This window comes from Lacerta agilis, chromosome 14 (assembly GCF_009819535.1).
Source record: "Lacerta agilis isolate rLacAgi1 chromosome 14, rLacAgi1.pri, whole genome shotgun sequence".
NCBI classification, from domain to species: domain Eukaryota; kingdom Metazoa; phylum Chordata; class Lepidosauria; order Squamata; family Lacertidae; genus Lacerta; species Lacerta agilis.
In genome coordinates this window covers 18,604,144-18,659,212 of record NC_046325.1, presented here as the reverse complement: position 1 = coordinate 18,659,212, position 55,069 = coordinate 18,604,144, and the positions used below count along the sequence as shown (strand labels likewise).

At 46.0% G+C, this 55,069-nt stretch overlaps 2 protein-coding genes across 4 annotated transcripts; both read left to right on the top strand.

Moving 5' to 3' along the window:
* Positions 1 to 1,676: 1,676 nt before the first annotated feature.
* Positions 1,677 to 27,065, top strand: LOC117058351 (protein kinase C and casein kinase substrate in neurons protein 3-like). 3 transcript variants are annotated; one of them, XM_033169480.1, is made up of 10 exons: positions 1,677 to 1,950; positions 11,527 to 11,594; positions 12,369 to 12,525; positions 12,886 to 13,121; positions 14,201 to 14,362; positions 15,738 to 15,913; positions 16,571 to 16,691; positions 17,495 to 17,601; positions 24,280 to 24,374; positions 25,744 to 27,065. In XM_033169480.1, the coding sequence occupies exons 1-10, from the start codon at positions 1,911 to 1,913 to the stop codon at positions 25,857 to 25,859; spliced, it is 1,278 nt and encodes a 425-aa protein (XP_033025371.1). In that variant the 5' UTR covers positions 1,677 to 1,910; the 3' UTR covers positions 25,860 to 27,065. The 3 variants fall into 3 exon arrangements, with proteins under 3 accessions (XP_033025371.1, XP_033025372.1, XP_033025373.1); XM_033169481.1 differs by lacking the exon at positions 1,677 to 1,950 and adding an exon at positions 3,133 to 3,257; XM_033169482.1 differs by lacking the exon at positions 1,677 to 1,950 and adding an exon at positions 7,892 to 7,922.
* A 2,486-nt stretch (positions 27,066 to 29,551) lies between these two features.
* Positions 29,552 to 53,930, top strand: LOC117059095 (cathepsin D-like). Its single transcript, XM_033170605.1, has 9 exons — positions 29,552 to 29,872; positions 37,097 to 37,247; positions 37,651 to 37,774; positions 40,800 to 40,918; positions 44,771 to 44,970; positions 46,956 to 47,084; positions 50,874 to 51,069; positions 51,909 to 52,007; positions 52,897 to 53,930. The coding sequence occupies exons 1-9, from the start codon at positions 29,811 to 29,813 to the stop codon at positions 53,158 to 53,160; spliced, it is 1,344 nt and encodes a 447-aa protein (XP_033026496.1). The 5' UTR covers positions 29,552 to 29,810; the 3' UTR covers positions 53,161 to 53,930.
* The last annotated feature ends 1,139 nt before the right edge of the window (positions 53,931 to 55,069 follow it).

Sequence of the window (55,069 nt, the reverse complement as noted above, 5' to 3'; positions counted from 1 at the left end):
GTGGGGCTACCCCCCTTGCTTCTGTTTATTTCATTGTAGTGACCTCCAACGGCCAGAGTGGGTTCTTGTGATAGCCACTGCAGAGAGTCACACTGTTTCATCTACAAAACAAAATAAAAAATAAAAAAATCCTTCCAAAAATCCTTCCTTAGAGACCAACTAAGTTTGTTCTTGGTATGACACGTTTTTTTTTATTTTTTATTTTTTATTGACTATGGCAGACCAACATGGCTACCTACCTGTAACTGTTTATCTACAGCGGTCAAGTGACAACAATGCACATGGAGGCTAGACTTCTGTGAGGCTATCTTGCCAACGCACAGAATACAACACCTTATACAGCACTTGGAATCTTGGGAAGCTAAGCTTTCATTTGTACAAAAACAGTAAGTGACTAGTCCTTATGACTGTGGAGAATAAAGGGTAAGGTTTTTTTATATTAATGGCAGCCTGTGGTAAGTTAATGAAACACCGAAAGACATTGGAACTGGCTGCTCCTGTTCCCCCGTTTTTTATACACTTCTTGCCCTTTGCTCCTAATGTTCCAGATGTCCCCATTTTCCTCCTTCAGTTGCAGTTAGGTAATTTTAGATTCCAGACTTGGCAAGGTGTTATGCCCTCCCCCTGCCCTCCCCCCACTTAAGTTGGTGATGGGTATTAATTCAAAATGAGGTAAGCCGGGTCTGCTAATCGTTCTGCTGAATGGGGCACTGGACTTCCACCCAAAAGCCCTGAGTGTACCCCCCCCACACACACACAGAGAGAGCAAACATTCTGAAGTCCAACACGCACATGCACACACACACGTCAGATACTACAACCGGAATTATATTTGCAAAGAAAATATTTTTTGCTAATTTTACTTACTGCCTTAATTTATTCCCACTGCACCAATCAGTGACTTGGATGGGTGAACATGCCCATTTTGGTTTCTCTCAGTTTCTCATTTTTCCAATCTTAAATTCAGTTCTCTACATTTCCACAACTCTCTGCGATTTTTTTCTGGGTTAAATGTCCTATGGGAAATTCATCAGCATGTTAGTACAAGTTTATCTTAATATACACGTTTATATGCAAGTTTCCTCTAATATACACACTTTTGCACAGCAGTTTCCCCTCAGATAATGTGCTTTTGCACATTATTTTCACTAATGTGTGTATTTATATGCATGCTATACCCAGGTATATACATTTTTGTGCAAATGACTGGAGAACTACATTGCAAAATTTGGAGAAGTGCAGATTTTGAAGGATTGTTTGCATTTTGTGAATTCAGCAAACCTAAAAAAATCCGCCTGCCATTCCTAGTTGTAGAATTTGTAGGTTTTTCCCTGCCTTACAGTATTTGGGGCCATAGAACTTTTGATTCATTTGCTTCCTGGAAAAGTAGCATGTGCGAAGCTCTTCTGAGATCCTTTGGCAAAGGTCTGTTGATGAGAAACATCCCCCCACAACCACCACCTTAGTAAAACATTTAGAATCTGCTGCCCATATGTATGTTATGTTGTCCTCCTGGATTAGAAAAGCCACTCTCCCCTTAGGTTTTGGAAAGGACCCAGGGGTGCAGCTGTGGCAGCTGTCGGGGCGTGGAGTGGCCAGGAATGTGCTGGGACGGCACGTAGGAAACAACTTTATGCCTGCCCAGGACACTGCTGTGCGGGGAAGACTGCTTTATGAGCTTACCTTCAGCAGCGCCCCCAATGCTGTGGGACTGCGAGGATAGTTTGAGTTAGAAGCGATGGCTTAGCAGCAAAGGGTTAACCCGAACATGTGCCTCAGAAGTTCTCCCCCTCTTCCCCTCTGAAGTTTTGACATTCCCCAGCCAGGAATTTTTCCAGGCCTAAATCCATCTTCCACCAGCAACGACCCCCTTTTCCAGATTTGGGTTCTTGCGGACTGGAGGCGGCGGCATGAAAGAAAAAGCAGGAGAGAAGGAGAAAGGGGGAAAGGGTGAGTTAATCAAACTGGTGTGTGCAAATGGCAAGGGAGCAGCCACTGAGGTGGGATGGATGCAAGAGAAAGAAAGAACTGAGTGCGAAATGGGCAAACAGGGAATTAAACTTGATGGAGAGAAGAAAGTGGGAGAAAGGCTGAGGGGAATCTGGGAGGAGTGAATGAGCGTAAAATGATATGTGTGCTATGTGGAGAGAACCGGTGCAGGCTGCTAGATAGTGCACTGGGTTCAAATCCTTCCTTGTCAACAAGGCACTAGTTCTCAGTGTCCGTTTTTGTCACTGGGAAAAATAGGAATAGTCACAAATCAGTCTCATGGCATTTTTTTGTTAGGATTAATGAGGTAAAGGAGGCAAGCTTGCTTGGACCTCAAATCTACCATGAGCACAAGCATTTGTCCGTGCAGCCATAATATACTATGAGAAAAAGAATAAATTTGGTTTTGAAAAGTACAGCAGCTGTAACTGATACTTAGGAAGATCCCCTAATTGTTTGAAAGAAAGGAATGGCAAACCTTATGCAGGATTAAAGCACTGCTTGGATAAAGAGTTAACAGGCATTATACAATTGTTTATTATTTTAATCATATTTTCACGTGGAGCTCGGAGAACGTGGCACACGCTAGTGAATCTGGAGCAATTGTGGACGTGTATCTCTGCTGGATCATGCATACTTTTTTGAGACAAGTCCCAGAGCAGTAGCTGTGTGAGCCCTGCTGCAGCTGAAACAAAAAAGAGCCTCGTGGCACTTTGAAGACTGACATTTATTATTGCGGCATAAGCCGCAATTAAATTGGTTAGTCTGTAAGGCACCACAAGGGTATTTTGCTTGTACTTATTTGGTGGTACAGTCCCATTGAACTCGGCTGCACTTACTTCTGAGTAAGCACACGCAGAACTGAGGCACGGGGATGATAATGAAATGGGTGGATGGATAGATCAAAAGGAAGGAAGAAGAATGGAGATTAGGTTAGATATTAGTAGGGAAAAATAGTGTTTGGAGATGGATGAATAAACAGTAAGATGTGGTGGCTGAGACGGACAGTGTTAGCTAGAGGGAGGTGCTATGAATTAGTGAGTGTGGCAGGCACGGATGGAGAACTAGTAAGCAAGGGAATGTGAGAGAGACAGCAACAGAGGGGAGAGTGGCACAGCTAAGTCCTCCCCTGGCACACTCCCCAATTCACTCTCCTCTTCTCTCCCCTCCACCATCCCACTCGCTGCCGAGCTGCGTGGACACCATCTGTTGCACTGGGACAGAGAGAGTGGACAGGGAGAGAGGCGGGATGGGGGCCCCTCCCCAGGGTAAGTTCCCTTTATTCCCAATAGGAAGCAGGATTGCTCCGTGGGTGTTTGGGGAGGAAAAATAAAGAGGGGAGGGGACATAAAAATTAAGTTGACAGATGCCATAGGGTGAGCAGAACTGCAAGGAAAGGCAGCGGGTGTTCTAGAGATTATTCCAAGCGGGAGAGGAGTGGAGGAGTTATGGGAACGCCATAGGTGAGGGTGCCATGAGGCTTCATATACATCCCTAAGATACGTATGCAGTCAGCTCCCTAGGAATTGTTCCCAGTCTGTCAAAAACAGGCCTGTTTTGCAGGAGAGAACAAATTGGTTTTTTTTGGGGGGGGGAACAGTAGACCTCGTTGGAAGAGGATATAAAGAGTGAGTATCTGCAGACCCAATGGGCAGCTGTAGGATTACAGCATTTATTACATTGTGTTTATTGAACATTTTCTCTCCAGCCCTTTCTTCCAGGGAGCTCGGACACATGGTTCTCTCCCCTCCCCATTTCATCCTCACAGCACCCCGTGAGATAGGTTAGGCCGAGAGATAGCACAGCATAGATGCTTGTGGCGGATATTGCGTGGGTGGGGTCTGACGCTTGTGATACTATGAGCCATAGTTCTGGTAGCAGGGTGAGGCTTGTGGATTTCATTAACACACACATACACCTCGGTCATTTTGCGAAAGTTGACATTTGGGGATATAAATGAGGCCTGGATAATGCGTTGGATCCATTTGTGGAGGGAGGTCCTGGTGGGGCCAAGAGTGAGGGCGCAACGAGAGATAATCTCTGGGGTTCTCAAGGACCATGTAAGGTACAAAAAAAAGAACTAAAAAGGTGTCTTGGACTTTTTGCACAAAATGTGTAATTTTCAAGAAGACAGCTATAAAATGTTTGTAGTGGTTTGGAGAAACTCAAATCTGTGGAGTGTTGGTCATTGTTTAATAGCTCTATGCAGCTTGGCTGAGTGTGGGCTTATTTATTTATTTACTAGTTATTAAATCTCTATACTGCCCTTTATCCAAAGATCACAGGGTGGTTCACAACACAGAGATTATAACATTGGAGGAGCTGGATGCTTGTTTTTTGGGGGGCGGGGACAGTGGCTGTGGAGAACTTTTGAGATGTAGCAGGTGCCTGGAAGGCAGCTACAGTGGTACCTCGGGTTACATACGCTTCAGGTTACATACGCTTCAGGTTACATATGCTTCAGGTTACATACTCTACTAACCCAGAAATAACGCTTCAGGTTAAGAACTTTGCTTCAGGATAAGAACAGAAATTGTGCTCTGGTGATGCAGCAGCAGCGGGAGGTCCCATTAGCTAAAGTGGTGCTTCAGGTTAAGAACAGTGTCAGGTTAAGAACAGACCTCCGGAACGAAGTAAGTACGTAACCAGAGGTACCACTGTATTTGGAAAGCTGTTAAATTTGGGGGGGCGGGGGGGTTGCAAGGGGAACAACTGAACATTAGTTATGTGACTCAGGCCCATCAAAACCAATGGAACGAGTTAGCCGTGACTAACTTGAGCTGGACTGGATCAGGCACATGAAAAGCATCCTGGACCGTTCGGTCGTCCCTGTTGGGATGCCAGCTATCCCCCAATTTGATCATTGAGGCGTTCGGAACAATCTGAGGAAAAATGGGTGGGCAGACACTGATTTAGGAAACCTGGCCTGTACTGATATGGCGGCCCCTGTAGACTGCCTGCCCACCCCCCACTCTCCTGTGGGGAACGAATGAGACAGTCACAATCTGGCAATTTTGCCCATTTTTCGTCTTTCTTTCCCATTCTTCTCTTTCTTGGATGGAAACACAAGCCAGTGAAGCCAGCGGAGGAGGGCCTGTTTCCTTACAACATACCCCAAGCCGTCCTCCTCAGGCCTGCTCCCGCCAACTCCAGCTGGGCCTTCCTCCTATCCTCCTCTATATTTTTCCTGGGCTTTCTTTTTGGCATGTGGAAAAACCAGCTGGAGCCAAGATGAAATGAAATCGCAGAGCTGGATCCCACTGCTGGGAGGGGAAGAAAAGTTTAGTGTATTAGAGGCCATGGGGAAGGGAGGACGGAGGAAGTTTATTTCCCCCCCCCACACACACACTTGCCCTCCCACCAGCTCGATAAGGGGGCCTGAGGTAGGAATAGGTTCAGCAAGACAAAACTCTGAAGATAAAGGATTCTTCAGAGCTGTTGTGCTTAAAATGGAGAATATCCTGTAGTGTCTAGTACTTACAAGTATGCCAATTCCACCCATGGTAGGATTCCTGCACCTTGAACAGCTGCATTGCAGCATGGTAGCAGTTCAACAGATGCAGACTTTCTTGGCATGGAAATGCATTGATGGGGGAAGACTGCACCTGCTGACAACACTCAATCATTTAGGGTGGTAAAAACAGAAAGGGTGTCTCTAAAATGGATGAATGGGAAATTCAGTGGCATGTGCAGTTCAGTGTAAGTAAGTATAAAGTGATGTGCACTGGGCTGGGGGCTGGGAATCCACATATACACTGCTGGGATCAGAGTTGGAAGTCATGGATCAGGACAAGTTTCTTAGGGTCATAGAGAATAATTCAATGAAATTTTTTTGGGCGCTTCCAGATTGTCACTGGTTTTTTTCGGTAGGAGTTAGTCCCATACTGTTGTTGTGTAACAACAACAACTTAGTTGGGGGACCTCGTGCAACAAACCTGCTTCCCAAGAACATTGGACTTTTTGCAATATGGAAAGTGATGAGAAAATTTATTGAGAATTGGAGGGACAACAGTTGCTTGACACCAGCTCCCTCCAAACCAATCAGAATGAATGTTCAATAAATACCCAAAGTTAGGATGAATGTCCAGTAAACAGATAATCTGGAAACACCTTGTACCAAGGTGCAGTAGGCAGCTGTGAAAAAGGCAACTTCCATGCGGGGCAATAATTAAAAAGGGATTGAAAACTGCCTATATCGTAATGCCTCTATACAAGTCTATAGAACAGCCACACCTACCGGTAAATACTGGGTGCTTCCACCACAACAACCTCTTTGTTGAGAATTCACTCAGATTTGTTTACAGGGAAGCTAGATAACGTCTTGTCGAAGCAAGCGTCATCCCACCCTTTGTGTGGGGCCGGGGAAGCATGTTTGTTGCACAAGGCTTCCCACCAGTCAACTATAATTATGCAATCTGAATTTCCCAGTATGTGATTGAAATCCCGCTTGAAAATTGCAGCAGTCCAGAAGTGCCCACCGTTCTGACTGCTGCCCATTGAAAAGGATATTGAGCAGTTGGGAAAGCGTCACAAAGAGGCCAGAAAAACTCCCCTGTGAGGAGGGGTGACGACGTTTGCTCTTCTTTAGTTTACAAAATAGGCAAGTAAAGAGGAGCATGGTAGACATTAGGGAGTTATAAAACTATGTATAAGTTTTTCTTTTGTAATACTATAACGCAGGATCATCCAGTGACTGGTGGGAAATTCAGGAGAGACAAAACGAAGGATTTCTTCACACATGGTGCAAAGCTGGACCGATGGATTTGTTATTACAAGATTTGGCGATGACCACCTTTGGCTTTAAAGCAATTAGAGAAGCTCATGGAGGATAAGACTATTAATGGCTACTAGACATAATGGCCACAAGAACATTAGAGCCTGTGGGATCAGGCAACTGGCCCATCTAGTCCAGCATCCTGTTCTCACAGTGGCCACCCAGATGCCTGTGGGAAAACATCAAACAGGACCCAACCACAAGAGCCCTCTCCCCTCCTCCTGTCGTTTCCAGCAACTGGGATTCAGAAGCATTACTGCCTATGACTATGGAGGCAGAGCATGTGCCTCTGAATGAATATACAGTCAGTGTGTCTCTAAATGAATGCCAGTTGCTGGAGAACAACATCAGGAGAGGGCTGCTGCGCTCGTGGCCTGCTTGTGGGAGGGAGATCTGCCTGTGGTCCAATCCAGCAGGGCTCTTAAGCCCTTTGCACAGTGCAGGGGACTGGGAAGCAGGAGACAAGAGGTTCAGCTGCACTTGGACTGAGGGGGAAGGGGGCAGCCTATGATAGCCTCTCTCAACTTTTGCATACCTCTTTTTTTTAAGTCACATTGGGGGCAAAAGAGCCTTCTGGCTGAAACCAATGCTGCAGTTGCCACAGAGCAATTATTTAAACCACTCAGCTACAGCAGCACAGGAATCAGACACATCTTGGGGCACAAGCCTCTCTGCAGTGCCAACCTCAGGATCATAGATACTAGGAGTGCTGCAAGAGGAGCTTTAGCTGGGTGGAGCAACTCACACTTTACAAGCACTGGGTCCCAATTTTGAACCCAAGGTACAACTGAACAAGTCAAGAAGAGCATAGCACAGACCTATTGCTTGGTTCTTGAATGGGCCTACCAGCTCTTTTGGCCCACCCCTTCTCCCAACAACTCATGTGAACAAACCACCCACCAACCCACCCTGCTACTGTTAGCCCAACCCTGCTGGGGAGCATCTGAGTTGGAATCCTCATCCTTCCCTCATCACTGGGCCTCCCTTGCTGTCAACTGATGGCCTCATACACCTATCCCACTTGTGCACCCTGAGAGGCCTGCCCCACTGCGGCCAAGGAACCCGAGTGAGCCAAGAGTGGAGGGCCAGAAGTCCAGCAAGTTCCCTGTCCAGCTCCTCAGAGCCCCACACAGAGGTCAGCTGATGTCCCATGTGACAGGTACCTGCTTGGTTTTTAGGCAGGGCGATGCTTGCCATGGGCTTAAGTTCCCATGTTTGTTTTAGAGATGGGCTGTACTCATTTTCTTCTTCAAAGCAACTAAAGGCCACAGTGGAGGGCACAAAGAATTTAGCAGAACATTGCTCCAGAGCTACCCTCTGTCATTGTGTGACACACCTTGTTGTGTCTAGTGTAAAAAAATGAGATGGTGCCTTGAGTCAGAGAGCAGGTTTCAGTACTCGCACCTGTCTCCTAGGAAAATCTCAGCAGCTCCTAAGTTTTGCCAGGTCTTGCACCCCTGATTAGTATTTGTGATAAGCCTCAATATTAAAAGCCAATGTTTGTGATTGGAGGGCAGGCAAGATCACTTTCAAACTTTTTGAGGGAGGGTGCAGTTCTCTAAACGTAGCACCTCATGGATTTGCTCCTCTGAGGCCACCTCTCCCTTACAAATCTATGCCTCAAACAATGTGGCGCCCGGGCTGCCTTCCTCTGCAATCTGCCATTTATTCTCCTGCCTGCGGTCCCAGCTAACTGCAAACACATGTCCATCCGTCCCCCCCTCAACCATCTGCAGCCTCTCCATCCTACACCCCCCCTCCTTTGAAATTGCTTTTCCATTTGCAGTTAAAGACAAAAGTGCCGTCAGCGAGTCAGTCCTCCCCGCCTCTTCTTCTTCAAGGGATGCATTCCAAAATCCCTTGGCAGGCTATTTGGGAACTGTGTGTGTGTGTGTGTGTGTGTGTGTGTGTGTGTGTGTGTAGAGGGAGGGACACACAACAGGCAGCCAAGCAAAGCCACACACACAAAACCCAACAGTGTCCTTTGGGATCTAGGGAAATGGGAATTTTAGCAGCAAGGTTAGCTGCTACTTCTCAGCTAGCATTTTGCCTCTCATTTTACAGAGGGAAAATGAAGATCCTTGGTTTTCCCTTTAAATTGCCCAAAATGGTGCAGTTAGGGGCTTTTTGTGCTGAGCTCCCCTCACACTCAACCTGTAGATCTGCTGCCCCTTCCCACTTTGTTGCTTACCGGGCAGCTGTGCATGCAGCAAAGCACAAGGCTGTTGGCCACCCACCCACCAGCGAATCTGCCCTTCTACATTAGCATGTGCAAATTTGATGCAAATTTGAGTAAGGTCCCTGTGCACACTGCCACCGTGTTCAAACAGCTCAAGAGAGCCCACAGGAGCTTTCTGTGCAAACAGCTTCCTCCCCTCTACCAATAAGTCAAGAAGGTCTGTTTCCTCTCCCCCCGCCCCCCAATCGATGGCACTTAAAAGACTCTGGGCACAGGCAAATTACACTAATTTGCATCAGATTTGAACATGCTCTATATGTATAAGTGTATATTTATGTATGTATAGGTGCAGATTTGCCCATTAAGGCTGCATACACAGTAACCCATCTGAAGCAAGAAAATGTCTTAAAAAAAAAAAACCTATCTTGAATCATGCATGCTCATCCTCAACATGCTGTTTTCTGTCTAGATTGATTCTAGAACTTGTTGTCTACAAGGGTGAGTCTGCTTGCTTGACCCACATTTGAAATTCCTTTTCTTGATTAGGTTACCCATGCCTTTTCCTCCCTGCACATGCCCCAGGCGAATGACGAAGGATGTGGTAGATGCAATCTCTGTATAATTCCACCCACAACATCATTGGGTCTCATTGCCAGGACCACTTACATCTATTTCATATGGACACACTGCAGGGCAATGCAGAATCAAGCTGCAGTGAGCGTTTGTTTTCAGAATGAAGCCGGTTCCTCAAGAAGTGCTACTTTTCAGGACCAAAACAAAAAAAACCCACAATAGATCTTGACTGTGCATTTACTGTGTAGAAAAAAAAACAGGTACTTGTTTCCCACTGATTCTAGAATAAAATATTGTGATTCTTGAGTAACATATTGTGTGCACACAACCTAAAAGGTCAGCCGGCAGCCCTGTGCTTTGCTGTAGGCTCATCTGCCCTGTGAGCAACAAAGTGGGAAGACGGCAGTGTGCTGGCCATGACTTAAGCTGTCAGTTCACTGCATTGTTAATTTCCTATTTGATACATGCTAATTCAGCAACTCAACACTGCTCAGAAAGGCAGAAACTGGAGATGCTCTGTTATGCCTATACACAAATACTGGAATTAGGATGCTAAAATATTTAACGGGCAAATTCTTGCAGAGGGATGATGCTGAAAAGCGGTTACAGAAGACTGAGTTGTTGTTTTTTAGTTGTGGCCATGTATGTGATTTTCATTGCTTGGATTAGAAGTACCGGTAGTTCGGTTTTGGAAGAAACCAAATCAGCCGTGCTTATTTAAGGCAAGGCTGTAGCCACCCTTCCCCGCTAGGTGGGGCTGCCACATTTCTTGGAGGGGCCTCAAAGACATGAATGGAAAATCAATCAGTAATTCCTTCCTGAGCAACGTGAACTTCTACAATCCCCATGCCAAGCTGTAGAGTCTGCCTGCTTCTTAACACCGTCAAATTATTAGCATCAGCTAAGCTGCAAAAAAAGAAGGGGGAGGGCAATGTTTACATCCCAAATCCTCTACAATGAACGCTGTGCTTTCCTTAATAGCAATTTCTTTAAAGGATCCCATATCCCATGCCATGAGCACGGTCATGATAGCTAAAGGGAATCTCCACCCACAATGACAAAAGCTTGGAAAGGATGGTTGCGATCTTCTGGAATAACACATCCTGAGTCAGGACAGGGAATCATAGGTGGGCAGGTCATGTGGGTGGAATTTGGACTATTACCACTGGCAGGGTGGAGGTGGTGGCACCATCTGCTGCTGCAGATTTAATTGTGTTTTTAACACATCACACAGAGCTGCCTTATACTGAGTCAGGCCACTGGCTTCCCAGGATCACAGCTAGTGGCCTTTTTCTGCCACCTGTTCTTTTTACCTGGAGATTGAACCTGGGACCTGCTGCAGGCAGCGCATGTGCTATGCTCTTCTATTATAGATACTAATACTGCACAGCTTGAAGCAATAGGGTGAATAAAAACTGACTTCTCTTGGAATAAAAATTGTCCAGACCCATAAATATGATTCACAGAACCCTCTTCAAGTGAGGTACTGCACCCCACTGGCCACACTCTGGCTACAAGTCCTGAGGTGCATCATTGCCCGAGGTAAAGAGTGGGGAACCTGTGGCCCCAGCAGATGTTTATGGGACTACAACTCCCATCATCCCTGATCATTGTCCATGTTGGGATCCATGGTCTAAGGATCTTCCCCAGCTATGGCTGCATACACACCATACATTTAAAGCACACCCACCCCAAGGATCCTGGGAACTGTAGTTTACACCTCACAGTGCTACAGTTCTCAGCACCCTTAACCAACTCAGTTCCCAGGATTCTTGGGGGAATGCGCTTTAAATGTATGGTGTGTATGTACACAGCCTATGTCTTAGCTGCAGCCTGTTCCATAAAATTCCCTGACAGATACTGAGAACTGAGCGTGTCCCACCCTGATTGCTGTTCTTGGTCACACTCAAATGTGACAAAGAGACAGAAGCCAGGAAGTGGGTTTCATCCATATGATTTTACTTATTTGATGCTTTTGACTGTGCACCTACGACACCTGTTTCCTCTACAGGTGACACCATGTCTGTGATATACAGCGAGGTGGCTGCTGATGAGCCTACAACTAGCAGCTTCTGGATGGTGAGTGGATGAAAACAGGGGCCAGTGTCACATAGTTGGGAGAGGGAGAGGAAGGAGATCTCATGGGCATGATGGAGGCAGATTTCTCAAAGAGGTTCATTTGGATTGTCAGCAGAGTCAAGATTGTATGGGTGCTCATTCATTGGTTTCATTTATGTATACTTGCCTGGCCCAATGATTTTCTGTTACGTGAAACCAGCTCTACCTTGGATTGGGTGGGCCACTGTCTCTATTCCTAGTCAAGTGGTCTAGAGCAGAATTAAGGCTCACTTTTTTTTTAAAGGACAAGAGATAAGGTTTGGTTAGCTAAATTAGGAAAGTAAGAAGCTGCCTTATCCAGTGCCAAGCCAATGGTCCACCTGGGGATTATTGGGTTGTCTTTGTTTTTATGTTAGTATGTATTTTGTGTTTTTTATATTGTAATTTTATGTTCCGAACTGCCCTGAGATCTACAGGTATAGGGCGGTCTACAAATTTAATAAACAACAACAACAACAATTCAGTATTGTCTACACTGATACATTGACTGGCAGCAGTTCTTTAGGAGCTCAAGCAAGAGCTTTTCCCAGTCCTACATGCTGCTGGGATTGAACATCGGATTTTTGGCATTGAAAGCGGATGCTCTTGACACTGAATCATGGCCCTTCCCCAAGTCCTTAGGTGCAGAAGTCCTTGTGACTCTGATAAATGCCTACGTTTGAGGATGCACCATACCCCATTCATGCTGTGATTGTTCCCTCCCTATCCGTCTCTCTCCTCTCTGCTCTCCTGCAGCCCAATCACTATCACAGCACAGTAAAGCGGTTGGATGATGGCTATCGCGTCTGCGACCAGATTGTGGCCTGCTTCCAGGACCGGGCAAAGATTGAGCGCAGCTATGCCTTGCAGATGGAGGAGTGGACTCGCAAGTGGCGCCCCCTTGTGGATGCAAGTGAGTTGTTAGGCATTACACATTATTTAAGAGAACTGTGTTGCAAAATTCAAAGCAGTGTAGCTTTCATAGGACATCTGCGTTTTTCTTTGTGTACTGTTTTGGGAAACAATAATTAATGCAAACCACACCAAATTTCTAGCTGAGGTTCCTGCACTGCACTAGAGATTCTTACACCAGATGACCCTCAGGATCCCTTCCAATCCTACAATTCTATGGTTCTACTTGCACTCCCAAAAGAAACAGGACAGTTGCATGATTTTTAGATGCTCAGGATTAATGGGGATCTGTTGCTTTTGTGGGCTGGCTATCCTCATGGGCAAACTATGACATCTGGGCATCACCTGTCCCTCCCTGCAGGTCCAGTGTATGGCTCCTTGCTCCGGGCCTGGCAAGCCTTCCTGGGAGCTTCGGAGCGGCTGAGCCGCTTGCACATGGAGATGCAAAGGGCCCTGGTCTCCGAGGATGCTGGGCGCATCCGGGGCTGGCAACACGACTCCTATCACCGCAAGCTTTTTGGGGGCTTCAAAGAGGCCTGTGAGCTGGAAAGTGGCTTCCAGCGGGCACAGAAACCCTGGACCAAGAAGCTCAAGAAGGTAGGGGAGACTTGGCCCCCTGGATGTCATGGACTGGTTGGGCGCAGAGGAATGGTGAGAGGAACCAGTTGGGGAACCACCAAGAGAAGAAGGCTCATAGCCCGGGGAGTGGTGGTGGGACGATAATGAGTGGTCTGAGGGGGAAGAGGAGGTGCTGGAAGCTGAAGAGGCAACAGGACTTAGTGAGCTGAGAGAGTCTCTGGCAGAGAGAATTCCAGAATCAGAGGCAGAAGCTGAAGTTGGCGAGTAGGAGAAGGGTGACCAAAAGGCAGAGATGAGTGAAGGCTGCTGAAGAAGCCAATGTGTCCCCCCCTCCCTCTGTGACCAGCTCCCTTCCCTACTGGTCTCTCAGAACCAGAAGAGGCATGAAGAGGGTGGAAGAGAAATTGGCTGCATGCAGATGCAGTCTCTGATTGCTTTGTGCTGGGGAGGAGGAGACATAGACAGCTTTTGTCTTGGCAACTGTTTTCATGGAGTAATACCTACAGGGAATGAGCTGCTTTGCTCATTAGGCCTGACTCTCAGCCAAGTCTGTGAAGAGAGTGTTTTGATAATAAAGAGTTAACTGTGTGATTTACTGGCTGGCTTGCTCTGTGACACAGAAAAAGAGGAGAAAAAGAGGATCCTAATGGGGTGAAGGAGCTCAGGAAAAGGAGCTGGGGATTCTGGGTTCCCCAGAAAGGAGAAGAGGCCCAAAAGGGTTAAGGCTGGCCCAGGAGTACCAAATATAGAAGATGAGAGGTTAGCACCACCTGCTTACATGGAGAGTTTGGGGCATATTTGGGTCCTATCCCCTACCTGGGGTGCCCAGCCCATATTTTGAGAACCTAGGGTACAGGTATAGGGGGATTGGGAACCAAGGCACCTGGGCTTTCTAGGGAAGGAATGGGGTGTCCTGGCCTTCCCCAACCCAGTGCCTTCCACAAGTTGTTGGTAAGGACTGATGAGACTTGTAGTCCAACGACATCAGGAGAGAGTCCCAGCTTGGGGAATGCTGGTGTATCTCGACACACTTTGACAGTCCACTCACTATTATTTTCCTTCCCCCTTTCCTGCCTACCCTTGACCGGCCCATCCAGGTCGAGAAGACCAAGTCTTTATACCACAAGGCCTGTCGCAAAGAACACAATGCAGCCGTACGGGAGAATGCAGTCAAGGCTGCACCGGGCTCTGAGGTGCCCCCAGAACGACAGCGGGCCTTGCGGGAGGAACACCAGCGTTGCAGCCAAGAGGCCAACAAGGTGGGATTCTTCCCCACTTTCTTTCTTTATGGGTCCAAAGGCTAATAAATATGGGTCACTGGAACTGCCAGGCACACTAGACACACTTGCTGATACGTTGCCTGGGGCTTGGTTATAAGCAGAGTCATCAGTCTTTCTGAGCTAGTGGGTACGTTTGGAGAGTTTGTGGGCGTCAGTCACAAAATGGCTGCCGTGGCATAGCACAAAATGGCCGGCATATCTAAAAGAACAGAAAGAGAGACGGGACCACAAAATGTTACAGGCATGCCTTCTCTTTGCCCCTCTCCTCTGTTCAGAACAGAAAGGAAGGTGACTGTCCAGTCCTGACATCTAATGAAATGGGGGCATCTTTATGTGTTCAACGTAGGATTGGTCAGTGCAAACAGGAACTGAGCAGGAAGAGCACATGTTCTGTCATGCATTGTGAATTTTTGAGGGGCTATTTACTGAGACCTGTTTGTGGGTGCCATAAGAGGTGCTTGTTGGCACACTGGCACCCATGGTTGCTGCGTTGCCCCCCCAGTGTTGTATCCACCTGTTAGTCCTAGCAGCTCCTAGCTCCCTGGGTCTAGCCATCTTATTATCTCATAGGATTGCCATTTGACCGGGGGGGGGGGATCAGCCTACCCTGTTCTTGTGCCTTTGATAGAAGAAACCATAACTCTGCATAAACCATTAGGCGAAAGTTTTTCAGTGTATGGAGATTATCGCGTGCTAATATCTGCAGAACAAGCTGCTGTAAGATGCACAGAAGCTGGTAAAAAAGGAAGAAGTTGGCAACCTTATTTCCTTATGATACTACTGTGTACGTGCATTTTTCAAAAAGAAAAGCGCATAGAAGCCAGTGTGTCAACACCCACAGGAATGTGATGCTTTTGTGTTGTGTTTTCCTTAGATGATGCTTTTTATTGACATGAGTAGTGCCTTTAAAAAATGTGTGACCTTGCACGGGACTGCCGTGAGCCAAAGAGAGATTATTTGGGAAGGGATGCGAAGAGCCAGTACACTAGGCTATAGCAGAAGGAGAGATGGGCCTGCCAGGCCCCTCCATTAGCTCTGATGAAAGTCCACCAACTTTTTGCCTCACTGTTTTCCTTGAGCATGGTGATTATCTATGTCTGTATACTACTAACCACAAAAGCTATGCTCTACTGTTGGAGGCAGTGTGGGACTCTGAGTCCCAGTTGCTGGTATGCCCAAGTGGGGAGTGTGTTACACCCAGCTTGTGGGGCATCCTATACTGGCTTCTGTGAGAAGCAGATGTTGCATTAGATGGGCATTTGTCTTTGAAGGACAGGCCTTTAGCATGTATTTTCTGCTTCCATGCTCCGTTTTGGGCACATGCCTCTTTTTGACCCTTGACCCCTTACAACAGGTGCGCGAGCGCTATGAGAAGGCCCTGCAAGAGCTCGATCGCTGCAGCCCACGCTACATGGAGGAAATGGAGTCTGTTTTTGAGCAGGGACAGGCGCAGGAGCAGAGACGCATCGCCTTCCTCAAGGGAGCCTTCCTCGCCCTACATCGACGCCTTGATGTCACTGCTGACCCCAGGTGTGGGAGGGGGCAGAGGCACCAGCTTGCCCCCAAGGTTGAGGGCCCCTGACGTGCAGCACATGTGTGACAATGGAGGCTGGGCACTCAGGAGGAGCCAACACGAAGGGCCACCTCAAGATCAGGGCCCTCTGGCCCCCTTAAAACAAATATTGAGGGGGCTGAGGTGCCTTTAGCCCCCTAGAGTTGGCACGCCTGGGGGAGGGTTAACTGAGGCCTAAGTGACACTTTTCAAAGCAGCATACAGAACGGTCACCTGAGAGTCATTTCTGATGGGATCCATTGAAACAAGATTCTGGGCCTGATGCAGCAGAGCTTTTAAAATGTTCATGCTCCTAATATCACCAGAAGCAACTTTTCCTGGTTGGGGAGGGGGCAGGGATTGCAGAGGCACCTTTGACCGTTAGAGTGGTATCCGGAGGTATATTTCCAATTCAGAGTGCTCATTTCCAAGGAAATCTTGCATTTCAGACTAGATCTTATGGTGGTTTGTGTTCCCCAAATCAGAAGACTTCTCCCAGTGTCATGCATCACGCTAAGTAGGAAGGCAGAGTGAAGAAAGCTTTGTAGATGGGATGTTGTGTGTGTGTGTGTTTTGGGGGGAGAGTTGTATGCCACCTGACACCCCTTCCTGATGATTTTCCTCCTTTCCTTTAGCATCCAAGCTGTTTATACTGATTTGCACCAAGCCATTGAGGACATAAATGACCAGGACGACCTGAAATGGTGGCGTAATCGATACGGACCGGGGATGCCTATGAACTGGCCACAGTTCGAGGTGGGGACCTCTCCCTTCCTTAATGGTGAGCTAAGGGCGCTCTGCATATTCTCAGAGGCACTTCCATCTCTAGGCAGCTTTTAGGCACAGGGAGAAACTGCCCCAGATTATATCTGATGCAAGTTCAAGCCCATAACAGTCTCTAGAAAAACTTGTTCTGCTTCTTGCCTGATTCTAAATTTAGCCTTCTTCAGTTCTCTGGGTGCTCCTTTCCGCACAGAACAAAAAGCTCTTTTTTTGTCCTCAGGCCCCTTTGGCTGACAGTTTACTTGTGAGCAGTTAGAATGTCTTTGAACATTCAACATGACAACAATTCAGCCTGTGGCCAGGGAGGCATCTCAGACTTATTAGCAGCAACCACCAACCTGTATTTCGCTTCAGGTTTTGTCCCTCTTTTGACAGATTAACAAAACTCCTTGAATTGGGAGGGGAAGGTGGGCTATGTGATTGTTTATACAGTATTTAACATCCCATTCTTACTTCTTACGACTACAGGGTCTGTACTATAAAGCAGTGTCCACACTGGGATAAGGGGGGAAGTGGGAAACTGAGGAAGAATTAAAAACAGGACAGATTTAAGGCTCAGATTGTAAGTCCTTACCTCAGAATCTAGCTTTAAAAAGAAAATATGAGCTCTATGGTTCACCTCTGTTTCAAGGTTAACTACGGCAAAATGCCCCCCCCCAACTTTCTGCAGGTTTTTGTACAGCTTAGCTAATGGTCTCTACCACTTGAGTTCAGCTCTCAGCAAATGAAGCTTTCTAACGCTTTTCTCTTCCCTCCCTTCATCGCCTGCCATTCAGGGGTGGAGCCCTGACCAGGAGCGGCCACAGGTGAAAGTCCAGAAAGTCCAGAAAGCCAAAGAACCAGAGAAAGCCACACTCCGCAGCATCACCCCCTCCCAGAGCAGGTGAGTCATCCCCGCTCCCAATCACAAGAAGTATGGGAGGAAGCAGCTGGAAACTGAGGCTGAGTATACACCGTACATTCAAAGCACATTCCCCTGCCGCAGAGCACCCTGGGAACTATAGTTCATCAAGGGTGGTAGGAAGCTCTGTGAGGGGTAAAGAGCAGTTCCCAGGATTCTTTGCAGTGGTGGGAATGTGCCCAAAATGTGCTTTAAATATATGGTGTGTGTCCATCCATGCAATTCACCCTATTCACAGGCAGTGAATTTGGGGGGCATTTTGTATGTGTGCTTTAGTACCCCTGGTTTAATACAACTTTACTAAAGCATGGCTTTACGGACTGTAGGGATAGTCCCTCTAGAAACAACCAGACACAGCAGCTCCACCTTAATGTTGTTTGGCTCCAACTCCCATCAACCCCAGCTAGCACAGCCTACAGTCAGGGATGGTGGGAGCTCTAGTCCAGCAAATTCTGAGGGGCCGCCTGGTATCCATCCACGACTTGGTGAGTCATAGGGAGGGATATTAATCCATAAAGAGGGATATTATACACAGTGGTGTAACACTGTAATGGGCACTGGAAACAAGTCCTGGGACTGAATGAGTCCTAGTACAGACTTAGTCTTTCTTTGGCTGCATATGTGTATGTTACCAGCTTAAAATGCAGCTAGGCTGCTCTTTTTCTCAATTCCGAACAAAGTTGGTTTGGAGGGAAAGACCTCAAAGCACAGCATTTCATCAGAAATGGCAGGACAAATATGGGTTGTGACTAATGTCATCATGTGTACGCCACTTTCCAAACCGCTGGAAACAGAGTAAACAGGAGTATGCACAATGCCTCAAAGTTAGTGGCTGTTGACAAAGGGTTTCTTGGAAGACCAGGATTCCTTTGGCTGCAGGGCACACTTGTCTGCCTGGCCCTGAAACACGCTTGGATGGCTGGTCCTTTACAGCATCTCATAATTTGTCCATGCAGAAGGCATTTTTATTTATTTTTTTGGATGCACGAAGCTTAAATTGATCTGATACGAGAAAGTAAACTGAGGTCAGATGGAAGACATTTGTTTTTTAAAAAACAAAAACGAAAAACCAGCTCTCTTCCATGTGCTGTTCCATGTTAACATCACTCTCCTGTTGGCACAAATAACCAGGAGACCAAAGCAGAAGAGGGCTGCCAAAATGATCACATTCCTTCCGTGAGTGAGGAAAGATTACAGCATCCGGGGCTCTTTAGTTCAGACAAAAAGAGAGCAAGTGAGGGAAACACGACAGATATGTATAAAACGATTCAAGGTGTGGAGAAAGTAGACAGACGGGGGGTGGGAATTCTTCCTTACAATTCTAGCACCAGGAATCATCCAATGAAGCTGAGCGTTGGAGATTCAGGGCAAACAAGAGGAAGCACTCCTTCTGCACACAATGCATAGTTAAAACTATGGGAGTTCACTTCCACAAAATGCAGTGATGGCCACCAACCCGGCTGGCTTTAAAAGGGATTAAGACCAATTCATGGAAGATGAGGCTGTCAAGGGCTCCTAGCCATGATGGCTGCATTCTGCCGCTGAATACCAGTCGCTAAGGTGCCCAAGTGCTGTTGTGCTCAGGACCTGCTTGTGGGTTTCCCCGAGACGTTTAGCATTTTCCTTTTATTCCATTACTTTAATCTAAATAGTGCCACCCCCCCAAAAAAAAAACTGTTGTTAGCCCCTCTGGAGAAAAATACAAGCATGGCTTTTTTGCTCCTTAGGGACTAGTAGCTTTAAGGGGGTGAGTTAGGAAAATGGCACTGGGTGAAACTTCTGCCCAGCACTACCATCCCAATCAAACTTGGAGCTTCTGGAAGTAAAAACGTAAACATTCAGGAGAGAATTTGATCATGATCTCTTGTGTCACGTGCTGTTTGGTCCTGAGAGAGACTCAAAAGTGCTCTATTTAAAGCATTGTGTATAGAAGCTACCAGCAACTGTTATATTAGCTTGCCGTACCCTGGACCATCACTAGAGGGAGAAGTGATGCTTGGCATTGATAATGTATTATCAAATTGTAGCATTGATTTTAGGGATGGAGGATAAATTATTATTATTATTATTATTATTATTATACTGTTTGATGTTTTACTGTGGCTTTATAATTTGTTGGAAGCCGCCCAGAGTAGCTGGGGCAACCCAGTCAGACAGGCAGCATATAAATAAATAATCATCACCATTATTGTTATTATTATTATTATTTGAATTTTAAAGTGCACCAACTTAATTTCTCTCCCCCAAACTTATATGTGGATCAGATCAAATTGATCAAGTGTCTTCAGTTCTTCTCCAAATTTTGAGAAGAAATAGGCTGATCTGTCCTCCTCTAGTTGCTATTAAACATTTCACATGGCAGAAAGTGAGGAGGAATTAAAGAGCCTTTTAATGCGGGTGAAAGAGGAGAGCACAAAATATGGTCTGAAGCTCAACATCAAAAAAACTAAGATCATGGCCACTGGTCCCATCACCTCCTGGCAAACAGAAGGGGAAGAAATGGGGGCAGTGAGAGATTTTCCTTTTTTTGGTTCCATGATCACTGCAGATGGTGACAGCAGTCACGAAATTAAAAGACGCCTGCTTCTTGGGAGGAAAGCAATGACAAACCTAGGCAGCATCTTAAAAAGCAGAGACATCACCTTGCCGACAAAGGTCCATATAGTTAAAGCTATGGTTTTCCCAGTAGTAATGTATGGAAGTGAGAGCTGGACCATAAAGAAGACTGATCGTCGAATAATTGATGCTTTTGAATTATGGTGCTTGAGGAGACTCTTGAGAGTCCCATGGACTGCTAGAAGATAAAACCTATCTGTTCTTAAGGAAATCAGGCCTGAGTGTTCACTGGAAGGACAGATCCTGAAGCTGAGGCTCCAGTACTTTGGCCACCTCACGAGAAGAGAAGACTCCCTGGAAAAGACCCTGGTGTTGGGATGGAGGGCACAAGGAGAAGGGGCCGACAGACGACAAGATGGTTGGACAGTGTTCTCGAAGCTACCAACATGAGTCTGACCAAACTGCGGGAGGCAGTGGAAGACAGGAGTGGCTGGCGTGCTCTGGTCCATGGGTCACAAAGAGTCGGACACAACTTAACAACTAAACAACAACAAAACTATTTCACTTGGCCCACTTTTCCAAACAGTGAGAAGTTCCAGGGCCACATCTCTCACCCATATTTTGCTTTCTTTGTAGTTTTGTGGGGCTTAAAGCAGTTTGCAATATTTGCATTCAGTTACAAATGCACAGGTGGAGAAATGCATCAAGTGTTTTTTTTTTTTTAATCAAGACTCCTTGAGCTCTGCTCTACTACTTTCTTCCTGCCCTGGGCAGCCCTGCCCTCTGCCTGCCCCTCAGAGCCAACGCGTCACACAGGGCTGGACCTTGGTGGCAGAAGCCCCTCCTTCTTGCCTGCTCTCATCCAGCTGCTATGAGCTGCCCAAAGGAGGAGACCAGCAGCAGCATGGAGAGGCAACACAATGTTCCCTTGCTGCCACCGTCACCGATCATCCTCCTTCCTAAGCTGGTGGTGGCAGCACTGGCAGGGGAAATAGGGACATTCCGGGATCAAATCAGAAGCCAGGATGGCTTTGGTAATTCCTGGGGACTGTCCCTGGAAAATCGGGACACTTGGAGGGTATGGTATTTCCCCCAAATACCAGGGCAGCAATCTCAGCCTAGTGAAAGGCAGGAAAGGCCATAGCTTGCCATAGAGATACAAGATGACTGGAAGGTTTCTTTAATCTTCCCTGGGGATATGCTCTGAAGCAGCAAGAGGGAGCTTCAGGAAACCCCAGGAGAAAGAGCCAGGCAGCCAAATGCATCCTTTGAGAGGGAGGCTTATCTGTTTGTGGCTGTTTATTGCCTTTTGGGAACTGTTTACTGATTTGCGGGAAATTGTTCTGTTGACTTTCTGCAGTCAGGGTTTTGGATGTTTAAGATACACTAGAAATGCAACTCCGCAAGGGATCGTGTAACTGTTGACAATTGTGTGGGTGGGTGTTATGGAGACGGCGGCGAGGAAGAAGGGTTGGTGACGATGCTGAAGTGAATGTCAAGTGAATAGCTCCCTGTAATGATGTCACAAATCAGAAGTCAAATCTCTTCATTTAACCATGCCAGTGATGCTGCCAAGATACAAGAACTGGTAAGAGAAAGAAGAATCTATCTTCAAAACTGTTTTCTTTCTCAGAACCCACTCAGACTTCAATTTCGACGCAACGTTAGCATCACACTTCCTTCAGATTTCATCTACTTTCTCATTATTTATCTATCCATTGCTAAATTTATTCCCACAACTCAAGGTACCATACACCGATCTTCCTTTCCACATTTTATTGTTACAACGGCCCTGTGAGGTAGGTTAGCCTGAGAGACAATGATTGGCCCAAGGTCACTCGGTGACCTGCATGACTGAGTGGGGATTTGAACCCCGTATTTAAACATGGCATTTATCTTTAGCCAAAAAAAAGTCTCCCAGAATGGCAAAAAAGAAGTGTCAAAACAGTCCCTGACCTCAGGCTTACAATCTAATCAGACATCAAACACATGGAAAATGATATTAAAAAGGTTCAGAAGAGGGCAAGCAAAATGGCTATGGGAGTGGAGGAAAGGTTACAGCATTTGGGACTTTTTTTTAGTTTAGAGAGAAGGTGATTAAGAAATGACATGATAGACGTTTATAAAATTAAGCATGGCGTGGAGAAAGTTAATCTCCCTCTCTGTAACACAAGAACTCATAGACATCCAATTAAGCTGAATGTTGGAAGATTCAAATAAATAAACAAATAAAAGAAAGGGCTTCTTCACACAGCACATAGACAAACTATGCAACTCACTCCCACAGGGGGCAGTGGCAGCCGCCAACTTGGATGTGGCTTTAAAAGCGGATTAGAGAAATTCATGGACAGGAAGGCTATCTCTGTGCTCTACCTCCACAGTCAGAGACAGTAATGCTTCTGAGCATCAGTTTCTGGAAACCGCAGAAGAGGAGAGTTTCCTTGTGCTCAGCTCCTACTTGTGGGTTTCCTACTGCTATCTTCTTGGCCTCTGTGAAAACAGGATGCTGGACTAGATAGGCCCTTGGCCTGATCCAGCGGCACTCTTTTTTTTTTTCTTAAAATGGAATATGACAGAGGAAAGAAAGCAAACTCAAGCACAAGTTCTTAATGTTACGGTTCTTATAATGTAGTTAAGAACAGCATCTCCTTGCTGATGTCAGTGGTGTTTCTGAGTGTCTCTTGCTCATGATAAAGCGTGGTCCCTCCACAGAAGCAATTCTTCCCCTTAGATCAGATCCAGGAATACAGTCTTCAGTCCTTATAGCCAGTGCTTTCTTTCCCAAGAAAAATAGGTGCCGGTGTTCACCATGAAGTTGTTACAGTAAGTGCCACACTTTTTAACAACAACAAAAAATAGGTGCCAGGACTGCGTACCCTTGAGTACCCCCTGAAGAAAAGAAAAAAAGCACTGCTTATAGCAGTTAGAATCCTTCATTGCTGGTGTCGTTCAGTCCTGATCCTAGTCCAACACTCCAAGCCCTAAGCAGACAAAGGTGCTTTGTCAATCCCAACTGTTTACCATAGAAATTTGTCTTGGCAAATTCCAAAGGTGATGAGTATCACTGGTTAAGCAAACAGATTGGAGTTCTGACTAATGATGTAAGAGTTGCATTAGAGAAAGAGATATATTCACTTAAGACATTCACCATCAGTCATCAAACATTATTTCTTGCCTTCCCCTAAATATACACCCACAGAATCTGAACAGTTTCAGTCACTTGCAAACTTCCATTTCTAGCAAACCTTAGACATCCAGAACTCCTGCTGTACAAATGTCATCAGAACAATTACCCCCAAATCAGCATCCCCCCCCCCAAAAAAACCAGTTAACAGTTCTAAGGCACAGGATCACCAAATCATGCATTTTTCTCTCTCCTGGGATTTTTTGAAGTTACAAATCTAGGGTGATTTCTGCTGCTGCACAGATTCAAGGGATGTCTCCAGGAAGATCAAACAAAATGTCAAGATTGACCCGTTGATTCTACTTAGAGCCAGCCCTTCAAAAACATCACAATTTAAATAAACACAATAGGCAAATTAAAACAAAACAAAACACAAAAACAGCCAAAGTCACTATAACAAAACATCAGTGCAGCGGCAACACAGGAGGAGGGCAGACATCAACTCAGCCTTAGGTATGGGGAAAGAGATGTGTCTCCTTGTCCAATCATTGAAAAGCATGCAGTGATGGCATACGACACACCCAGGGCTGGCGTGTCCATTTAGGCGAACTAGGCAGTTGCCTAGGGTGCCAAAATGGAGGGGGTGCTGGCCAGCCTGCCCCCCGCCTCTGCCCAGTGCCGCTCCGCCAGCGGCAGAGTGGCGGGGGAGGGCGGAGCAGCCTGAAATCGGGCTTCTCCGCAGGGCCGGTGCTAGGGATTGGCGGGGTGTGGGTGTGCCAGAAGGTGATCTCGCCTAGGGCGCAAAAAACTCTAGCACCGGCCCTGGACACACCTCAGAGGTAAGGCCATTCCACAACCTAGGGGCCACCACAGAGAAGATGCCAAAGAGCCCCATGTCCTGCCCTCTCCTCCTTCGAGGATATAAATGTAAAATAGGGGCTTGCCTATAGTTTCACTCACACTCTCACCCCTTCCCACAGTGCAAAGCCAGCACCCGCGCCAGTGTCGGGACAGCGGGTCCGTGCTGTGTACGACTATACCGGCCAAGAGGCAGATGAGCTGAGCTTCAAGGCAGGTGAGTGTTGTCTTCTCCCAACTTCTCTGCCTCATTTCATCCTTCAAAGGCAGCCTTACAGGAACATAGGGAGCTGCCTTATATCGAGTCAGACCATTGTTCCATCTAGCTCAATATTGTCTACAACGGCTGGATGCTGCTTTTCCAGAGTTTCACAGAGGGAGTCTTTCCCAGTCCTACGAGATGCTGGGGATTGAACCTAGGACATGCAAAGGAGCAGCTCAGCTTTTGAGCTATGGCTTAGTACGAAGAGGAAATGGGTATAATCGTGTCCTGACTTTTGATGGCGGTCTGGACCCAAGGGCAAAACCTGCGGAGTCTGTGTGTCTCCCTCTACCTACCCTTCTCATCGATATCTGTACATGCTCCTCACTTTCCCACACAGTGAGAAGTTCCAGGGGTGGCACTCACCTGGGTTTGGCTTTCTCTGAGGGAAGTGAGCCCTGGAGATTGATAGTGCTTTTGTAATATTTGCTTTATTTGCAGATATACAATTTGAGCATAAGTGAAGGCAAGAAGCATACACATTCCTGCCACCAAAGCAGATCACATACCCTGCATCAGATTTCTAGAGAGAGAGGGAAAGGGGCACCTTTGCACTCCTAGGTGCTTCCAGGTAGCCTGGGAAAGCTCTCAGCCTTGGGTGCCTCCAGACCATCACCATTTATGTGGGAGGGATTCAAGTGCATGCCAGAACGTTAGCCTTGTGCATTTAAAGCATTGTCTCCATGAGGGAATGAATCCACTTTCCGCTTCCTGTTAGGAAAGTGATTGGGAAACATACTGAAAAATGTGTAATAAACAAATGAGTCATGAGATGGCGTGTAAATATCCCTCAAGCAAATCAGGATGAATGTTTATTGTCATATAGCTGCCTCGTAAACAAATTTGAGACAAAATGTTCAGTGAAGACCGGAAGCAGTCTAACCTCTGTGTAATCTTTGTGCAGACAAATCAGAACAAATGCTTACAAAATAGGTCATCTGGAGGAGCCCTCCTTTGTCCCAAAGCTGCCGGTTTTGCTGCTTCAGAAACACACACGCATAAGCGCGCACATACACCTTGCTTCAGAGCCTCCCTGGAGTGGGAGCATCCCCCCTTCCCTCAAGAGAGATCTCTGGATATTTCTTACCCATTAGCTCCCATTGAGAAAACATCAGCCAGCCACCCTTGGCCATTAACAAGCCATGACCGACCAGAAGCCATAGCATCATGTCCCAAAACATTGCCTGCCACCCATGGTGGTTGCTGCTGACAGCTCAGCCTTGGACCTCGCTTGTTGACTCTGCCCACTATTGTGGCTCTCCCCCCTTTCCAGTATCTGTAATAATTTCTGAGGTTGCCTCTGTCTCTTTCTTTCCTGTTTCAGGAGAGCTGCTTACCAAACTGGAAGATGAGGACGAACAGGGCTGGTGCAAGGGGGTGACCGACAGCGGACGTGTGGGGCTCTACCCCGCCAACTATGTGGAGCCCATACAGGGCTAACTCGATGGGTTAGGGGGTGGCGGGGGGGAATCATGCACCCATACACCAATATTAGGGCTATGTTTAATCTGCACTTCTGAGATCGCACCATGTTGCCAGCCCAGAGTGGTGCAAAATTCAGCTTCCTTAGAGACTGCTTTATTTTTAATAATCATACAACTTCCAGTCCACATGGATGCAAAACTTTCAGTCCATACAGATGCCCTGAAAAGACACGTGAGTGATGCTTGTGAAATCTCAGAAGCCGGGTGGGCTGGTAGGTGGGGCTGCATGGAACTTTGAGTGGGCTGGGCTGCGGCTTCTGAGGTCTACACAGCTTCCTGCCCCTCCCTCTAGTTAGCTATATTATTATGCAAATAAGCCATTGATGCTCCATTTGAATAATCAATTCAGGGGAGGACAGCATTTGACTTTGGGTGGGTGGGGTAGCCCTGCCAACAGGTAAGGATATGGAAACCACCTGGGATAAAACCTGGGGAACAAATTCCTTAAAACAAGCGCAAAGCACACACCCATAACCAGACACACACGTCCGGTCTGAATGGCACACCATGCACAACTCGTGCACAACACCTACACAAGCTGCAGATACCACCACTCCCTGTCCTTGCGTCAGTGACACACACATGCCAAAGAAATCAAGGTGCCTCTGAGCTCTCCTTTGGATGGTGGAACCAGAGAGCACTGCCCCCAAGGGCTTGACAACACCCTTGGAAATCCTGGGATGGACTGAAAATCAGAACAAGAAAGGTGTCTTAGAGTCTCTTGAGGAAACGCTTTTTGGGGATCTTGAGATGATTATCAAACGGAACAGCCACATAATGAGTCACGAAGGGCAGAGGGAGAGGACCACGTAACATAGGGTTGCTGATTTTTAAAATCCCACGTGGACTCTCTGGAGAAGTGACTTCAGCCATACAGTATATTATACTGAGCGTTACTACACTGGCCTTGCCTACAGCTGCCTAGATTCCTGTTTGTTTGTTTGTTTGTTTGTTTGTTTGTTTGTTTGTTTGTTTGTTTGTTTAGGGGGAGGACATGAAATAAGCAACCAGACTAGAAGCAGTTATCTCTGACTCTACCCAAAGAAGCATAACAAGGAGAGGGGGGCGGGGCGTGAAATATGATGAGCTTACGAGAGTGAATGTTTTAAAAATATGTTTTAGCTCATCTGGAAGTTTTGGAAAATAAAAGAAATAAGCATGGTGGCAATCTCTGTGCCTTTTCATTCGTAATATTGTTTAAAGTAACTTGGAGACCCCTTCTTCAAATGGAGGCATGAGATGGGGGCTCTGGAGGGTGACTCCACTTTGCCAGGTGAGCAAGAGCAGCCATGACCTGGAGGGACAATTGGTGGCAGCCATGTTGCAGGAGCCAGCCACAGCCATAGTGGAGGTTGGGGGGCCTGACAGGCAGATTATGAGAGGCGTATTACGGTATTTGCTGTCTCTCCCAATCCACCACCTGAACCATGGTTCATGGTAGGGGTGGCTCTGGTGGGCAGTGCCTGATGAAATCACAGAAACCAGTTTGTGTGTGGTTGTTCTCCCTCCACCACCTAATTTCCCCACTGTCATCTATGTGCATGCTGTTATTTTGATTTATAACAACCCGGTTTTCTGAGCGGTTGGAATCTGGTGCCAAAATCCAAGCCAACTTCCAGAATGTGTGGTTGGCAGATCAGAAGCTGTGCTGTATCCCATATTCAGCTGCCATCTCAGCTCTGCCCACATCAAGTAAAACTTAAGCAAATGACTGCCTTGTGCATTTCGGTATAAATAGCTATCGGAAAGTGTAGTTTTCTTGTGCAGGGGATTATAACAGGAAGGTTATCCATTTCAGGAAGAATTCCACTCATAAAATACAAGTCAGAGAAACACAATCTGAATGTCCCTTCCTCAAACATGCACAACCTGCTCGACTTTTCGGGAGAATGACGCTGCTTGGTGAAATCCATCCTCAAATGAGCCGCAGAACTGCTGTCTCTTGTGGCTAAAAGACAACACTATCTTCATTATCGATTTGGTTTTATTGCCAGGCTTATTTCAGTGCTTCAAGGGGAGACAACCAGGGCTTAATGTGATGCCAGAGCTAATAAAGCCTACCTCAAAGTTCCACATGGCTCATGGGAACAGGCTTTCATTACTATTGATAAAAATGTTACATAGCAAATGTCTTTCTGCACATGCTTAGAGGCATTGTTATTTCCATGATCCAAGAGCAAAGTCCTGGCACATGGAAACACACCCTTGGGCCTCAGTGATGGTGAGCTTTGGTACAAAATAAAACCTGAGGGAAAACATTTCCTAACTCATGAACACAGCTGTGTGTGTGTGTGTGTGAGAGAGAGAGAGAGAGAGAGAGAGCGTGAGAGCGCTATTATTCCCATTTTACATACATGGGAAATGAAAGCTGAGAGACAATTAAGTTGCTCAGGCAGAGATGGCATGACCCAATTTGGCATCTGAGGTAGAAAATTCCAAAGGTAAAAACAAGTGATAAACTAAATAATTGACAGTGTGTTGCCCTTTAATGGCACCCTAAGCTCTGCCACCAGAAGACCTGCCACTGCTGCCACACCCCAAGCATGACTTTGTTGTCTGAGGCCACAGGGCTGAGTTTTATACTGTAAATGGTTCAGAGCAGAGCATTCCAAATTGTGTGTCGTCTGTAGTGTGTAGGTGTGTCTTGCGAACAGCCACCTCTACTCCCGGGGCTGGAAAGGAATTAGTTTAACCTCTGGTTTGCTAGTAAAGCTGAATTACTGTGTCACGAAATGATGCATGTCCAAAAAGTGTGTCGCCAACATGGAAAGTTTGGAAAGCTCTGGTTTAGAGAGAGAAAACATGGGGAAGGGTGAGGGTGGCCAATCATGTGAGGTTGCAGAGACATTGGCAGAGGAAGGTTGCCACGTGGCTAGAACCTCTTCTGGCCTGTGGATATTTAAAAAAAAAAAAAAAGATTCAGACAGCTGCCTGTTCATCCAATGAAAAAGCCATTACTTCTGAGGCAGTCCTGGTTCTGGCCTGCTTAGCAAAGCAGTGCTACAGCAGCAAGTGCAGTTCTCACAGCGCTGCTCCATTAAGTTGGCAGGTAAGGTCTGCACTGCAAATCCTTTCATTCCAACCTGATCAATCCTGCTTTTTTCAGGACTGCTCTTATGAATCACACCGTAATTTCTGGTTTGTCTTTAAAGGGCAGGTCATGACACTTCAGACTGAGCTCAGGTGCTTTTTTTCCCAACTCTAAAAAGATGATTGCATGGACTTGGACACCTTTTGGCTGCTTCTCCTCAGTCTGAGACAATTCCGAGGTGAATGTTGTTGGGGCTGATGTATATTTATTTAAAGGTTTTCCAAATCCACGACCAAGGGGGAAAAGGGGAATTTCCAAGCTTTGCCCCACTGTGACCTAATGATGGGGTATATAATTAATGAGAACCACAAGGAAGATGTCCACAACTGCCCTGCCTGTTTGATGACTTTGGGGGCTATTTTGTTCCTCTACCTTAAGATTTCCCAGTCTATGAAGAGATGAACCCCTGGGGATGCCAGTCAATCATCAACAGAGGCCCACAAACTATCCAGGAGGTGACCTCCCACACAGCCAATCAGATTCTGAACCCTAGAAATCCAACATTCCTCCTCCTTAAGGTGAAACCCTCATCCCAGGTGCTCTTAGCCAATCAGAACAATTTGTCTCCATGAGTGCATGGAATAATTGCAGGATGAACCTATTGGAACCACGAACCCCAATAATTGCAGGAAATAACTGCCTTCTTAACCAATCAGGATCTACAACTAGCATTCCTGAGACCAATGGGCGAGGCACTCACTGTGCTGCTACCCAGCCGGTCCAGATATACATCTAGTCCACCCCTGAGACAAGTAAACCAGGTGCGCCCAAGACAGAAGGAAACACTGCTGGAGGTTGCAAAAGGACCAGTTGAAGATGGGAGGCCGGTTCTGTGTCATGCTGCTGCTGCTGGCGGTTGGGGCTCAAGGGCTGATGCGGTGAGAGAAAGCAAGATGTTTCTTAAGCTCCATGGTGGGAGAGGCTAGTGGGGTGTTCCAGTAGCTAGGACTCCTATGTGGAGTGACAGTTTTGAGTGGGTCAGGGATGCTAGACCTCCAGGAGATGACGGGACAACACAGCTTAATTTGAAGCATCAGCTGGTGCAATGGGTAGCTTGAGTTTCCCGAAAGAGGCGTACAGTCTAGTGGAAGGCAAAGAGACAGCTCAGTTTTAGTAGAACAGGGAGCTGTGGTATACTGAGGGCTTATCTGCACTTAACTCTTTCCCCACTGCTATGCCCCCCCCCCCCCGGGGAGGGGAATCTTTAGGGTGCAATCGGAGCAAATGGCAATTTGGGTTTCCCCCGGATTGCCATTTGTTCTGACCTATCACTAAAGAGTGGGCTCTCCCTTGGAAAGGAGTAGGGCAGGAGGAAAGCTGCTCAGACCCATACTTTCTAGGCACAGCACTAGTGGAAGTTTGGATGAGCCCTGGGTCAGACCATTGGTCTACCCGGCTCAGTATTGTGTTCACTGCCTGGCAGCTGCTCTCCGGAGTTTCAGAGCACCTCTCCCAGCACGGCCTGGAGATGCCAGGAATTGAACCTGGGACCTTCTGCATGCAAAGCAGGTGCTCTTCTTCTTCTTGCATGGGGATGTTCCAGGTTCAATTCCTGGCACCTCCAGTTAGGTCTGGGAATGTCCTCAGCATAGGCACCAACTCCTAGAGGCTTAGGTCCCTTCAGCCCCCACAATAAAATATTTGATACCAGAGTTGATGGGCATTGCTACCTTCCCTTCTTTTCCACGTTTGGACTTTGTTTCCCGACAAGCCCTGTAAACGAACTTATAAAAAGGTTGCTCAATGGCAAGAGAGCTGGGATTGGGCAAAAACCTCTGACATTGGAGTGGAGAGAGAGAGAGAGAGAGAGAGAGAGAGAGAGAGAGAGAGAGCACAAACTGGGCAGGTTTACGGAGTTCTGCTACAACAAGTGAGGAAGCATTTTCCAGATGCTTATCATTTTAAAAAATTAAACTAGGAGCACCTAATTCAGATGACTTGGAGGGTAAAGCAATAAACCCATTGTTGTTGCTGTTGTTGAATGAATGAATGAATGAATGAATGTTGATTATCACAGCTAAACAGCCAGCATAGGTTGCTATTGTTGTTAATTTGCCCTTTACCCCAAAGTCCCAGGGCAGGTTACAACAATCAAAACAATATTTAAAAGCAATTTAAGACAACTTACTGTCGCAGAAATAAGGTGGGTCCTAAAAAATATGCCCAAGCAGGCAAATGCACAATTTTGCAGCCAACCCTCGTTGATTTTAGGCAAGAGGGAGGGGGAGGAGGCAACAGGGTGCATAGAAATTTGGGGTTTTGGAAGAGTTGGGTTCAAGTCCCCTTTTAGCTTTAATAATTCAGAGTAGCCAAGGACCAATCACCAGTCACCCTCACAGAGCTGTTTGGGGGATAAAAAGTGGGGTAGGGGAATAAACCTTCACCAGCACTAGGATTGGAGGCAGGGTTTATCTGGCACACACATCCCAAATATTTTATTCAAGTTGGCATCCCTGGTCCCCAGACTGGAGAGCCTCTGCCAGTCAGTACCCAGCTAGATGGACCAATGGGCTGGCTTAGTGTAAGTCAGATTCCTATGTTCTTGTGGAAGAGAAGAGGAACTCACTATCGTTTTCCACTACAGACTGGGAAGGGAGAAGGGACTAGTGGTTAGTATGGAAGATCAGAAATCTCTTGGTATTGCAAACCAGCACGTTGAAGCAGAGGGAGATGGGCCCCAGAGAGGTGAGGAGGAAGAAAGAAGGCAGATTGTTTTGTGAAAGGAGGAAGACCTTGTGAAATGCAGCAGCAACATTAAGAGCCAGGCTTAGAACTCCAGGATTCTCGGGAATAAAGGTTTGGATTAAATTATAGCGGCAGGCAAAGTTATGCTGAAAACAAGGTTACCACACCCTTTTCCCCCTCTTGAAGACTGCTGTGCTGAATTACAGGCAAAGATTCAACAGAAGAAGCTTTCCTCATGCTCCAGTTCCATACCTGGGAAAACTTTGCCTTTTGAACTTGTGTCTGTCAGACAGCTGCTTTAAAAATATAGATGCTGAGACAAGAAAATGGGTCACTCTCCTAGCAGGACCTCAGGGATAGTGGAGGGTCCAGTGCAGGAGAGGACTGGATTAGTGCAGGACTTCCTACGATGTTGGCTTTCTAGGGGTGCATCCAGACTGCCGGTATTTTGCTGGAGGGATTCAGGTGCATAACAAGTAGATTAAAGGCTCTGCAGAATGAATGCTGATTGCCGTATAACCGCCCTGTAAACAAATTAGAATGAATGCTCAATAAAAACAGGAGGCAGTCTTAAACCCCCTCATAAGCATTGTGCAAACAAACCAGGGAGCATGCCAAATAAATAGGTCACTGGTGGATCCCCTAGCGTTGCCAGTCTGAGTGGGGTTGCCAAGTGACATGCTCCTCTGTCTTTAACAGTAGGTTGATGTGTGGAAACCAGCTACTGAAGCTTTTTCTGGGTACGGAGCTAAATGTCATTGCTTGCTAGTGTCTGCCTGTCAAACTGAAATTTTAAATCCCACCTTTCCTTCAAGGAGCTCAAGGTGACAGGCATCATTCTACCCTGCCCCACCCATTTTGTCCACACGACAACTTTGCAAGGTGGGCTAGGCTGACCAAGACTAAGGTGATCCAGGGAGCTTCATGGCTGACTGGGAATAAGAACCCTGGTCACGCAGGTGGTCCTAAGCCCAGCACTCTAACCTAACCACTGCACCACGCTGTCAAAGGTGCAGGAGCAACAGAGGCGGGTTATACTACAAACAGAAAAGTTGGCACCCCTCTTACCAAAGCCGAGGCACGAGCACATTGTTTTCTGAGTGGGGAGTTTTAGGTCATCAGTTTGACGGTGGGAGTCGCATGTCGTCACACCAAACCTTTACCTAGCACGCACATCCTGTCTGCGCAAGGTGCACGGCCTCAACGCTCAGCGCTCCGTTCTGCTGAGCCAACATCCTTCCGCCTCCCAGCCCAGGTAGGAATACATTAGCCAAAGAGCAAAACAAAACACCTGAGAGCAGCCCTCGTTAAGAAGGTCCCTGTAATTACGACACCGATACTTGGCCATCACCCAGCTGTAGGTAGGAGGGATGGGCAAGGGAGATAATTACAGATATGCTGCGCTGCTCATCAACAGGCAGGGCAGGACATGTGGGCTGGGGCGTGAGGCCAGCCCTTCACCTGGGGTTGAAATCGGAGCTGGCAGGAGGCAGCCCCTGCTGGAGAGGATGTGCTTCGCTGCCTCTTTCATAACCACACGGGAGGGATCAGTTCCCTCTTTTGCATAGGGCTCAGATGACTGCCTGGAACCCCCGTGGGTGGGGAGTTTTCCCTGGCAAGAAAATGGGATTATCCCGAAAGAACTTGGTGGGTGTTATGCTCTGCATGACTTTTGCCTGCCCTGTCCTGAATACAGAGATCTGTACCAAGATCTGTCTTCCTTTGCTCAAGGCCACGCTAAACTCCTAGGGCATCCAGGAGCCTGTAGAGGCAGCTCTTTATTTGTCTTCTAGTCTTCTAGACAGACATATATACTGTGTGTGTGTGTGTGTAAAATAGAACTTGATTGAGGTTGATAATGAGCAGCAAAAAACTTCTGCCAGTCACAGAAATAGGATTCTACAGTACTACATTCTGCTCTGTGTGCTTTTGGAAGAGCAGGGTTTATTATTATTATTATTATTATTATTATTATTATTATTATTATTTTATTTGCAGGAGTGCGGCTAGGAAAAAAAGGTGGCAATTTTATGTGCCCTACCAGTTTCTGGCTCAGTACAGTGGTGCCCCGCTAGACGAATGCCTCGCTAGACAAAAAACTATCTAGACGAAGGAATTCGTCTAGCGGAAGGCTGCCCCACAAGACGAAAAAGTCTATGGGGCTGCCTCGCAAGACGGAAAAAAAATATTTTTTTTGGCGCGAAAACCTCCGTGCTCCATTGCCGCTTCGCTAGACGAAAAATTCGCTCTATTTTCGTCTAGCAGGGCACCACTGTACTGCTGTCACCCCATTGACACCCTCTCCCTTCTAAAATAACCCAGGGCCATTCTTAAATGCGGGAATGCAGAACTTGTGACCCTCCCAGTGTTGCTGGACCAGGCCATATCCCACATCGTTCACTTAAAGCACTCTTACGCCACTTGAACAGTCATGGCTCCCCCCCCCCCAATAATATCGGAAACTGTTAAGGGTGTTGGGAGTCATAGTTCTGTGAGGGGATCTCCTAAACACTCTCTGCACCTTTAACAAACTACACTTCCCAGAATTATTTGGAGGAAGCTGTAAAATAGTGTAAGAGTGCTTGAGATGCGTGGTATGAGCAGCTCTCCTTGCCCATGCTGGCTGGGGCTGATGGTAGCTGGAGTCCAACAGTACTGTTATATGTTCTTAAAGGACTCAGAGCAAAGGCCCATGACACAAGTTTGCACAAAAATTGCAAACACCCCCCCCTCCTTTCCCAAATAATTAATTCCATTCCTTTCCCAAATAACCCAGGCATCCTAGACCTGGGCCCCATAGCTAGTGTCCGAAGTCTGTTTTAGTTTGTTTGGCCAAGTGCTTCCTCATCACCAACTACCCACCACAGGAAATTGGGGGGGGGGGACCACTTGTGGCTCTCCGATGTTGCTGGACTAAAATTCCCATCAGCCTCAGCTCCTCCAGCTGACCTTTATATTCAGCATTTATATTCAGCATTCATGTATATTTGCCAGTGTTGTAAGAATTTTAAGGGCTTTTATTTATATATAATAATTGTTATTAATGTACCAAAACAAATAAGACAACATGTCTGAAAACCAGCACAGGAAGACAGGCCTGACTTCCAACTGGCCAATTATTTCTTTGTCTCACGAACAAAGGGGGGGGGGTTGCCCCTCCAGCTACTCAGCAGCCCTCTGGCTGAGTGATAATCTCTGGCATCCTGATATCTGAGTGTCAGACAAAAAGGTGTTATTAACTTGGCTGGGATATAGGGAAATGTAAATATCTTTTGTTTCACTTGATGGGTTTTTTGTGGAGGGCAAGAGGCATGGGGGCAGGGTCCAAGTTGCCACCAGACCCTCCCAATTTGTGATGTAATTCTAATGTATGGAGGGGTGGTCTTGAGCTGGAGGGGGGGGAATTTCAAAAGTCTATATAGGAGCTTGCACACCTTTGTTGGGGGTCTTTTGCTTGCAAGACACCCTGCTGCAGCAGTAATAAAATACAGGGCAATCGCCTTGCTTTGGGAGATTCTGTATCGTCTCTATTTTATTCATAAGTGCTCTTGAGAGGAGGGGAGCCCTACTAAGGCTCTCCCCCAGGTTCATGGACTCCCTTCTGGGGTTGAACCTAAATTTTTATAACACCAGCACAAAGCTTACATGGTGGTTAGACATGGGGCATTTCCAGGCCACCTGTTTATTGAGCAATCATCCTGATTTGCTTGCAGATGACATTGGCTGTTTAATGATGATTCATTACCATTTGTTTATGGTGAGGTTAGATGACATTGCATCAAAGCAGTTGGTATCCCACACTTTTCCTGTGGGGGGCGGGCGGGCAGGCAGGCAAGTAGATATAGATCACCTGTGTAGGGTAATACATAAAATACTTGGCCAGATCTCTAGATCAAAAGCTCAGGGCTAAACATACTCTCCAGCAAGAGAAAGCCCCCGGTAGTGTTTAAAAAGTCACAAAAGCAAGCAATAGTGTAGCGTGGGGATTTAGAGCGTTAAACCTTTTAATATCCCATTAAGTCCACTACCAGAGCTTCCATGTTTCTACCCCTCTTAGGATTGATCAGACTACAAACCTTAGTAAGTTTTAAAATGCTTTACCTACAACATTCCAAAGGTCGGGTTCATGCATCTATTCATACAGCAGCAAGTGAACACAGGCAGGAATCTTGGAGTACAAAATATAGAGAAATAGCTCTAAGCATGCGGTCTGAGCTTGTAGCGTGCAAGCTCAGGCATGTCCTATCTCAGAGTTCACATTGTTTGCTCTTTTACCATGTGAGGGAGATGACCTAGCTAGCAGCTGAATCTAGCAATTCTGTGGTCTTAACCCCTTCTTGCATTAACTAGCCCTATGATTGCTAGTTATATTTGACTGTAATTTCCCACATTTCCCTGTCACTTTCATTAAGGCAAAAAGTTGTATATTTTGGGGAAGTGGGTTTGTTCTGCAAGACCTCCCAATCAACTATAACTGGGCATTCAGAATTTTCCAGTATGTGACTGAATCCCACCAGAAAATAGCAACAATCTGGAAGCATCCCATGTCAAAACTTGCTTGAGTATTTGTTCTGGTTTCACCAGGCAATTATACAACATTGAGTATTCTGCATTCGTCTTGATTTGCGAGCAGGGTTTTTAATATGTCTTCCCATTATTCATTTGTCCTTTCCACATGTTTCAATACATGTTCAAATCACTTTCCTAAACCAAAACCAAAATGGATTTGTTGCACTAGGGCAATAGAGCGCTTTAATCCACTTTACTTGTTCAAATCTCAGGTGCCTCCAGGTGGTTGGTATTTTTGCGAAAGCGATTTAAGTGCATACATTATGCAGGAAAGTGGTCCCATAATTAAATCCATAAGCCTCCCTCCTCAACTAACTCCTTCAGATTTTAGTCCCCATACTTCTAAAAACAATAATTAGGCTCTGAGACAAAACAGTAAGGGGGGAAAGGTCCCTCTCCTCCTGTAATTCAAGCACTTAGTTCCTGTACTTCACTGCAATGAAGCCTCAAGTCTGTGTAACTGAGGTCACATCCACACCATGCATTTAATCCACTCTTACACCATGGAGTCATGGAGAACCTTGGGAACTGTAGTTTGTTAAGGGTACTGGGCATTCTAGGGCTGGGAGGGTCAGCACCCTTAACAGTTTCCAGGATTCTTCGCTGGAAACTGTAGGAAATGTAGGGCAATTCTGGCACCTGAAAAACCCACAAGCACTAATCTGAGGTCCCTGGCAGTACCAATACAATATTTAAATAATAGTAGTAAACAAAACATTCGGTTTCCCTTTCATGGCACCTAAAACCTGCTGTCTAAGGCGGCCACCTCACTGTCTAACTAAAGGGCCGGTCCTAATAATGCATTCCTTCCAACAACTCTACTCTGCTTATTTTCCTCTCCTTGGCAGGATCCCACTGCAGAAGTTCCCCTCAGTCCGAAGCCGGTTTGGCCGCTCAGGCCTCCCCATCGCTGAGTTGTTAAGACGAGGAAGAGTGAGGTCTGGGACTCCCTCGAAAGAAGGTTCTGTCGCCAGCCAACGCCTGCACAACTACATGGATGTAAGTGCCCACGAGTGGCAGATGGTGCCCATTGGGACATGAAGGGCGGAAGGCAGGGAGCCCAACAGGAGGCAGAGGCAAAGCCCCTGACAGGCACCAATTAATTCTAGTTTTATCCCCATTCTCCTCTCTGCTGATTTCTGAGGGGAAGGAAGCTGATGGGCCGTGCCCCCTGACCCCCCAAATGGTGGGGGTAGGCTAAGCTTGTAGGGGGGGCAATGTCCCTTTTGCCCTAGTGGAACAACCCCCAGTAGTGCCCACTCACCTTCCCTAGGGTAGGGACAGAAACTAGGACAGATGGCACCTTGTACAGGCCCCCTGTCAAACCTGGCACCAGCCCTGGGAAATGGGAGGCCATTTTGGGAATTCTGTGCTGACCCCTTCCTTCCCCATTCTACCCTAGGCACAATACTATGGACAGGTCTGCATTGGAACCCCAAAACAGTGCTTCAATGTTGTCTTCGATACTGGTTCGTCAAATTTGTGGGTGCCCTCCTCCAAATGTTGCCTTTTTCACCTGGCATGCTGTAAGTTTATTTTTTATTCTTATTGGCTTTCTTCACAAAAGTGACCCCAAGCAAACCCACAAGAGCAACAAAACACTAAAACCAAGTGTAACAAACAGCTGACAAAAACCTGAAAACACAACTATACAACATTCTTGATGCCTTGTAGCTCAGTCAGTAGAGCATGAGACTCTTAAATCTCAGGCTCATGGCTTCAAGCCCTACGTTGGGCAAAAGATTCCTGCATTGCATAGAGGGACTAGGTGACCCTTGTGGTCCCTTCCAACTCTATGATTCTATATAAAAGATGGGTCTTACAGATCCCACCCCACTGTAAAGGCCACAATTGTCTGAAACCCTTCGAACTAAGAGCTAAAACCCTGGTTACAAATGAATTGGCACCTAAAAATAGATAAAGATGGCACCAGGCAGGCCTCCCTGGGGAGAGAGTTCTACAAGTGGTGATCTACCACTGAAAAGGCCCATTTGATTTGAGCTTCCTGCACTCAAGCAGAAGCTGCGTTGGACGTTTGGCTTCCAAAAAACGTTCGAAAACCAGAACACTTACTTCTGGGTTTTCGGCGTTCGGGAGCCGAGTTGTTCATCAACTAAGCTGTTCAAGAACCATGGTACCACTGTACTCTGGTTGTTTCTATAGATTACTATTATAGGTTTTTTATTTTATGAGAGCCAGTGTAATAAACCATACAGCCCTTTGTGCTGCAGTTCACAAGCACCAACCATAGTTAATTATTCCTAATCATAGATCATGATTTACTATGAATGCAGAGATGGCTCCTGTTATGCTCCTCCTGTAACACGAGCAACAGTGGCAAACCATTGATGCTTGGCTTTGTTTTCTGTTCAAACTGGGATTTATGGTTTGTTTTGCTATCCCTTCTGCTAGCAAAGGAGCAAAGAGGGAACATCTTCACAATCAAGGTTCACTGTGATGTGTGAATGCAGCTACTACAATGCTATTTTTATAAAAAGAAATCATGTTGCTGTCTTGCCAAGATCTCTCTCTCTCCCTCCCCCCAAATTACCCACTTCCAATCCGTTTTATAAAAATATCAAATATTGGGAAAATACTGCTTAAATGGAAGAGTTTTACAGTGCTGTAACACTATAACGCTAATTTTAAAACAACGAAAAGCTGTCATAGCACACATTTTCCTTCTAATTAAACACTTCCCATATGCACTTCTGATCAAAAACAAACTTTTAAAAATATATATATTTCTTGGGTAGCAATGCACAATCACACTTACATAAATGAGCTTTCAGCACTAAATTAATCATTGATATAAGTACCTATTTATATATAGATTCAGGCGAACTGAATCTTCTCTTTATTCACGCACAGCTGCTCTGTCACAATGCCCACTAGTGGTGGGAAGTAGCATAGCAGCATAGACACACAGAAAACGATACTGTACCCGTGGTAGTGTGGAAAGTCAGTTACAATTCTCCTTCTCACTTCCTGGAGAAGTGTAATTGCTTATTCATGCTCAGGGCATCAGTCTGGAAGAGGGATGGGGAAGAAATCTGATTCAGTTCGCATTTGAAGGCAAATCGGTCAAATTTGCCCTTTCTGAAACAATATGAGAACTGAAACACAGACATCTCTTCATAATTTCCATTTACCTGAATGTTGTGATGCAAGTCTCCCACTAACAGTGTTTACAAAAAACATATGTTAGGGGGAGATGTGTGTGTACACACACACACACACACACACACACCCCATATTCAGGTGCATTATATTTGGAAAAATGCTTACAGAAATGTGCACATGAATCAATACCATGTACAAATAGGTGATTATTTAGGAGACCTTTGCACTAAAATGCTGAATTATTTTCATGAGGATGTTTTGTTTTTCTAAACATTGCAAATGGCTGCAGAAATTTGTAGAACCGAATTTAAGACTGGAAGAATGGGAAATTGAAAGAAGTACTCTGGAAGCAGCCCGGAATAAACGCTGTCCTGAGCGTCTTGCACCAAATGACAGTTCCATAAATTTTCCATAAACAGAAGAAAATACTAGGGTCAGCGATAGTAATGATGTTCCTGGGCCAAATCTAGCCAACCCAAGAGATGCCAATCAGCCCCCTGTGGTGGATGACTTGAGAAGCTGGTTCCACCTGAGACAAGAGAACTTGCTGGCAGGCCATTATAAGGGGTGTGGGTGAAGTGGCTGCTAGGCTATGCTTCACCCACTCCTCAAAGTGTTGCCGTTATCAGTGCTCTAGAGCAGGAGTGAGGAAGTAGATGTGGCCACTGGCCCACCCTCCGCTGGCTATTTTTGGCCAGAGGGCTGGGCCGGCCAGCTGCCAGTCCCATGACATCATACCATGTCAAGCGATTCTGCTTCAAAGGAAGAATCGGAAGTGCACTAATCTTCCTTGGGACTCCTGGGTTGAATTCAAACTTCTGCTGCACTGCCTCGCCCCTTGTAAGCCACAGCTCAAATTCAAGCCAACGATTCCTGCCAAAAGCAAGGCTTGAATTTGGGCTTTCAGCAGGAACCTTGGCAGCTGCAGGTTGAATTCTGCTCCTGAGTGGAAGTGATTCCAGTGAGGCTTGGCAATTGGTGCCCACTTTAAAAGGTGCCCAACCCCACTTGCAGTTGAACCACCAGAGCATCATAACTCTAAGGCTCCCTGTCATTCCTTTGCAACCCTGGCTTTACTTACCTCACACCTGGCACCAGATGATGTCAGGTGGGGGCTTGGGGAATAACAGCCTGACAGGCCACACCAGTATCCCTAGTTGGCCTCACTTGACCTGAGCTTCCCCATCCTTGCTGTGCAGCCTTAGGGAGGAAGGCCCTTATACTATTCTTGATCTCAAGAAAAGATTGTGCAGTTGTTGAATGGTAACAGGACAGTGTCACCTGTAAAGTAGCTGCTGCTAAAGAAACCATAAGCTTTAATAGTAGTAGTAGTAGTAGTAGTAGTAGTAGTAATGTTCCTGGGAGCACTAGAGTTGAAACCAACCCTTATCCTGCCATCACACAGACAGCTGCTTTCTCTCTCCTCAGGGGTACACAGTCACTACCGGAGCTTTTTCTCCTGGACTCACAAGGCCAACGACTCCAAATTTGCCATTCACTATGGAAGCGGGAGTCTCAAAGGATTCTTGAGCCAGGATGTTCTGAGGGTGAGTACAGGGGGCTTTTATGCCTGGCTTCTCCTCCAGGAGACGGGATAAGCTTAACCAGTGGGGGAAGGAAGTGTCTCGACACAAAGGCAAACTTTCCATAAAGGGAAAGAAGCGTTCCCTGTGGATTAAACAAGCGGAAATGCCAGGGTACTAATTTCAACCAGATTTCTGTATGATTTACCTTCAGAACGTAACTTCAGTGTCAGGTCAGCCCTGGAAGTTATCATAGGAAGGGGGTGGAGGATGGGGGAAAGCACCCAAGCATGCAGGGTGTCTTCCCCTTCACAACGAATCACCAGCATCAGCCCACAAGTTCACACACCTCTGTGATAGCTTGTAAGAGAGAGAGAGAGTTGCTCCTGGGAACTTTGCACACCTTCTTTTTATGAAATGGTGGAGACCATGGCCCTTTGGTCGTGAAAGTGATGAAGAGTCTAATATTTAAATATGTTATATACATATATGAACGTTCCAGCTGTTGTGTTGTTGTTGTTTGCCAGGGACAGTTTCTGTGTTCTGGCCCCTGATCCCAGTAAACCACTGCTTCTATTTTTGCCTTTTGACTATTGTGAATGACATTTTTTTTAAAAAAAACCCCACAAAAACCCATACAGCCTTTATCCTTTACCCCTGAATAACAGTGAGGCTGACACAACCAACTAGGTTTTCATAGCGTTCTTGAAAAGCTCACCATGGCTTAGGGCTCTGTGTACCTTCTGTGTGGCGAGTGTATTTTTGTGTGCCAGCACAACAATGTACCACGGGCATAATTGGGCTTCCGCCAAATCCTGTAGCCCTTCAGCTTTCCATAACTCTGGTACAGGGATTGCATCCTAAATCTCTGAGTGAGGCTGAAGGCATTTTGACTTTGCTGCGCATACATGTAAACAAAGGCTTAAGAACTGGTTGTCTGTGGCCTACCGGGTGGAGTGGCTAGCTGCCAGGCCCCTTTGCTACCTACTAAACCTGCATCACTGTAAATACAAGGGAACTTGGGAATCTGCCTTATGCTGAGTCTCTCTTTGCTCCCAGATTGCTGGTGTTTGACAGTGACAAAGCGAACCCGGAAAAAGTCAAGATGCCAATGATTGGATCTGACATGTGGGTTCCAAAGTCACAGAGCGATACGCTCGGCAAACATAGTTTGCAAGGTTTTTCCCTGGATAGGGACAGTGACAAGATAAACCCGGGAAAACCAGGATGCCAATGGATGGGTCTGACATGTGGGTTGAGACATCACAAAGCAGGGAGCGTAAATTCTTCCTGTGGCATGGAGGCATGTACAGAGTACTAAGGCAGGCCTCATACCAAGCTGATTTTACTCACTAGGGATGTTGAGTGCAGTACAGAATGGGAAGGAAATCTGTGTGCTTTCCTAGGCAACACCATTGCTGGAGACTTGGATAGTAAGTCTGTTGCTGTTATAAACGGCAGGTGCACTGAGGTGAGTTCCACTGATACAGTGGAGGAGGTGCTCCAGATGTACAGCTCAGAAGGAGCTACAAAGGGTGAAAGGTCCACCAGGTATGCTCAGGAGTTTGCTAACACAGCTGTTGCAGATTTAGCAGTGGTTAGTGGCCCGGCACAGGTCTTGAAACCCGGAGTCTTGAAAGGGGTACAGGGTTTGTCCTCAAGGGACGGGAAACCACGCCTAAAGGCTGTAAGGGTAGACACTGTTTCCTTGGAGAAGGAAGCTGGACCACGTCCAGAGGTTGTGTGTGCCAACACTGATTCCTCAGAGAGGAACGAGGCTAGTGTTCGAGTCCCAACAAAGCCAGGTGTGAAGTTTCCTGATAGTCAGAAGGGTTATGACACCAAGACTAGTCAGAAGTGCAAGATGGTAAGCCTCAAGGCCAATCCAGTTGCAGGTAGTTCCAAGGGTGGAACGGGTGATACAGAGGTATACTGTGTGTATGACGTCTGTATGGTTGTTGCAGTCACACTGATGACTGATGACTGCAGCAATGTGCATGAAGTTGTTGGAGATTCATTCCCCGTGTGCAGTCATGGTTTATTGTCTATCACATGACTGGGAATGGGATGTGACGTGGACAGGATGTTTGTCTTACTGTGTTCCCTGAAGTAGGACTATTGTCCTTTGTTCTTTTTCTTTGCTGCCTGATGCTAGAGAGAGAGGGAGCCATGTTAAAGTGCTCCATGTGTGTTTATATGTAAATAAAGTAGATTAACCTAAATGCTGAGTTCTGTTATGCAAATGCGCAAACCTCTGCGGATCCCTAAGTGTGCTGATGTCTTCTGGCATCAGTTGCTGTGATGTTCAGGCTGAGGAATGCTTATGAAGCTCCCGAACGATTGTCCAGGAGGGAGGGAACATGCCAGTCGGGCATGAGTCTCTGCCAGGGTCCTACTCGTGTGTAAGATGTATCCTGACAGAGAAACCATCTTGTACCCAAGGTTGAGGATGCCCGACACATGTTGCACACGTGTGATGTCATGTGTGTGTGATGCGCGATGTCACATCGTCAGGGGGAGACCAAGTGCTGAGCCAAGCACAGCCTGGCTTCAGTGGCCAGGAGAAGCCTGCATTGTGCTCAGCACTGAACTCAGCCTCCTCCACCCCAACACTGAGGGGGCCTGGCCCCCTGCCAACAGATACTGAGCAGGACAAAGACACCCCCGCCCTATAGAGTTGGCACGCCTGGTCACACCATTGGCCCACCTAGCTCATTAATATCTATACTGACTGACAGTGGCTCTCTAGGGCTAATCTCAGGCCTACCTGGAGATGCCAGGGATCGAACCTGCATCCAATGCAGATGCTGTACCACTGAGCCATGGCTTTCTGAAGGCAGCCCTGTTTAGGGAAGTTTTTAATGTTTGAAGTTTTGTTCTGTTTTTAATGATCTGTTGAAAGCCGCCCAGAGTGGCTGGGGAAACGCAGCCAGATAGGCAGGGTAGAAATAAATTATTATTATTATTATTATTATTATTATTATTATTATTATTATTATTCCCCATGACCAATGGGCTTCAGCAGATTCATTACTGAGGATGAGGCTGAAGTGTTTGTGTTTACCTTTGGAAGGCATGAGGAAAGTGAGATAGGCTTTCCTTCCAGTGTAACCTGTGACAGCTTCTGTTTGTTAAACTGTAAATTGTCTAAGGCTTACTACTCCAACATCCTCCAGAAGGCACTTTGAGAGATGTTTTGAAAATAGGCAAACTTATTTAAATTATATTGATGGATTACAAAGCTACATGATTAATCAACTAAAAATCTTGCAGTGGCTATGAGCCTTAATTAAAATTATTCAGACATTCATCATGGCGATTTATATATATACGGCATCATTTCATGAATATAGCACTTTGCAATATTGCCTAAGCAAATCCTAAGAGCAGAGCATATTTCAAGATAGTTACCTCTGCATTTGGAGAGAGGAACTGTGGTTTGCTTAAACTATGTTTCGGAACATGCCAATATCTGAAACTGCAGTTTGATCCTTGCTTACCTTCACTATCATTTACTAGATTATAATTTCTGATCTCTTCCTCTGGTTCATGGAAGAGAAGGAGGGGGAGCACACAACCCAGTGGCTTGCCATGATTCAGTCACATAGTGGGAAGCTACAGTCTCCTGTTACACCTCAACCCAGCTACAGCTGAATCCCATTTTCTCTTCTACTAGAAAGTAAGCACTGGATCAGGTGGCACCACAATGGTATTCAGGGACAGAGCCATAAGCTTAAAGTTGCAGCAAGAGGATGCTAAAGCCTTGGTCTTTCAAAACTGAGCGTTGTAGCGGGTATCAAGTTTTTCTAGTTCAGAGATATGAGAGTATCTGTTCGATGGAGCAGAAGACATGATGCTTAACTTCTCTCTCCTCAGATTGGCAACTTGACCGTTGTGAACCAGACATTTGCCGAGGCTACAGATCTGCCAGGTTTGGTTTTTGTAGCTGCAAAGTTTGATGGCATCATGGGGCTGGGCTACCCCAGCATCTCAGTCAACAATATCACCCCACCCTTTGATAACATGATGAAGAATAAGCTGCTTAAGAAGAACGTATTCTCCTTCCATCTCTGCAAGTAGGAAACCTTCATGTTGCCTCCACCTTTCTCTCATCTCAGTCTTACCCTTCCCAAGTCCCAATGCATCCCTTTAGAGTTGCATCCAATGTTAGCCACAATCAGAGTAGACTCTTTGGAATTAATTGGCAGGACTAATGTAGCTGTTAACGAAGCTCTGGCATAATACAATCACACCATCGAGTCCCAGTTAATCTTGCTGCCCTATTCTGGACCAACTGAAGTTTCCAAACCATCTCCAAGGGCAAAAATTTACAATGCATGAAAAACTATTTGCTTTTCCTTCTCAGCTGCTGTTTGCATTGACTCAGTCTCTCCTACACTGAACATGCCCTCAAAAACATGCCCACATTTCATTGGATGTTAGGATTAGGCACACTTTCTCCATTCTCAATAGAAGAGAAGAACAAAGAGCTTCTCTTAGCAAGCACAGTGGTGGCCAATTTCCACATTGGTGGGGGTGGGGAACATGCCTGCTCCTTTTTGCTCTTCTAAATGTGGCCACCATTTTGTCTTACTTGACACACCCCATGGCAGCCATTTTGTGACTGGCACTGAATTATCAGAATTCCAAACGCGTCCACTGTCCCAAAAAGGTTGGCAAACTCTGGCCTAAGTAAGCTATTAAGAGGTACTTTGAGCCGCTGAGTCATCTTGTTGCAGCAGGGTAGCTCTAGGTGACACCTTTTTATGCAGGAATCTGGGCTGTCAGTTTTCCAGTTGGCATAACATTCTTCTTTTCAGTGACTCACAAAGACTGGTTTAGGATTCTGAAATGCCTCTGTGTATACAATACAATTAAAGAGGATGTTGATTGCCAGGTTCAGTACATCTTGCCATGTATATATTATGGGTGGGTACCGTCACACATTATAGGTACATGTGTGGGATGCTGCTGATATTTTCTGTGCATTCTCGGTTGTTCCTCATCTAATGGCAGGTGGCTCCATCACTCTGGTGTTTCATGTAACATGACAGCTTTACTGGGTCTGCTTCTTTTTACTGGAAAATAACATTGTTTTGGTAGTGTCCTTGCTGTTGAACAATTGTAGAGCTCAAAAGGTCCCAAGTTCAATTGCTAGCAGAGCAATTCCAGGCAGAGCTCTTGTCTGAAACCTTGGGTAGCTGCTCCTGGTTACTAGAGACAATACTGAGCAAGTTTAGCCATTGCTCTGACTCAGTGTGGCAGCTTCCTATGTATTTACAGTTATACAGGTTCAGTAGGTGATGAACAAGCACGCCAGGTGGCCACTCTACCCAGAGGCCATGGTCAATCATTCCTAGCCCCAAAACAGTGTTGGCCCATACCCTCAAGATCAAGATCTTAAACAGCTATTTCTGCCAGCCAAGAGCTTCTCAGAAACCTTTCTCAGTCAGCACTAAAGCTCACGCCACAGTTTGTTCAGATTCAAACTGTCCCTTTGAGACCCCACCCAGTTGATGGATGTGACATGTTACAGGAGCATGGAGCAGCCATTGCTCATCAGAGTCCATTATCCACTAGGCAGGGTTGCCAACTGACCAGGGGCTGGGATGACCTGACCTGCTCCTGTACCCTTTAACAGAAATTCAACATGCAGAAATCGGCAGGTGAAGCTTATCAAAGGAACAAAATTAAAAGAATCCCATGGATTTGAGTGACCGTTTGCAATTCCAAGTGTTCCCTTTGAACCACTCTGAGAACTGTAGCTGCATGAAGGGAACAGGGGTCTCCTGACAATCCTCAGCACCCTTAACAAACACCAGCTCCCAGAATTCCTTGGGGGAAGCCATGACTGTTTCAGGTGGCATCATAGTGCTTTAAAGGTATGAATGTGGACTTAAGTTGCCCAGAGGCAATCTATGCATTTATGCCAATGTTAGGTGGCACACAAGTTTTGTTAAGTAAATAAAATATCCTTTTCTCTTGCTTGCCTGCTCCACACACATACCCATTGTTGCTCCTCAGAAGAAGCGCTTTTTTACCCTTCTGATTCTTCTTCTAGCACTGCGAACGGCTACGAAAACAACGGTGGCGAAGTGGTTTTCGGAGATATCAACCATGATGCCTATGAAGGGAAGCTCCACTACATCCCAGTGTCACGCAAGGCTTACTGGCAGATCAAGATAGACAAGTGAGTGCTGCCATTTAGTTCCTGATCTGTGTTTCTGGGATAGATTTATGTACCGCTTAGTCATTCACATTTCCAAGATGGCGCACATAAAAACAAAACAATTAAAAGCTGCCATAGAACTGAACGCTACCTCAGAACACATGCTGGAATAAGAAAGTCTTTTGTTGCGTGGCAAGACTGAGACTAAGAAGGAGGAAGCGGACAGGCAATGCTGCCACCCCCTGCACTGGCAAGTGAAGGCTGGGTGAGGGCAGACTGAGGTTGCTGGGTAAAGTGCCACTCTTGCCCCAATGGACCAGCCTCTGCTGTGCATTATTGAACTGTCCGGTTTTATAATTGGGTTTCCCTGCAAGGTCAATTTAGCATGCGAAAGTGGATCAAATTAATTTTTATTAGACATTATATTCCATTTCTTTCTAACCAACTTAATTGTTTCAAGGGTCTCCCACATTTTCAAATATTTTGATCCTAATATTGTCCAACCCACCAAAGATGCTGTATACGTATATTCTAAAGTTGCCCAGGTTGGATAGTTAACACCAGATGTAGGTTTCCAGTCTTTGGCACACGGCAATTAATAAGCATGATGGTATACCAAATCCAAATTTTGATTTATTTATTTTTGGAAGAGATATTCTTGGAGTTGCTGAACTCCAAAGACATTTCCTAAACAAACAAACAAACAAAATATTTTTCAAAAATATGTTCCAGATATATAAACTGGAAGTCCTTTCAGAATATAAATTCTTGCACGAAGGCAAGAGTTGAAGGTTTTGTTCTACCCACTTTTGATTGTAGCCACACAAACACACTCCCCACCCTCAAGCCATGCCTGCTGCCACCAATATGGATTCCAGAAGACAAATAAACCAGAAATCAACTCCTGCTTTATTTAAAACCACCAGTGTTTAAAAATTCAAACAACAAACCATTAATTTTTTTTTAAAAAAACCATTGACATCCTGAATATGCAGTGAACAAAACACTTTTACAGATGGTACTTGGGTATAGACCTAGAGAATAGCACTTCAAGTCATCAGTGAATAATAGTTATAATTGTCAAACATATTTCAACATTACAGGCTTCCTTGGTGGCATCGGTGTCTAAAATGGCAGATTTAGCTGCTTGGGAGTTTGATAAGATAATTCAGGCTTGCATCCATCCAAATTAATGTCCTAACAGAAAATATATATTGCATTTCCATTACTCAGTATGATTGCAATACCCCCCCACCTGAAAAAGATGTTCTAAGCAAGGCCACATATCTCTTTTTTGCCATCTATGAGAAATGTTTGTGTTTAAATAATAAATGTGAAGCCTATTGCAGGAAATCCTCTACCCTCTGGACTCTTGGGTACAGCAGTCCTTTCCTCTCAGTGATGCCAAGTTGCAGTTATCCTGGTGGGGTTTTCCGCTGGCCCATCTGCGGAGTTTTGCCAGCGTGACTTCATCTCTGCCAGTGGAGAAACACAGCCTTCTCCAACCTGCCAGATGTTTTGGACTACAACTTCCATCAGCCAGTGCTGGCTGGAGCTGATGGGAGTTGTAGTCCTAAACTTCTTGCAAGCACCAATTGGGGAAGGCTGTCTTAAGGATGCTGGGCTGGTGTAATTCAGATAAAGGCTCTCGCCCTAAACCTAAATCGCATTCTGGCTTTTCCAGACAACCACTTTGCAGAGCAGTTGTGCTGATTTAGGATATGTTCACATTAGGGACTTATGATGTGGTGAGGGCATTTTCCTGCCCACTGCATTTCAAGCTGCATTAGCATGGTGTTGTTCACATCAAAGAGTGGGTGGGGATGTCTTCACCGGATATACATGGCCTTTTTGGTTTCCCCTGACGAGGTCAAAGCCACCATGGTGCAAAATGTCAGGCTAAGATCTCTGTGACCAAGGTTCGAATCCCCACTTTAGTCATGGAGCTCACTGGATGACTTTGGACCAGCCAGTCACTATCTCACAGCTTAGCCTGCCTTGCAGAGTTGCTGCAGTGGTAACGTGTGTGTGTGAAGGGGAATCATCTATACTGCCTGAGCTACCTGGAGGGAAGGTGGACTAGAAATGTAGCAATATAAAGAATTGGTATTCTCACCATAGTAGAGTATGAGAGAGAGTGTGTGTGTGTGTAATTTGCAAGCCATTGTTCTGATTTACATCCTCCCAAGGCAGCACCAAAGCAGCGCGGGTGGCGCTGTGGTGTAAACAATCGGAGGATTGGCGGTTCAAATCCGTGAGACGGGGTGAGCTCCCGTTGCTCGGTCCCAGCTCCTGCCAACCTAGCAGTTTGAAAGCACGTCAAAGTGCAAGTAGATAAATAGGGGAAGGTAAACAGTGTTTCCGTGCGCTGCTCTGGTTCGCCAGAAGCGGCTTAGTCATGCTGGCCACATGACCCGGAAGCTGTCTGCGGACAAACGCCGACTCCCTCGGCCAGTAAAGCGAGATGAGCGCTGCAACCCCAGAGTCGTTTGTGACTGGACTTAATTGTCAGGGGTCCCTTTACCTTTTTTAAGGCAGCAAAGAAACAGCATAATATTACAATAAAATTTAAACTTAAATTTCAAAAATGCAAGAAATCAGCAATGCAGTATTGAAATCTAACAACCAGTATAAAACCATTTCAAGAGCCTCAGTTTTAATCATGAGCTTTGAGTACTTGTGTAACACAGGACTTCTGGAGCTCCAAATGCTATCAACATTGCTGATGGTCCCGGGTTGTTGTTTTTTTTAAAAGATACAGTACAGTATTCAATAGGTTGTTTGTTTTGCAAGAATAGCAATAACCACAAGAGGGCAATCCTGCTACATTTTCAACCAACTTTCAGCTACACAGTACTTTACTTGCTGCTCCTGTTTCCTGAGGTTTTTGCTATTTTTGTACTTTACGTGTTCTCTTGGATATTATTTCTGTTATTGTTGTGGAGGTTTTTTTTTAATTGTAAGTTGCCCTGGAGGCAAAAAAGCTGAAAGATGAGAAATTAAATGTTTTTCAATGAATAAATAAAAATAAATATGTGCTGAGCGGAAGCGGAAAATTCCAATCAATCCACGCAGCACCTTCAGGGAAATGCTGGAAACCTGACATCAAGGACACTGCTAGGTCCAAAACAGACTCAGGACACAGGCCCATGACCCAGATTTTGCCGATAGGCAAATTAAAACGGTGGGTGGTTGAGGTCTTAGTTCACATCCATATTCTACATTTAAAGCACTCTTGGACCACTTTTAACAGTCATGAAGAACCTTGGGAACTGTAGTTTGTTAAGAGTGCTGGGAACTATAGCTATGTGAGCTCAGCTACAGTAGTTCCTAAGATTTTCCAGGCTTGTTAAAAGGGCTTTAAATGTAACAGTATAGAGAGAAACAGCACATGCAATTTTTATGCGGATCTGTGTACTCTTTTGGGAATGCAGAACTGGTCAACCTACTGGGGCTCAGTGCAAACCCCCCCCCCAAAAAAAAACAAGGGCTCAGGCCCCTAACAACACTCCCTGCCTGATATGCTAGTTTTCTTGGAGCAGAGATTTATTTATTCAATTAGTGTGTGTAAAGAAGAAAGAGGAACAGCCCAGACACAGGTTCATCCACTTCATCTGCTGTTGGTGAGAACTAGATCTTAAACTGCCAATCCCAAGCTCTTTCAGCGGTGCGTATGAGTTTGGTGGTCAGAGTCCTCCTCCTCACTAGCTTCTGGTTGTCTGGCCACAAATGTGCCCTCTCAACTCTCACCAGGTCTCCAAAACACTGTGAATAAAGGTTGCCAACCACTTTCATTTCCCCTCTGTGTAGGATAACTGTGGAGAAGCAATCCAAGAGTGAAAAATGTTGGCCGTGGAGGCTGTTTGACAAGGACAATTCAACGAAGTTGTGCAAGGACAGTTGCCAAGGCATTGTGGACACTGGCACTTCTCTTATCACAGGGCCTAGTGATGAAATCAAAGAGCTGCAGAAGGCCATTGGGGCTGAACATATCATGGGAGGGCAGGTAAGGAAGAGGGAATGTGTCTAGGATCCTTTAACAACACATCCAAAACAACAACAACATAAAACCCTCCATGCAGATCCTTCCAAATTAACAAATCCACCCCTTGGTTCTGGTTTCATTGGCTTATTCTCTCTGCTGTCCATCTGTCTATGCCAGTGTGATATCCCATCACACTCTAATGTGACCAAGAAGCAGAACTCAGGCTAGGGTTGTGCACCTGAAGGGGTGAGTTTATGCAGGACCATTTTCAGTGACCAGAGTCAGCAGAGGTGAGAAGCAGACTTTGTTCCTATTCCAATGGTATACCCAACATTCTTTTGCTTTCTTCCATATGAATTGGAAATCTTACTACAGTATTTGCACCTTAAAGTCCTGCACTTAAGAGGCCAGTTTTGCAGTGAGGCCAAAACCTGCCTTTCTTCCCTGACCCTGGGGCTCTTCTTGACCACCTCTTTTTTTGATCATTTATCCTGATTTGCTTGCACAAAGCTTAGCATGGAGGTCAGACTATGTCTGGCATTTGTTGAGCATTCTTTCTTGTTTGTTTGCGGGAAGGTTATTTGACAAGGAGCAGCATCAAACTGTGGGGTCGCCCTATGATTATGCGACACACTGCATTTGGCTAAGGAGAGAAGAAGCAATCCCAAGGATGCCATTTTCAGCGACAGCTCCTCATCTGCCGTGGAGTCTAGTACCTTCAACCTCTGGCAAAACGCAGTGGTGGGAGTGAGTGGGGTTTGGGGTAAATGCCCTAGCAGAAGAGGTGTGTTGAGAGAAGAATGGCTGTCCAATCTCTTCCCCTTCCCTTCCTCATGGCACTCTCCCTTTTCCCACCACAGTATGCAATAGATTGCAGTAAACTTCCTGAGCTACCAAACATGACTTTTCATCTTGGTGGAAAGCCCTTCGCTCTGACACCAAAGGACTACGTTCTCCAGGTAAGAGAGACCAACACAAGACCTTTGAGGAAATGGTGATGGCTTTAGCAGGGGGTTGGACTAGATGATCCTTGGGATCCAATCCAACTTTACAATTCTATGATTCTATGAATGTAAAGCTGTACGATGGTGCTTTAAGTGTATAATGCAGATGGGGCCTTAGACCCCTAGACAGTGAAAGTCAGTCCGAATGGGCAATACTGGCCAAGTGAACCCATGGGTCAGGCTCGGTATAAGGCAGCCTCCTATGTTCCTCAGAACTCCTGAGTAAGAGTGAGACCACACCTCGTTCAGGAGTATAGGTGGGGGAGGAATTTGGTTAGCATTTTAATACACAACTCCCTAATTTGCACTTCTTGAAACAATATGCAGACCAAACACAGCTGTCTTTCGAAATCCGCACTTCTCCATCCAAATAATACATACATAAATGTCTACATTTGGGGAAAGTGAGCATAAAAAATGCACATGTTCAGGAAATAACATTCAAAAAAATCCATTACAATAAGCTAAATTGCTTGCAAAAATGTGTGTGTTGGGGAAATTTCCATGCGAAAATGAGAATTGTTGCACATTGCAGGGCATTGGACTAGATGATCCTCAGGGTCCCTTCCAACCCTACTATTCTATGATTCTATGAATATAGGGAGAAATTTCCACTAAATGCTAATGAATTTTCATGAGGATCTTTCTTTAAATAATGCAGAGGTGTGGGGAATTGAATTTAAGATGGAAAAATGGGGGGAAGGGAAATATTCAAACTGATAAATTACTCTATCCCTACTCAGCGGAAAGTACTATAGTGGCATTGCCTAAAGTCTCTAGAAGCTTGTAAGCCTCCTGCAATAGCCTCCCATTGAGCTGTGCTATTTCCCTCCCATCTTCACAGATAAGCCAAGGAGGAGTGACTGTCTGCCTCAGCGGCTTCATGAGTCTTGACATCCCTAAGCCCACCGGACCACTCTGGATCCTGGGTGACGTTTTCCTCCGGCGCTTTTACTCAGTCTTTGACCGAGATCATGACCAAGTTGGCTTAGCTGTCTCCAAACAAACCATATGCGGTGCAACTACAGCTGCAGTAGCAGCTACACCGGCTCCAGATGTCACGAGTACAGCTGCAGCCACCACGACCGCCCATCCGACAGGATGTTAGCTGTCCAATGTTCCAAGTGCTGAATTCAGGAACACAGCAGGGTTGAGAAGCAGGGTGTGTGTATTTGCATAGCACCAGGGGTGGGGTTCCACAGCATGGGATTTGCAGTCGCCCTATTTCTCAGAACAGCTCCTTTTAAAAAAAAATACAAGTTTCTAATCCTCATGGTGGCAGAGGAAAAGATGATGCACCTTGGCAATTCCCCTTTGAACTGCAAATACATTGCTGTGTGCAGGGCTTCTCCCACCAAGTTCTCCTCTTCCATCCTCCTTCCCAGCTTGCTGATCCTATGCATGTCTACTCAGAAGTAATTCCGCTGACTTTCTTCCAAGTAAGTGTGGCTGGAATTGCAGCTTTTAGAGTCCTGTTTTCTACAGCAAATGCAGGAGAGCCACAGACAATGGGATCAACAAGCTGGTGGGGGATAATGCTTTCTTCATGTGACTTGATAGCTCACGGCTTGATGAGTCACCCCTGGATATTTAAGGTGATGTAACATTCTGAGCCCATAGCACAGGCTTTGTGCTCAGAAGGTCCCAGATTCAGTCTCTGGCATGCCTAGCAAAAAAAGAGATGTAGGTTATCAGGACTTTGTTACCAGATCTGCGAGTGTGTCTGTATGCATGCATGCATGCATGTGCAAACATGTATCCTACATGCGTACTCACAGAAAAGGTAATTTTGTGCAATTAGCAATGCTACCCTTGGGAACTGTACTGGAGACAATTGTGTGCGGGCACAGACACACACACACACACACACACACACAGAGAGAGAATTGCTTTGCTTTCTTTAGCACTGATTTAGCGTTGACCAATAATAATTCAGTATTAGTGTGCTTGCTCCTGAGCTATGAACATTTGTAATATACATAGTGCAAATATTGCAATGCATAAAAGAATAAAGTCTGGAAGGAAATAACACACCAATATAAAAATGATTTTGGAATCCACCATTGTTTCAGAAGCTTGAAATGCCGCTACAGAAACTTACAAGACAGAAAGGGTTAATAATGCTGGCGGTGGCTGATGGGAGATGTAGCCCAAAACATCTGGATGGCATCACCTTGGGGAAGGCTGCCCTTGTAGGTCATGCCTTCCTTTCTCCTTCATGAGGATGCTTCCTAAGCCCTTGTGCATTTTGAAATGAAGATGAAATGTTTATGCTTAGGATCAAAGCTCACCTAACATGGGAAGGTGCTTGGATTTGCTTTGCCAGGAGCAGCACTAGGGACTGATGAGGGGAGGGAGAGAGGCTTTCACTCTCTCACTGAGTACTGCAGCACTCCTCCCAGGCCCCCACTTGCTGTGGCATGCCAGCCTATCCTAGCTGCAACACCCTTCAGTATTTGCCCCCTGAATCTCAGCCATTCCATTATAAAGTCCCCATGCCTCGCTTCCACAGCTGCTAGGAATGTGTGGACCAGGCCCATAAGTGGCTCATAGCACGATGGAGAGGATGATGCATGTGGAGTTGGTGGCAAGTCCTTCTGGACATTACAGAAGGACAGGCAGGGTGGCTTGTTTCTCCATGACATCAATGTGCACTTCCCAAGGAGATTGATAACGTTCTTAAGAATTCTTGCAACTTTTAAGACTCTTGCCCTGACATAGCATCTCACGTCCCAAGCAAAGTCAGAGTTCTTCTAGCTAAGCTAGCCTACTAAGCTTTTGTGTTTGTTTCCTAATGTTTCTAGTTGTGTTCTTGTTCTGTTTCCCAGCCCCACAAATAAACGCCCTTTGTTTAAGAAGTCCTGTTTTGCCTTTGATTACTGAAAAGTTCTGGCTGGCCACTGTGTTGTGTCTGTGTCTAATCCACATGATGCTATACTATACTCGGACATATGCTCTTACAAGGGTGAATTGATGTGCTCAGGGCCAGCCAAACTGCACAAAACAACCTTCACAGT

What these genes read in the sequence shown, in the direction of transcription:
- LOC117058351 (XM_033169480.1), top strand. Translation starts at nt 1,911, where the DNA reads ATGAAAGAAAAAGCAGGAGAGAAGGAGAAAGGGGGAAAGG. An exon ending in TGAACTGGCCACAGTTCGAG is followed by an intron (nt 16,692 to 17,494) that starts GTGGGGACCTCT and finishes CCTGCCATTCAG; the next exon opens with GGGTGGAGCCCTGACCAGGA. An exon ending in TGAGCTGAGCTTCAAGGCAG is followed by an intron (nt 24,375 to 25,743) that starts GTGAGTGTTGTC and finishes TTCCTGTTTCAG; the next exon opens with GAGAGCTGCTTACCAAACTG.
- LOC117059095 (XM_033170605.1), top strand. Translation starts at nt 29,811, where the DNA reads ATGGGAGGCCGGTTCTGTGTCATGCTGCTGCTGCTGGCGGTTGGGGCT. An exon ending in AACATATCATGGGAGGGCAG is followed by an intron (nt 51,070 to 51,908) that starts GTAAGGAAGAGG and finishes TTCCCACCACAG; the next exon opens with TATGCAATAGATTGCAGTAA. An exon ending in CAAAGGACTACGTTCTCCAG is followed by an intron (nt 52,008 to 52,896) that starts GTAAGAGAGACC and finishes CCATCTTCACAG; the next exon opens with ATAAGCCAAGGAGGAGTGAC.